This window comes from Triturus cristatus, chromosome 11, assembly GCF_964204655.1.
Source record: "Triturus cristatus chromosome 11, aTriCri1.1, whole genome shotgun sequence".
In the NCBI taxonomy this organism is placed as follows: Eukaryota; Metazoa; Chordata; class Amphibia; order Caudata; family Salamandridae; genus Triturus; species Triturus cristatus.
The window spans coordinates 451653942-451726030 of NC_140594.1; positions in this window are offsets into that span (position 1 = coordinate 451653942).

Sequence of the window (72089 nt, forward strand, 5' to 3'; positions counted from 1 at the left end):
ACAGCTCAGCAAGCTGAACTACAAGCATTCAAATTGGCACTTGAAAATACAGATCGCGAATTCCCCACACTTATAGTGTGCAATTCTTTTTACTGTGTTCAATCATATAATGAATATTTGCAGAATTGGCTTCAAAATGGTTTCAAAGATACAAAAGGTGGCACAATCAAGCATAAAACACTTTGGGAACAAGTAGTTCAGTTGCGAAACGGACTACAAGCACTCACGTGATACACATGCTGAGTCATCAACGTGATGGCGTTCATGTTGCAGGGAATTCATTGGCTGATGAAGCAGCGAAGGGGGCTGTGCAAACGGCTTCCGCAGCTGCAATCACTCATTCAAAAATGAAAATAGACAGTGAGAAATTGTTGGCTGCCAATGCTTCAAGCAAAGCAATACCAAAGGGGATGATGGACGGAGCGTTTTGAGCAAATCACTCATCAACTGATCTGGGTTTAATCCATCATCATTCTTTAGTTCACTCCACCACCCCAGGTCTGACCCTGTGCCTCCTGGGAACAGTCCAGCCCAAACTGCCAAGCCATGTCTTCCTTGGAACGGAAGCAAGCATCCTGGGACCGGTTTCGGGTTCATAACCCTCATCAGCCAGGCTATCTTGAATCCAGGGGCAAAGTGAGCAAGGGACCCACGTCTGGGCATACCCTGACAACTTAGGGCGAACAAAGCGATACCAAAGGGGATGATGGACGGAGCGTTTTGAGCAGATCAAACACTCACCCCAGTCAACTGATCTGGGTTTAATACATCATCTTTCTTTCTTTAGCTCACTCCACCACCCCAGTTTAGACATGGCCATATGCAAATCAATCTGACCCTGTGCCTCATGGGAACAGTCCAGGCCGAACTGCCAAGCTATGTCTTCCCGGGACCGGAAACAAGCATCCTGGGACCGGTTTCGGGGTCATAACCCTCATCAGCTAGGCTATCTTGAATCCAGTGGCAAAGTGAGCAAGGGACCCACGTCTGGGCATACCCTGCCAACTTTGGTAATGCTTCAAGCAAAGAAAGTGGTGCAACATTACCTAAAAAAGTTCCACTCAAATACTTGTATATAATTGATGCGAACAATGTTCCGTTTGCTCAAATCGCTGGAGTGGGGGATAGGGTAATTCCAAACATGGAACGTAGAGCAGCTTTGATTTATGAAGCACATCTGGGAGAGTGTCTGTCACATCAGGGGATCTCTAAAACAATGTTAACATAAAAAAAGATGTACTGGTGGCCTGGAATGAATACACTTATTCACATCTTCATCAATAACTGCATAGACTGCAATAGAGATCACAGTACAGAACGTCACCAGACACCAGACTAAGAAGTAGCCTGCCCAGTACAGACACCATTCTTAGACAGCATTAGACTATCTACGTGCAGGCGTCCTCTTGGACGAATGCAATCCCACAAACACTAAATCTAGATTCCTATGGATGTGGCCTTAGCGCTCGGCTGGTGCTCAAACTGGTATAAAAGATTTATGAGTATTTATCGGCACATACGCAATAGGCACACTACATTTTGACCAGGGCCCTGCGTTTAGCTCTCAGGCTTACAAATAAGCCATGGCCAGTTTGGGCGTTGCATTGAGGTTAGGGGTGGGCGGAATTTGCGGAATTAACTTCCGCAAATTATCGCGAGAATGCAGAAAATCTCCGCAAACACGCCGGAAATATCGCGAAGATGCGGAAGTTTTTTTGCCGCCTGTTCGCGGTATTTTTTCGCGTGTTCGCGGGTCGCCAACTTACCCATGCGGTCGCTCACGGGCGCGGCCATCTTGTTTTCACTTGTCCCGCCCTCTGGCGTTGTTTACTTCCTGTTCCGGGTCGCGCAATGCATGTTCGCGGTCGATATTTCCTGTTCGCGATCGCTTTTACTTGATCGCGTTGCTTTTTGCTTGCTCAGGGAGAAAATATCACGTGAACTTGCGCACGTGGTCGCAACGGGCGCGGCCATCTTGTTTTCCACTCTATTGCATGGTTCTGGGGCCTGATTTTCAATCCTCCCTAAATCTTTTCAATCCTTTGTTTATAGCCACTTTTTTTGGATCTTTATTACTTATTATTTCTCTAACTATTTTCCTGCCTCTATATTTTTTGTTTTTGTGTACTTTTTTTTTGTTTTTTAGCTACTTTTTCTCTTTGTATTGCCCGCTATTTTTTTCCTTTACTCCTTTATTTATTTTACCTTTTCTTTCCCGCCCCGTCCCCAGAACCATGTCCAAGGGCAGGGCTGTTCGCCGGCGCAGCCAGAGCCGCGACCGCCTTCCTTGCGGAAGGCGGCGCCCACAAGGGGTGCATGCACGGGCCTTATTTGGGGAGGCGGAGTTGGCTGCACTAATTTTCTTTGTGCAGCGCCACCTCCCCTCAACCCTGGCAGCAGGTGGCAGGCCTGGGTCCGGGTACGGCCTCCGGGAGCGTCGGCAGCGGTGGGGGAAGGTGCGCCGGGCAGTGTCGCGCATCTCTGGGGTCCGGCGCACCCAGGCACAGCTGACGCACCGGTGGTCCGACATCCTGGACCGTGAGCAGGACCTGCTGGACCTGCTAGGAGTGGAGGTCCCGGGGCTTGGTGAGTACCTATTTAAATATTACAACTTTGTGTCTGTTCTTCTGCTCTATGTTATATATTGCGAATATCTTTTTTTCCTTCCAACCAGCTAGACTGTTGCTGCTTGCAATACATTCCAGGTTAATAACGTTTAAAAGTCTTCTGTGATTATGACACAGGTGCTCTTCTGCGCTACTACTAATCTTACTTGTTTGCAGCTTTGCGTTTGCGCTTGCTTAGCGTGATTCTTTACGAGTTTATTTTAGAGAAATTAAGTTACGTAATGCTACAGTGACTCACGTCCACTCCTTACTTTGTCCTGTCACTAATAGATAGGGGCGGATTGATACATAGGTTTAGGTACTTTGTATGAGCTTCTAATTGGTTAGTGGTATGCGTGATGCCCCCCTCACTCAGTTACGTGACGTGCTGCTAGTACGCCAGTCTTTAGAACCTTTCTAGTTTGTTCAATGAGTGGAGGTAGGCTTTGCAGTTACTTAGCAGTAGCAGATCAGCATCAATCAAACCAAAATTTGGTGTATACAAAAAATGTAGTCATGTTCATGTCTCCTCCATGATTGGATCATACACATTGTTGAGGAATACAGTGGAAATGCATACTTAATGTACAATTGGCATGCCTGGAATAGGTGGGCAAGGTTGGGTGGTACGTTGTACTAATACTTAGGCTTACTTGTAACTTAGTTTTCTGGAATCAGAATGGAAGAATGGATTACTGTTGATAAATAGTAACTTAAGTAGTCGAACTGCGAATCCCCCGATATTACATGTTGACCAGATGAGATCGGTCAATGTAGTTATTGCAATTGTTTACATAAGTGTTTTTTGACCGTTGTTGAAAAATATTGTATTTGCTTAAGTTGACACCATCCATCAATGTTTGTCTCTTTCTTATATCTTTCCTGTTCATCAGCACCCAGGGGCAGACGGGCAGGGACTGGGCAGTCGGCGGGACAGGAACACCACCAGGAGGACACCGCTGAGGGCTCCTCTGCTGGCCCCAGTAAGTCTTCTTGTTTTTAATAATATTTCCTATTCCATAACTTTTACTGCCCCATTTCTCCCGAACTATAGTGTGTTTCCAAATGCTATTTTTTTACCACCAATTATCCTTCGATCTGTACGGTTTCAAAAAGCTTATTCCTGCCTCCGCTATGATGACTGAGTACTACTACATACTATCAGTCTGTCTGTCTGTACTGTAGTAGCTAGTCTTGCCCAGTTGGCCAGTGCCACTCTTTGTGAAAGGTTGTAATATAAAACTCATATTCACCAGTAGCTCGTACAATCCGTTGGGTCGTTGTCTTGTACTACTTTTTACTTTTGTTGATGTTTAGGCTTTGAAAATTCACAGCAACAGCCCTACCAGATTTCTTAATATTTTGATATGATACCCTATAGGACATACAACTGTTGTAGGGATCTTGCACATACATTTGCACCAGAAAATAGGATGTTGGTGATGGTAGGTTGGACCTTCCTTGCACACCTCAATCAGAAATTCCGCACCCACCACAATTCCACTGCTTGACTATAGTACTGTCTTGTCATACCTATTAGGTCTCGGAACCCTCCCCCCAAGATAACCAACAAGTAGACAACCCAGAACATTAACACACCCAACCTCTGTCGTGGAAGCAATTCACATGCACACCCTTACTTTAATTTGCTCACTCGTGTAAGTTAGTCCACTCCACACCAAATACCACAAAGTCTATGTAAGTTTAAAATTTTTATTTCAATTTGAGAAGGTCTGTACACTGTTTTCTTAGCAGCACCAACCGGCAAATCAATAACATTAAAACAATATACATTGTTACACTTATACAGTTGGGAATTAAATCATGATAACTGAAGTGGTGGAAGGCAGCACCACCATCCCATAGCAATTTAGTTTATATACATTTATAAATGAAGATGTGAGTGAAGGGACCCCTCACCTCAGAAGAACCTAGTACTGGTAGTTGGTGCATCGTTCAGAAGCTCTGGTTCGTAGAAGCAAATCTTGCGTCTGTAATGCGAAAAAAGAAATGGTGTGCGTTAGTATATTGCAACTTGCAAGCATTTCTCAGCCGTGCCAAAAAGTGTAGCATCTATGGATAAGCAATATGGACTAACAGTAACAGTAGTACACCAGTTCTTCCTAAAAAGTGGCTTGTTAATGTTTGTTGACCGCCTGTACGCAGCGCGTAGACTAGACAGTAGCAGTGTGAGGCAGGTCATGTGGGCTCAAAGGTGTCTTAAGAAGCTGCAAGGTAAAGGTAACGTCACATGTGCATGGCTAGGGCTAATCAAGCAAATGCTACAATGATCATATAACTTAGTGTCTACTCTACTACTACCTGATTTGTACTAGTGATTTATGTTAGTATTAACTCATTTTTCAACCTTGCTACTGATCAATAGGGGGGAGGTGTATATGTTGCCTAATAAATGTGTAATGTTTTCTAGGCGCACTACCGACCACCATTGCTGGGGCCAGCGAAGGCGACGCAGAGGGCGAGGATGCGGCAGTTGCAGATAGCAACGGAGGGGGAGTGGCAGCACCAGTGGCAGGCGGTGGTAAGTTAGATTCATAATCTTTAACTATTGTTGAACTTGACAGCACACTCACTGCAAAGGTGTACTGTATGTATATGTATACTGTACAGTTGTGAATTAGGGCCCCATTAGGATGGTGGGCGTATTGCCCCCGCCGGGCTGGCTGGAATTCACTGCCGTCACAGCAGGGGCAAACCTCCCGCCATCCCTGTAGAAAATATTCAGACATGTCTAGGCGTAAAAGGGTTCAATATGGCGGTGGTGTCTCTCTCACCACACCGGCAGCCATATAATCTGCATTTTGGAATGCCTTTGCGTGGCGGCATTACCGTCCGCCACGGAAAGGCATGCACACATTGCAGAGTATGCTTGGGGGAGGGTACCTACCGATGCTATGGTACCCCCCCGACTTTCAAAGCAAAACGTGACAGGCTCCGTGCGAGGCCCGTCATGTTGTGCTTGGAAAAGCAGCACAACATTTTAGCATTGCTTTCAGCAAAGCCAACCAGAATTTAAATTTAAAATAACAGGGTGCGCCCGCCACTGTGCCGGGCGCATCATCCTAATTAATTGTCCCCACGGGACCCCCACCCTTTTTAGCAGTCGGATGGCGGGCGGACAAAGTCCGCCCGCTATCCGATGTCGTAAGTAAGTATGAGTTCTTGGGGACGTTTGAAGAGTGAACTAGAAGACTAGAATTCCCTTTAATTGGTATAGGACTAGGAGCCGGAGTATTGAGTAACCAATGTCCTCATCTATCTGATTTCAACTCCGCTTTGAAAGTTTTATGGAGAAGAGCACTTGGTGCACTGTTCAACTAAAAAGTGTAAGACAGGTGGAAGGAAGAAGGACGGGCGACATTTAAAATGTTATGTACTACTGTGCTTTATTTTATAGTGCTACTCTACAATGCCACTATGTGTATAAATAATAACCTTGTCCTACTGTTTTATTAAGACTATATTTTACAATTGTCTTGTTTTTTTCTTTTTGATACACAGCAACTCCGAAAGTCAACCGTAAGGAGTTGGCCGCCAAGGCACGGCGCCAGAAGCTGGAGGCAATCCAGCAGGAATACCGGCGGCTGGTGGTCCTAGCCGAGGAGGAGGAGGAGGCTGCTGCAGCTACTGAAGGCTCCTCCATTGCCCCGGGCCCCAGCCACCGCCCTCCAGTGGTACGGCGCCACCGCCGGGCGGCTGCCCGCCGCCACCGTGCCATCTCCGGTGCCCCCCCCCACTGTGGCTGCAACTGCCCATTTAGAGGACCAGATTCGTGTCCTCCTCCAGTCCCGCCCCACCAGTTAGTCCCTGTCACTGCCCCTTTTTTAATTCCTGTTCGTTCTTCACTCGTTTGGGCGTTCTCTATTTCTATGGACAGTCGTTGGGGTTAGGGAGGTGGGTGGGTTAGCTTTTGTGGGTTTAGTTTATTTGTTAGGGTCAATTAAATATATTTCTCTATGTTACATGCAATGTTGTTAATGTTTTGTAGGTGGGGTAACTGTTTTACATCACACTGTTTCTTTGCTGGTGCATGGCCGCCCATAGCGTGTGTTTGATTTCAATAATTTGCTGACTGTATAAGACACAAACAGATAGATGCGACACACCTCACTCATTGACTGGTCCTACTATGCATTCCTTGGAGTGGTGTTTGAAACTGACATCATTGACAACATGTCCATTATTGATTCTGCCTCCCCCAAACTTCTCTCTTACCGGTGCTTGATGTTTATGTCCAACTGTGGCACAGCACTGGCTGCATGGTGAAGATGGTTTCCTTTTTCATACATGCTATGATTGGGGTGGTGGTGGTAGTATAGTAGTAGTAGTATACACTGGCAGGGTGGCAGCATTTCCAAAAAAAGAAAAGGAGATAGTCAATCGCCTTTGAGAGACTGTTAGAGGAGTAGTTGAATGAAGTACATCACAGAAGTTACCGAGCAACAATTATATGCTCAAATATTTGACAAAAAAACTGAATGCTGGTTATTATGAGGATAGCCTACTAGACAGAGTTACAAACTATAGTTTTGTCGACTTGGCTATGCCTACAGTCTAACAGTTAGTGCTGTATATGAGAAATGACAACAAACAAATCCAATCAATGCCGGCAATTCATGCTGAGGTATATGTTCCTTTGTTAAATAAAATAACCTGTGAAATATCCTACTCATGGGTGGGCAAGCAGAAGAAGATCATCGCTCTGCATTGAAATTGAAGTAGTGTTGCTTTCACCACATCCGCCCCAGCAAGTGTGTGATTAAGTATTGGTGTACATTTAATTTAGTTACACCTCGACAATAAGTCACACAGCCCGGGGGAAGAGGGTTAGGGTCCGTTGATTGGATGGGAAGGGGGATTTTGGGAAAGGTTTGACATAGAAAAACAGTATGCATACATAGACAAACAAACGACAATCATTGAAGACTACCATACCATATCCATTCCATATGTTAAGGTATAAAAAAGGAAATGCATGCATGATGAGACCCGGATTACATACACTTCTATTTCTTGTTCTGTTCCGGCCTTAATACTTTAACAGATAGCAAATAGAAATTTTAAATATTGGTAGTGAAGAATCGTAAACACAGAGCAAACGTAATGATGATTGATAATAACAACTCCAAGAACACACTGTTGTAAAGAATGTATACAAGATATTAATCAAATTATTTAAAAGAAGTGAAAAGTGGATACTGTTACTGTCTTATCCTGGTCAAAAATGTGGACTGGTTTTTTGCATCTCGGCATTCCTCTTGCTCCTCTCGTCCATCAATCTTGGGTGTGTCGCCTCACCACTCGCCACTGCCCGGCTGGAATAAAAAGGTGATTGATTGGTAAGGTAATTAATATGCATTGTAATGTTTTACAAAGTTTTGGACTAGGCCCGGCCTGTAATTTTAGATTGAAAACCAAAGGGGATATTCAGAAAGAAAGTGAAAACAAATGCACAAGTGATGGTGTAGTGCAACAAGAACACTTTCCGAGGTGGCATGTATGCATATGCATCATCTCTACTGTAGTCTGTTTCCAGCATAGACCTTCAACAGTAACAGGAGAGATCAGGCCCACAGTGCTTACCATTAGCACATCCTACGTTAACACTTTAGAGTCCTTTTTTTTTTTCTCTCAAAGAGTTGGACAAACGCAAAGCACATTATCCATTCCAGACATAGCATTTTACAGTTAAAGTTAGTAAAATCAATGCACTGCAGTCATCCCACCGCTACACTCTATTCAACTTCTACACAGACATTTGGGTGTGCTGTGGTTGTTGTTCACGTGTTTACCTTTAGGCTTTTCCGTTTTATGCCACTCATGAAACATCCTCCTGACTTCATCATCAGCTCTGATACTTCTACTGACTGAAGATCGGCCTGCAGTACAAGTGTAATTTTTATAACACAACAAGAGTAGAAATATAAATATTACTGACTTGAGTCATTCTTTATTGTGTACAGAAAGATAGATTACCACTAGTACACTTTGACATCACTTTGTGCACAACAAACAACGCAAACACAAAGACCAATAGCTCAGAGTCAGGTGTCCAATGCATGCCATTAATTATCATCATTTATTACCTGTTCCTTCTCATCTTAAGTTAACGGGCCGTCTCTTTCGCCATCATCATGACGGACGGTGCTGTTAAGTCACAGTCATTTGCATTGCGCATATTGAGTGAGTCCCCTCCCTGTATTGAATTAAAAGCAATGTATCACCAAGATGCAGGAGAAGTACACATTTCTTGTTTGCCAGAAGAGGAAAATTAGTAATTACTAGTGTGTTCTGTAGAAAGTTGATTAGTGGCAGTGCACAATTACATCAATTCATGCGCAACACACCACAAAATCTACATCATTCAGTCTGCTATTCTGCGGCCAATGCATGGCATCAATCATTACCTGTTGCATCTCATCTCGTTAACGCTGCAGGCCGTCTCTTTCGCCATCATCATGATGGACGGTGCTGTTAAGTCACAGTCATTTGCATTGCGCAGATTGAGTGAGTCCCCTTCCTGTATTGAATTAAAAGCAATGTATCACCAAGATGCAGGAGAGAAGTACACATTTCTTGTTTGCCAGAAGGGGAAAATTAGTAATTACTAGTGTGTTCTGTAGAAAGTTGATTAGTGGCAGTGCACAATTACATCAATTCATGCGCAACACACCACAAAATCTACATCATTCAGTCTGCTATTCTGCGGCCAATGCATGGCATCAATCATTACCTGTTGCATCTCATCTCGTTAACGCTGCAGGCCGTCTCTTTCGCCATCATCATGATGGACGGTGCTGTTAAGTCACAGTCATTTGCATTGCGCAGATTGAGTGAGTCCCCTTCCTGTATTGAATTAAAAGCAATGTATCACCAAGATGCAGGAGAAGTACACATTTCTTGTTTGCCAGAAGAGGAAAATTAGTGTGTTCTGTAGAATGTTGATTAGTGGCAGTGCACAATTACATCAATTCATTCATGCGCAACACACACAACAAAATCTACATCACTCAGTCTGCTTTTCTGCGGACAATGCATGGCATCAATCATTACCTGTTGCATCTTATTTTCAGTTAATGGCCAGTCTCTCTCGGCTCTGAAGGAGGATAGCTATAGAAGTCATCAGATTCATGGTCCACTTGTTTTGGAAGGACGAGGAAAGTTTGAATTTGTTGTTACCATCATCCAATCATCATTCATGAGGGAAATGGAATTGACCAGGAGATGCAGTATGATTGAGCGGAGGAGCTGGATTCTGAGGACTGTAGTGTCAAATGGCAGACACCTGAAACTTGTATCTTAAATTAGAAGATTAGAAGACGGTGATAATGCATTGGTTGCGATTCACAAGTTTATAACCGGAACAACGGACACAAACAAAGGGGGAAAAAAGGGAGGAAGACAGTAAGTGCGAGCCTAATTGTCAGGGAAGTATAGCTCGTCCTCAAACTCTGGGGGATCTTCCAGTAGTAGGTAATCATCTGACACAATACTTCCGTCACCTGAGCCGCTGTCCTCATCTTCCTCTGTTGATTCATGCATTGTGTAATTCGGTGGTATGAAGTGCTGATTCATTTTGATCATTGTTAACCTCTCCACGTTTTTGGGAGATAGACTGGTCCTTCTCAAGGTTACAATGGAACCTGCAGCACTGAAAACACGTTCGGAAGAGACACTTGCGACAGGGCAAGCCAGATAGCTTATCGCCAGCCTGCTGAGCTGTGGCCATTCAGACCTTTTCCTATGCCAATACTGCACTGGGTTTTGATCAACGTACACCTCTGTTGGGTCGTCCAGATAGGCCTGGACCATCCGCTCAATGTTCAGGGTTGCTGCTGGTAAGCATTTGTGCTGTTTTTTCTGTGCATCAGCACTGTGCTTAAGGCCCATCTTTACATACCAATCTGATAATGATTGTACTCGGCCGAATGATCCAGTTATTGTTTTTGTAGTCGATGGTGATGGTGAGTGTTGCGATTGTGAGCCAACCGCACTGCCCTCAGCCGACGAAGTTGCACTTGATTCTGCATGGCCTGCTTCAGTATCAGTACTTGTTGTGGGTTGATGTGGCGGGCTTTTAATTAGCAGCCCTTCGTTTTCAAACTTGATGGCTGCTTCAGCTATACAACTTTTGTAGCGGGCAACATCAGTGTCGGAAAAAGAACGGAATAGTCCTAATTTTGCACGTGGATCCAGAATTGTGGCACAAATGTAATGTTCTTGTGACAAAATTTTATTTTGTATCCTTACATTTTCTGATAAGCGCCTGGATAAGCTCTCCACCAAGTCATGGGCTTGCCTTCTGTCCTCTACACCTTTGTAGGATTCAGACACATTATTCAGCTCATGCTCTAGCATTTGCAACAATGGGATAGCTTGGCCCATTGTACAGTCCTCCTTGCTGACTTCACGTGTGAAGACCTCAAAAGGAGACAGCATCTCAGTCAGGCATTGAATTAGGGTCCATTGCTCCCTCTGAAGGGTCATGCCTTTAACACTAGCATCACTGCTTCTGTACCAGACATAATCATTGAGTGACCTGTGCTGTTCGTACAGACGATCAAGCATGTAATACGTTGAGTTCCAACGTGTTGCCACCTCCTGGATGAGTGCCTTGACTGGCACCCTACGCTCACGTTGGAGGATCCTCAGCTGCTTCCGAGCTTTAAAAGAATGGCTGAAATGAGTGCATATTCTTCGGCAGATGGACAGTAAATTGCTTACTATGGGTTCTTTTTTCAGAAAGTCTTGCACTATAATGTTTATGCAGTGTGCCAAACACGGAACCCTGAAATAGGAACCAAGTTCCATGGCCTTAAGTACATTACTGCCATTGTCTGTGGCAACAAAACCAATACCAAGCCCTCTGGGCTGCAGCCATTCCAAAACCTTGGTGCGAAACTCTTCTAAAATGTTTTCAGCCGTATGAGATTTCTCCATGGCGAACATGGCTACAGTTGCAAGTTTCCGAGTACCTTCAAAAATCGCAGCTGTGTCAACAACACCTCGTGCAGATAGTTGATCTTTAACCCCCACAAAAGAGATCCAGTGTGCAGTGATACACATGTAATCTGTGGCTTGGCAACTGGTCCACATGTCTGTTGTCAGGTGGATATTGTGCACAGCACTCTTCTGCAAAGCTTGTCCAACCAATTCCAGCACATCATGATGTAGTGCCGGAACAGCAATTCTTGCGAAATAGGACCGGCTTGGAACTTTCCATTTCGGGCAGATGGCAGACACAAATTCAAGGAAACCCACCCCTTCCACAAATGAAAAAGGAAGAAGGTCCAGCGCTAACATTTTAGCCAGCTTCGCATTGTACAATCGTGCCGTTGGGTGGTTGCGTTGGAACTGCCCCTCCAACCTAAACATGCTGTCAATGGTAGGCTGGCTTACTTTCCTTAGTGGTGCCATTAACCCACTAAGGCTCAACGACACAGATTGTCTCATTGAGGTACTCACCGGTCGCCTTGGTGTCTCACCCACACTCTGAGTATGGCTCTTACTGCGGTGCCACTCTGATGTTACTGAGGAGGATGTGGGCGTTACCACTGCAGTGACTGCACTACTGGAGACAGGGCTAGAAATGCCTCCCTGTTCTTCACCTGCCACCACAATAATATCGCTCCCTGATTCCTGACCAACTTCAAAGGGTTTAGTTTTCCTACTTTCTTTTAACTTAAGTAGGTGATCCTCCCACACAATTGTGTGGTGTATTCTGAGATGACTTGCTTGTCCTCCGGTACCATAGTTTGTACCAAGCTTACCACGCCGAACACCTTGCCGACAAATTGCGCATATAGCAACGTTCTCCTCCTTGGCGCTAACAGAAAAGAAGTCCCAAACTGGGGAGGAGAACTTTCTGGCACTGCTGGATGTGCCACTTTCAACACCAGATGAACTTGAGGGGGTGCTTGAAAATATGTGACCCTGTCCACCTACACTGTGACTTTTACTACCACTTCCTACTGAGGTGGTTGAGCTGGATGTAGGTCCCTGCCGGGCCTTGGAAAATATGGCAGCTGGAGGTAGTGGTGGTGTAACCTGTGTTGGTGAGATCCGTGCTACATCCCGCTCAGTAGCAGCCTTTCTGGATAGGGTTAGAATGTCGGTCTCCAATCCCTTTGGGGCGGGAGTAATGTGCGTGATGACTGGCTCGTCTTCATCAACATCATCACCCCCCTCTTCTACATCTACCTCCATAACTCTAAGTTTTTCTGGGACCTTCCTTTTCAGAAGCAATGTCTTGTGGCGTACTTCACTCTCAGACCGAGCTGGTGGGACCCAAGTGTCATCACGATCATCAGAAGCGGGGCTTGAAGAAGAAGATGATGGACTAAGCCTCCTTTTCCTTGCTGGTGGTCTGGAAGACAATAGATGTTCTGAAACAGTGGTTTGACTTCGCTCCGCTTTGTCTGCAGGAAGCTCGATTTCCTGAAATGCCCCTACGTCAGGAGCAACAACTACTATGGTGGGCTGTTGTGGCGGCTGCTGCTGCTCTGGTTGCGGTGGCTGCTGCTGTTCTGGTTGCGGCGGCTGCTGCTGTTCTTGTTGCGGCGGCTGCTGCTGCTGTTCTGGTTGCGGCGGCTGCTGCTGCTGTTCTGGTTGCGGCGGCTGCTGCTGCTGTTCTTGTTGCGGCGGCTGCTGCTGCTGTTCTAGTTGCGGTGGCTGCTGCTGCTGTTCTTGTTGCGGCGGCTGCTGCTGCTGTTCTTGTTGCGGCGGCTGCTGCTGCTGTTCTTGTTGCGGCGGCTGCTGCTGTTCTTGTTGCGGCGGCTGCACACTGATCTGCTGAGTTTGCGCCTGCGTTGAACTTGATTGTGTACTACTTTGCGGTAATGACATTTCTTCAACATCGCTGCCCGTTAGTAGACTGGCTACCTCTGCGACAGTAAAGCCCTTGGGCCTAGGTTGGTGGGGTAGCTGGACCGCTGTGCTGCTCCCAGCTTGGTTCCCGGACAACGCTTTGGTGCCAAAAAAAACCTTGGCCGGCACACCACCAGTCGTGGTTAATGGCACTTCCTTTTTCTGTTCCTTCTTCTCACCAGCAACTTTCTTGGTACTGGACCTGGTACCTTTCTTTGGGGCCATCTTATTCCGACGTCAGGCAGGAGGCAGATGCACAACAAGTTCTGGTCACACGTGGGTGTGATGCGCAGCAGGACTTCTGTCTGGCTGGCAGTACAACGGGTAGCCAGGTGATGCCGATGACACCTCCTACTCTGTCTTTTGTGCACCTAAAAGCAAAGAAGACAGGAGAAGAACATCAGTGAAATGTTGCAGTTGTTTTTGTGGTTCAGTTACTTAGTACTGTACTAGTGCAAACAAAAGATAGTCTAGCCATTTATGAATTTTTTTTAACTAGAGCTATGTTATACTACTAGTACTGTGTACAGCCACACTACACTCTCAGGAAGGTGATGTCTAAAAATTCAACAGATCACATAGAAAACACTTGATCAATAAAGCTGTGGCTACCTGCTCTGGTAGCAGTGGATGAAAGCAGGCCTGCTGGCAGACAAGGCCAGGCAAGCTTGCAGGCCTAGGCCTCAAAATGGCCACCAGCCACATGGCCAGGCCCAACAACATCAGCAAGGCCACCCCAAAAAACACACTTCCCCAACTCAATCCAATGCCATCCATGCCCAAAATGATGCCTAAATTCAACAGAGCACACAGAAAACAGTAGATTACTAAAGCTGTGGCTACCTGCTCTGGTAGCAGTGGATGAAAGCAGGCCTGTTGGCAGACAAGGCCAGGCAAGCTTGCAGGCCTAGGCCTCAAAATGGCCACCAGCCACATGGCGAGCCCCAACAACATCAGCAAGGCCACCCCAAAAAACACACTTCCCCAACTCAATCCAATGCCATCCATGCCCTAAATGATGTCTAAATTCAACAGAGCAAACAGAAAACAGTAGATTACTAAAGCTGTGGCTACCTGCTCTGGTAGCAGTGGATGAAAGCAGGCCTGTTGGCAGACAAGGCCAGGCAAGCTTGCAGGCCTAGGCCTCAAAATGGCCACCAGCCACATGGCCAGGCCCAACAACATCAGCAAGGCCACCCCAAAAAACACACTTCCCCAACTCAATCCAATGCCATCCATGCCCTAAATGATTTCTAATTTCAACAGAGCAAACAGAAAACAGTAGATTACTAAAGCTGTGGCTACCTGCTCTGGTAGCAGTGGATGAAAGCAGGCCTGTTGGCAGACAAGGCCAGGCAAGCTTGCAGGCCTAGGCCTCAAAATGGCCACCAGCCACATGGCCAGGCCCAACAACATCAGCAAGGCCACCCCAAAAAACACACTTCCCCAACTCAATCCAATGCCATCCATGCCCTAAATGATGTCTAAATTCAACAGAGCAAACAGAAAACAGTAGATTACTAAAGCTGTGGCTACCTGCTCTGGTAGCAGTGGATGAAAGCAGGCCTGCTGGCAGACAAGGCCAGGCAAGCTTGCAGGCCTAGGCCTCAAAATGGCCACCAGCCACATGTCCAGGCCCAACAACATCAGCAAGGCCACCCCAAAAAACACACTTCCCCAACTCAATCCAATGCCATCCATGCCCTAAATGATGTCTAAATTCAACAGAGCAAACAGAAAACAGTAGATTACTAAAGCTGTGGCTACCTGCTCTGGTAGCAGTGGATGAAAGCAGGCCTGTTGGCAGACAAGGCCAGGCAAGCTTGCAGGCCTAGGCCTCAAAATGGCCACCAGCCACATGTCCAGGCCCAACAACATCAGCAAGGCCACCCCAAAAAACACACTTCCCCAACTCAATCCAATGCCATCCATGCCCTAAATGATGTCTAAATTCAACAGAGCAAACAGAAAACAGTAGATTACTAAAGCTGTGGCTACCTGCTCTGGTAGCAGTGGATGAAAGCAGGCCTGTTGGCAGACAAGGCCAGGCAAGCTTGCAGGCCTAGGCCTCAAAATGGCCACCAGCCACATGTCCAGGCCCAACAACATCAGCAAGGCCACCCCAAAAAACACACTTCCCCAACTCAATCCAATGCCATCCATGCCCTAAATGATGTCTAAATTCAACAGAGCACACAGAAAACAGTAGATTACTAAAGCTGTGGCTACCTGCTCTGGTAGCAGTGGATGAAAGCAGGCCTGCTGGCAGACAAGGCCAGGCAAGCTTGCAGGCCTAGGCCTCAAAATGGCCACCATCCACATGGCGAGCCCCAACAACATCAGCAAGGCCACCCCAAAAAACACACTTCCCCAACTCAATCCAATGCCATCCATGCCCTAAATGATGTCTAAATTCAACAGAGCAAACAGAAAACAGTAGATTACTAAAGCTGTGGCTACCTGCTCTGGTAGCAGTGGATGAAAGCAGGCCTGTTGGCAGACAAGGCCAGGCAAGCTTGCAGGCCTAGGCCTCAAAATGGCCACCAGCCACATGTCCAGGCCCAACAACATCAGCAAGGCCACCCCAAAAAACACACTTCCCCAACTCAATCCAATGCCATCCATGCCCTAAATGTGATTGAAAATGAAATATATTCAAAAAACAAAAGGAACAGTTGCTTCATCATGCACACACACACCCATGAGGCCATGCCCATGGCTAGCTCGGGCCTACTACTACAACCCACAAAATTAAAAAAAAATTAAAAAAAAAAAAGGAATGATGATAATTAATTATCAAAAATAAATTGTAGTTACACAACAACTGCAATGCCCACAATCAAACACAACAACCACTTACTTGTAAAATATCCTATTCCAAAAATCCTGAAATCCAATTGCAATGATGCAGCAGACAAAAAGAGTGATCTTTCCAGCTCCAAATCCAAAGGCAGAATGAGCAGGAGATGGACAAAGCACTGGGAGGAGCCTGCTGGACAGGAACAGGAAGTTGGAGAATCTGTGTCACTTCCTCCCTCTCTCCACCTTGTAAAAAAAAAATGACTCCTTGCACAAAAAAGGAAAGCCAAATGTGAATGTAAGGAGTTCTTTTCATCCAAAATCAGTATTTGCAGATGGTTTCATGCTGCTAGAGCCGATATTCCTCTCCAAATTGTAAATTTTACGTTGTTGAGTTCTCCAGCTTCACATTACTTCCGCCGGCGTGTCGAAAACGATATGATCGCGTTCTCTTCTTTGTCCCTGTCGCGTTGGATATGACGTGTTCGCGGTCTCTTTCTCCTGTTCGCGTTCGATTTCATGTGCCCGCGTCCTCATTCTCTGGCTCACGATGTAGAATGACATGTTCGAGATCTCAATCTTCTCATACTCGCGCGGTGCATGATCGCGAGAAGAAAGACGTGATCGCGCGACAAATGACGTGATCGCGTGAAAAATGACTTGAATGCGGCCGCGAACTCTCGCGAGACAGCGCAAAATGGCTACCAAAATTCAACATCTCGTGGAGAACGCGACCGGGTCAAGAAAACTTGTCGGAGAACGCAGGGATTCAGGTAAGGCGATCGCGCGCGCGCGAGAATGTATTGTTTTACAGCGCGAGCAAGAAAAAAATTATCGCTAAGCTGCGGAATGCGGAAATTTTGACATTTTCGCGCTTTCCGCGGAACGCGAAAATGCCAACATATCGCAATTTCCGCGAACGGAACGGAATTTTGGCCCAGGCCTAATTGAGGTACTCTTTTCCATTCCATCCTGAGGGAAATTCGGTTGTGGAAAGAAAAAACCGGGACATAAAGCGGTTTATAACAGCTAGGGTATTAGGTTTGGGTGATGGGTGGGTCAAACATCTTTATGGGGTCCAACGCTCATTAAACAATTCGCCAAGAAGTTCTCTGGGAGGGGTCACTCCATATGAGGTCCAATTTGGGACAAGAATGTGGGTTCCTGATCTTGAATGTAAAGGCACATTGGTGGAAAATAAACCATTTGATATCAAAGATCTTTTGGCTGTTTTACAAGACTGAAATGAACTAAGATCGAAACAAAGCAACGTGTTCCTGAATCCAACCACCACTTGGGATAATCCAGCCATCCCAGCAAAGCCTGTCTGGATCCCAAAGCTTGGGGATCTAGTCAGAGAAAAGATCGCGGACAAGAAGGAATTTCGGCCTTCTTACAGACAACTAGTACCTGTCCTAACAATCCACGGATCAAGAACAGTACTTTTGCCGCCCCTTGCCGGTAAAAAGGAGAAGAGATTTGTGTCCATCGACCTCATCAAACCACACTATGTGGCCAATACTGAACAGTAGGCCTAGTGGACTCCGACCAAGTAGCACATTCACTCCTCTGGCTACTATCCAAGAGGTTCAAACTGAAAGACTCATCACCATTGAGAATCCAACAGTAAGAAATGAAGGACTAAGCAACAATGCTATGGAACTCATTCCTCTTGAAACCCAAATAACAGTTCGTCCTGATACACCGGTCTACACCAACGTAGCAAGTGATCAACTGGTTCCAGCGATTTCAACGAATCCTGATGCAATTTCAACCATTGATAGAACTGCTTCTGGCTACTTCATTAACTTTGATACGTTTTCTGAGGATCCCAGCGAGCCTGAAATGACGCCAGCTAAAAGAACTTTCAAAGAAGAAGCACAAGACTTTTTTCAACACGTGAGAAAGACTTATCTGGTTTCACCATGGATTGAACTATTGATTATTTCTGGAATATTTTTCTTTCTGCTTGGATAGCTTTAGTAATGACTCTGAGCATGCTGATAAATGGAAGATATATTCATTTGGACACAGTAAGTAAAAATGTGAACTTACTTTTGAAACCACAGAAATCATCCCATCGTGAAGCAAGAGACTTGTCAGCAGTGAACATCACAGCCGTTCCTATACAAGATGGTATAGTTTGGGACAAAACAGATTATGATATATTCGGTCCGTCTGAACTTTTGAAGATTCCACACTTATTCAAGATATCATTAATTGACTTTATTACTTCTAGTACCTATTCTGATGATTGGGACTTTGAGACTGTTAATAACATGATGTCTGATCTAGAAAGGTCTGCTGCATTCTCTAACCATGAATACTTAGAGGGTTCAACAGACTATGAACAGCTCTTTTGTTACAACCCCTATGGTCATCATTTCTTGCATAAATCTGCAATACCTAGAAATGTATTTATGTATAACCAATGGGAACATTGTCCTACACCACCAAGGGGTGGCTCAAAAACGTTTGAAATAAAGTTTCCATATTTTTCAGGGTACAATACATCCAATCCAGAAACGTTTTACTTTAAAAATGTGAACAAAACAGGAACGAAAAATATGTTAACAAATACTAAACAAATTTATTCTGCAGCAGTTATTGCCCAACTGTCAAGACAGGGTTTCGACTTTTGGAAAGACACAGTTGACACAAACTCTGTCTGGGGTACAAAAGATTGGCAAGTGCAGGGGATAGAAGCTTTGTTTAGAGCCTGCATAATCCCACAGCAGATAATGTTTTTGAATGACACTGTCCAACAAACGTCTTGCCTTGGGTTAGCCAAGATCAAAGGCATGAACACACAGTCCATACCTACACCTGTAAGTAACAGGGGGTGGTCGATGTACATACTATCTTACAAAACAACAGATCATATTCCGAATGGAAAAAATGGCCCACAGACACAAACATCTGTCAAGAAAGATTCCTGAACAAAACACAAGGTTTAACAATCAATAGGCCAGACCCAAAGTGGAGATGGTGTTGTATTCCGCTTTAGGTGTCCATATATAGGTTTTACTGAAACATGTCCTTATATAGGCAACATTTGCATTGCCCTTATATAGGCATAGGATCCCAGTCCTTATTTAGGCATTAGCCATGCTATCCAAATACAGGCATGGTCACCTACATCCACCCCAATGTCACAGCGAGTTCCTAGAAACCAGACAATTAAGCTCTTGGGAGTTCCCCTAGCACAGGATTATTGATTTCTCCACAAACTCATTTATTATGCATGGACCGCTATTTCTTAAGGGTTCATTCCTGATGTCTTCCTCTGCCCAACTTTACATCAATGATAACATTCCAAGGCACCTACCAGGTACAAATATACCTGTCCATGCCCAAGCAAGTGGGAGGAGACCTCGACTTTAGAGGAGCCCGTGTCCGGCCTGACGCACTGACAAGAGACGCTGTCATCCCTGCTCCCAGAGAATCCAGCTTCTGACTCCCTTCGTGGGGTGTTAGAGTTCGAGACCCAGAAAGAGATTCCCACCTCTCTCATTCTCAAGGTATGGAGCTGACTAGAACCTAGAGGGACTCTTGGCATACCAGACTTGGCATACCAGACTATAGCATACCATACTATAGGCTACCATACTATAGAATACATCACCTACTTCTTACCTTGTACTACACTTAGGTTAGGTACAATGGGGTAGAACTAGTTAGGGAAGCATTTTATGAGTACTCACATTTTTAGCTTATGTTATGTATATGAATATATGGGTCATAGCTAAAAGATAGCTAGCGAAGTATTATTTCTTTCTACTGCTTACGCTGTACACAATATATCTTGCATACTGTCTTACGATTGTAACAGCTCATATCTCTTACACGAGAAACAAGACTGTTCAATAAATCCTTTTATTGAAACGCCTGTCTATTTTTTCTGTGTAACTCTGAAGAAACTAAGCATGAACGATTAGCTGAGTGAAACTGTTATCTGTTGTTTCCACGATTCTGAGAGTGGTTCGATTCTAGAGGGAAACAAAGTTGTCATGTTTATGCAGTTGCCAGAAACTACTCCCTTCTTGTTTACAAGGAGTTTCTAGTTGCCTCTGAGTTAGCTGGCACAAAGTAATTAAATTTCATATACTCAATAGGGGCATACTGACCTCAGTCCTATGCCAAATCTATAGGGTATATTATGCCAATGCGCAGAGCCTATTAGGGAAATAGGAACCACACTACAAATGATCATTCGAACGGGAAGCTTCAAAGGCGGTGCCACCTTTGAAGGTCAACCCAGGCTTCTCCAGATAGTGGGGCATACCAACCCCCCTGTCCTGATCCACATTTGGTAGGAGGACTGATGTGTAATTTAGTTAGATGAGGAGGAGTATCCAAAGTCAGCCAGCACCACTCCTAGGGTGTGGAAGGTGATCTGGACACTACTTTTGAAAATCCACCATACTGAGATGGTGTGAAAATAACCTATCAGGGCTAGGGAAGAGCCCCTTCCCACAGTATGTGACCACGTAGAGGGTGTAGACACCCTAAATGTTGTTAGTCCATTAGCTACAACCTGTCACTCCCTTTAACGCCTCTAAATGTAGTACTTAGGTGGCATACCTGGACTTTAAACTCAGATTCGATGGACACAAGGAAGACATGAACCAAGAAGCCCTGCTGCAGTGAAAGTGGTGCCAAACCTTACCTGCTGCCTTAAGGACCCAACCATTGTGGTGTACAGCCTTGTCTTGCCACTGTGAGGACTCCAAGAACCCCAGAGCAACTCCAGTTTTTGATAAATTGCCAAAGAACCTCCCTTGGGACAGAGGCTCTTCTCACCTGCGACATCAGGCACAGATTTACAGACTCCAGTCTTACCAACTTGCTTCTCCCCGGTGATTCTGATGCCGCACCCAGACCAAAAGTGGTCCACCATCTTGAAGGGTCAGGTCTGTGCTCCCACCAAACTAGAGGACACCAGGACCTACCTGGACCATGTCACACCAATACACTGCGTACCGGACCCCCTGCAAACTGCACCAAGACAAGGGGTCCCCTCCGGACTTCAACCGCCCAGGAAGTAAGCACACATTGAGGGATACCAAGACCTTTGAGATCCACTTTTGTGAGTGGCGTAGCTCTCCTCAAATCACCTCTCCAAGTTCCCTGCCTCTGACTGTGAGGACATCTTCATACATGCTGCCCGGCTGACCTACGTGCAGACCTGGTAATGATGATCCAGTTGTGCTCCCGTTTTCCTAAGGCCCTTCAGACATGCTCCCTCAAGTAGGCCCCCTCAGATTTATATTTAAGTCCCTTTGTACAGTGTGTTTTCATGTGGCTCCCTCTCTTGTTTCTTACCACCTACCAATGGCATCAGCACAGTACTCCCGGCTGAATCTTGCCTCACCTGAGAATCTGCTAGTGGAACATTGGACCTGGCCCTGATATCTACAGATATCCAAGAGTTGAACCTTGAAAGTCAACTGTGCAATTTTATATGCATTTTTGTTTTTTCCCCATTGATTTCAATGGTGTATAATTGTGCACAAATGTGATTAATGTTGTGAACTCTAAAAATTCATAACATTAATAGTACTCACTGTAGAATGAAGCTCTTGGTCTGAATATTTATAGGAAAATCGATATTATTTTTGCAAATTGGTCTCAGATTTATTCTTGAGAGTGTGTCTCATGTATTGCCTCTGTGAGTACAACAAATGCTTAGCACTACCCTCTTATAAACCTAATTGCTCATCCACACTACCACAAATAAAGCGTTAGTGTTATCTACTTTTGCGTCTGTAAACCAATGAGGGACTCACTGGACTCTGCACAGTGTACTTCATTTTAGTACACTATAGAGAGCCAGGTTCTTACAGTAATGTTAAATATTGTGATACTTTGTGTCCTTACATCTGTCCTACGATAAAAGCATGCATAATGTCAGCAACCTAATTACTCAGTTCCTAGGGCAGTGCCTTAATTCAGAATATGCTCCCATCCTTTCAAGTTTCTGCACTCTGTTTCACCAAACTTCCAGAACTCTATTTTAGTTCATGGAAGCACTCAGCTGGCTCCTTTGGCATATACCTTTGAGCCTACGGCCTGTCCACAAGTGGGCTGCCAGGTCACAGTGCCAGGTCATACATGAATAGGGCAGTGCGATTAACCATCATTTTCACTAACCAAGACTTCAAGGGGAGGCATGGCAGTCCTGGGTAGGGAAAACACACAATGGCCTGAAGCACAGTAACTCCCTACACATCAGTGTCATTGATTTTTTATTGTATGAGGGCAAACTAAGGCCTTGCAAGGTTGCATTCAGAAAACAAACAAAGAAACTATACTGAACGAGCACATTGAACAAGGTGCCAGCTCAACAATACTGCAGCGCATTCAGTGGAGCCGCCACAGCTGACACACTGTTGAAGGCAGTGAGATGCATGGAGGATGTCTCCAAATATAGCAGGAACTTCTCCACTCGAGGAACTGAGGCCTTTGTCTCTGCTGATCCAGTGGGTCAGTGCACTGCCCATCATAGTTTAAATCAGTACCTTATCCAAAAGGCAAAACCTAAGTCACCATGTCAAGTATATTAAAAAAAATGAGCCGCCAAAGTACTTTGTTGCTGAGTGATTATGGGTTGCACATGAAATTCTTATCTGATACTTTCATCTGGCTCTTGTTTACAAATGCCCTGACATATATCCAAATTATAACAACTTCTGACTGTGGGCTGAAAAGCTGGTAGGCAGGGGGTTGCTAGTCAGCAGTCAGGTCTCACTGACCTATCAGTTAGAACATCCCCTGCACTTATGTTATTTTATTGACACGGTCCCATCAGCAAATCCAATTGACTTCCTAAAGGACTACCCACTTCTGCCCTCAGCTATATCTATTTTTAAAACTATTCAGCAATGGCAACCTGCAGAGTTTATGCAAAACGGTTTACTAAAAGCAGTGTTAGAAATTGGATCTCTAATTGGCAGAGGTATGCATCCTCTCCAAGGAGGGACCACAATCCTAGGAAGGGTAAGCTAGATATACACTAAAAGATAACCTGTGCTTACCCTCTGGTAGCTTGGCACAGAGCAGTCAGGCATATATGAAGTGGCAGTGTGTAAATTATTGTGCAACACATACACACAGTAACACAATGAAAACACCACAAAACTGCATACGGGTTTCGTAAAATAGAGAACAATTTTATGAGAAAATCAAAACCAAAACAAAAAAATCCAATAATTACAACCGGAATTATGAATGTTTAAAGAATCAATCAATCAGGGTTTTGTAAAGCACACAACTCACTCGTTAGGGTCTCAAGGCACTGGGGGGTGCATGTGAGCAGCTCCGTTGGGGTCCTCCGAAGAGCCAGGTCTTGAGGTCCTTCCTGAATTGATGCAGTGTCAGGCTTCACCGGAGGTGGAGGGGGAGATCGCTCCAGGTCTTGGCTGCGAGGTAGAATAAGGACCTTCTACGTGCTCTGGTCCCATAGAAGTGTGGGGTGGTGGCTAGGGAGAGGTCGGCTGAGCGGAGGTATCTCTTGGGGGCAGGGAAGGAGATGCGGCCATTGAGGTATTGAGGTCCAGTGTTGTTGAGGACCTTGTAGGTGTATGTGAGCAGTTTGAAAGTTATTTTTCTTTCAATGGGGAGCCAGTGGAGGTTGGGGAGGTGTTGGGTTATGTGGTTGTGTCGTGGGATATCGAGGATTAGTCTGGCTGCAGCTTTCTGGACAGTCTGGAGTTTGCAGAGGAGTTTTTGTTGATTTCAGCATAGAGTGTGTTGCCATAGTACAGTCTGCTGGTGATCACTGCGTGAGTGACAATTTTCCTGGAATCGGGGTGGATACACTTGAATGTCTTGCGTAGTATGCGGAGGGTGTTGAAGCATCTGGAGGAGATGGAGATGATCTGGCCAATCATGGTGAGTGATGAGTCTAGTATGATGCCGAGGTCATGTGCATGGTCTAAAGGGGTGGGTGGGTTTCTGAGGGCAGGGGGGCACCAGTTGTCATCCCATGAGGAGGTGATGGAGTCGAGGATGAGGACTTCTGATATCTCTGAGTTGAGTTTCAGGCAGCTGTTCCTCATACAGGTTGCGACAGCTTTCATTCTTTCTTGGAAATTGTGCCTGGTGATATCGGGTTCCTTGCTGAGGGAGAGGATGAGTGGGTGCCATTGGTGTAGGAGATGATGTTGAGCATGTGGTTCCCCCACACAAAGGGCTGATTACCCCCACCCCATAGGTAAAATAAATAAAAAATAAGGGCTCAGAGTTAAATAGCGCGAAAGGCTTACTTGAGGTCGAGCTGGACCGGGGCAAATCCAAACTTTAGGCGAATTGTGATGGAAAGGCAGGCCAACCACAGGACTCAGGCAGGTACTCAGGCAAGTACCTTGTGTGGAGCAAGCGGCAACATCGAAGACTCAACCTGAGGAGCCAAGGATGAGCAGCGTTGTAGGCGCTGAAGAAGGCTTCGTCGACAACCCCTTTATGTTGCCAATGCTGCCTCATCATAAAGACGCATTGTTCGTCATTGTCGAGACATTCAGTCCACCAAGGCGATGTCATTGATCGGCTCCTGGTTCTGCATCGAAGGGCAATGCGTTGGTTCCAATCAGTGCAAAGTTATTAAAGCATCAATGTTTTTGGTTCTGGGTAGCAGAAATCACATTTCAAAGGACCAGGACTGGATTGGCACAACTAGGCAGGGCAGGACTAACAAATGTGAGAGTTGAAGGAAGACTTTGATGGCCCTGAGACTTCAGAACAAGGGGCAAGCCAGAAACCCCTTGTAGTCACTCTGGGTTAAAGTGAGATGGGTCCAGTCCTTGTACTCATTAGGGAAGAGATCAGCAGGCAGGAGGGCAGTACAGAAAAAAAGTTTTTCTAAAGCAGCTGTCAAGCAGAGTGGCAATCCTTTTAGCACAGCAGTCTTTACTCCTGGCAGAGTTCTTCACAGGCCCAGTAGTGTACCATCTTGGTAGGGTCATAGCACCAGTACGTATATCCAAATGTGCCTTTGAAGTGGGAGTGACTTCAAAGCAGGCCCTGGAAGTGCACAGGTCCTCTTATATCCCTGCCCAGTCTGCCAGGCTATCCATGGAGTGGAGGTAATCATTCCTTTGTGTGAGAAATAGGACACTGTCAATTCATGTGCAAGTTTCAGCACCCACTATGAGAATGTAGATGAATGCAGATGAGTTCTCTGTCCCATCCACCTTTCTTTTGTTTGTGGCTGTTTAGAGGGAATGCAGAAAGTGTAGCTGTCATCCATCCCAGACGTGTTTTAGAAACAGGCTGCAAGGCACACAGAGCAGTAAGAACAGAGAAATAACCACTTTCTAAACGTGGCATTTATAAAACAGTAAAGTTATTTCAAACTGTACCAGGAAAGAGGATTTATCATTACCATTCCAAAGATATCAAACAAGATACATATAGCCCTTTATAATCAGGAATTACAGCTTAAACAGATTTTAAGGAATTCCCAATGCTAGCGTGTGACAGGATTAGGCCACCCAGTAGTAAAAAATAAATTTAGCTGTCTGTCACTACCAGGACGTGAAAAAAATAAAAGTACATGTCCTACCTTTAAGTTATTGAGAACCCTGTCATTAAGGTTACATAGGGCCTACCTTAGCTGTAATAAAAGGGGAGTTTAAGGCTTGGCAAGTGGTTTTAGGAGGCAAGTAAATTGCATACACAGGCCTTGCAGTGGCAGGCCTGAGACAGGTTTGATAGGCTACTTTTTTGGGTGGCAGACACCCACTAGTAGTATTTAGATTACATGCCCTGAGTATATGGTATACCACTTTACAAGAGACTTATAAATAAACTAAATATGCCAATCATGTATACACTAGTGTCACCATGTTTAGGGGAGAAGCACATGCACTTTAGAGTTGGTTAGCAGTGGTATAGTATTCAGAGCCCTAAGGCCAAAATAAATAGAGCAAAAAGCAGGAAAAATGTTTGGGGGAAGACCCCCCAAATGATGACAGGTCTAACAGGTAGCATGTAGTATTTCTCACTAAAATAATATCATTCCAGTCTCAGGGAAATAGTACTTCAACAACAATTGTCTATTTGTCTTTTCTAACACTTACACTCGAAGGCACTGATGTATGTTGGCAATAATGTTTCCTGGAGTTTTACTTATAGGACCAAAGAAAATTTTTCTATTTGTAAAAAGAGACTGGAAGATTTTTGCAAGAAGGACATGATGATGACAACTCAGCTCGAAAGGTAACATTGATTTAAGAAAAACTGTTGTCAAAAATATTGTCATTTCTCTTTGCAAAGACAAGCCAAATAGAAGGAGCCAGGCTGGAAGCTGAGCAGACAGACAGATGCAGTGCTGCCCCTGCATGTAAATTCTGAGTGTGCTGTCAGCTCTTGGCTCCCAGCCTGAGATTGCCTCAGGCACTGACTGTCTGTAGGACCTTAGTGTCAGACATCCGCTTGCACAAATCTAAATAATCCAAATATTGTTCTACAAAATGGCTCGGTTACCAACCAACGATCTTATTTACAAGTCCATTGTGCCGCCGGTGAATCACTTTTTTTCACGCAGCGGAGAGACCCTTATCTACGAGGCCGTGTAAAGCCACTTAGTGTGGCTTTTCATGGCCTCGAAGATATGGAGTAAGTCAAAGCAGTGCAGGTCGCTGCATTGCCTTCCTCTGTGTCAAAGATGCGTTCCATGGGCATTGCGGTGGATCTTCCCAAGCAACACCCACGTATTTTGACACATTCCCTAGGAATGAGTCCAAAGCCTATGCTTTTACAGGGAGGAGATATAACTTTATTTCTCCTCGTTTGTATCTCTTTCCATGTGTGCTGCAGAATGCAGCACACATAGGAGAAGGCAAATTCCTCCATTGATAGTTTTATGCAGGAAGGTGTCAATTATTCCTACAATGCAGACACCATAGCACCATGGTGCAAGGGTACCTGTGCTGGCACAAGGAAGCCAATTGTGCACCAGTGCAGTAGAAGAGGACAGGATTGTGTTGTATCTCATCGATACAGCACATTCCTGCCCTTTTCTTTTAATGCAGGGCAGTGCAACAAAGTGACTTGCTGCACTACCCTGTTTCAAAAACTAGTAAATAAGCCCCCAAGTTATTAGGTGGGGCTACCATTGTGTGTCTTCCTTTATTATTTTGTGTGGATTTAATTTCACATCATTTCACCTGCTGAGACTGCAATTGAAAAGGTTTGTCTGCCTCTATAAGTTGTACACTTCACTGTGTCCTTAAGGTGTTTTACGCCAGAAGAGAAGTACATGTACAAGGAGTGCTCATTCAGATTCTTACTAGGGGCGCCCTCTTTTTTGCTTCATTGATTGTCAGCATCCCATGGGTGTGCCTTACTAATCATATTTGCTTGCTAAGCCACTTTAGAATTAAGCTTGTTTGCTACCTGATGAGGTTATGGTTGATATTTTGCTCGGAAAGAGGAAGCCACACTGCCTGTTGCAAACATCACTTGATCATTCAGATTCCTTCCACTACAGTTGGCTCCTTTGGCATCTTAGAAGTTCTTAATGTGTCATGGTGTATTTTGTTTTCTGTTGGCATATTTTTTCATTTAAGGCTAAATCGACTACATGTTAATTTAAAAAGCAGGGCTTGATTTTCTAGAGTATGCTTGATTGTGATGGAGCGGGTAGTACAAAATGTTGTATACCCCCCCTATTCTGCATGAATATACTAATTAAATAATCTATTAAATATAATAATATTAAATGAGTTTGCATGTTTTCTAATCAACATTATTAACTTATAAAATATACGTGGGATTTGCATTTTGCATGGCTAAATAACTTTCATGACTAAAATCCGTACGCATACTAACAGTAGTGTATGTAGTAAATAGAATACTGCATGATATATGTTGCTTTTGTGATGTCACTGTAATGTTGCCCGAGATGACAACAAATGGGTGAATATGAACGCTTTAAATGTCTCTATACGCTAGATAAATACATACACATAGAGGGATTAGTAAAGGGTTAACATTAGATTAATTATTTCTATGTAGTAATTACTCTTTTGTGTTTGTTTTGCTTAAGTTATCCTTCGGGCCTAAAAACCAATTTGGCCGCCGACGCGACACGAGGAGATGGTCACTGCTCCATGAGGTTTGGAGTGAAGTGCGCCGCTGCGACAAACCATCCCTGTGGCCTCGTCATGACCTGTGCCTTAATGTTCCCGAACAAGGCCACGGTGGGACCGTAGCCAAGCTGAATAACAACAGGACTCTTAACAAAACCGGAGTGAAATAACTTTGTGATGTCATCTTTGAACTGTACTGAGACTCCGCCGGAAGATCTAAACCGACCAATCATGACTGCCCAAAACTTACAATTTGTATCCCCTTTACCTCCAGTGCATTATAAATTACGCTGTAGAATAGAGAGAAAAGGCTATTCCGTTATCCCATATCATCATCATCGACGAATCTTTGACAGAGACGACGGTGACGCTATGTGACGCTACTGCCTAGGGTGACTGATGCATTCCTGAATCTTTGCCGGACTATATGCTGCCCATCATCTGATGAACTGCGAATTTATCTAAACCTATGGGCATAGGTAAATGCTTGCACGTCTCTGGACCTTGTCCATCCTTTGGGTCTGTAGCGTGCTAAGCGAAGAACTCTGATTTTCTATTTACCAATTGACTGCCCATTTTGACTACGCTATGCGAATGATTTAGCGGACGTCCCATAGCCAGATTAGGTAAATATGGTGTTCTGTGATTTACATGAAAATTGATATAAACTTGCTAAATGCTGATTTGAACTTTTCTATAACTTTAGATAAACAAATATTGATTAACAAGAAATACGTTAGTGTGATTTATTGAGGGAGGTAAGATCGAAATCTTGAAATGTGTTTTAGCTGATTTTAAAATCATCATCAACCAATCCAACTAATTTGATCCATCTATCACATGGGAGGAGTGCCTTGATGTTTTAAGATTGAGATCTGCAGGAGAAAGGGCATTAATGTATAAATATGTAAATTATTTTTCTTTCCATAGGTCATAAGGTATTCCTTTCATGTCGAGTGCTTGAACCGCTCATCTCTCCTGTATGTGCAGACCAGTGTGAAGTGACGTGTGAATGTTGGTGTTATGGGCCCCACCAATGAATGCATGTGTGAATGTATTAGTGTGAGGTCTGGTCTATGACGAAGGGAGGATATCGGTACGGGTCTCGTCCATTTCCCCATTGCCTAGGTTTCTGCGCTCCATCAATTGCAACAACAGAAGTAATACTGCCACATGAGGTTTCACCATAGAGGAAGCCCAGATGTCAAATGTACTAATGGATACAGTGAAAAAGAGTGCAAATGGTTCTTTAAGAAGGAAATGTATGCACAATCCATCCAAGCACTCTTTGTGGGGAGGCCACTGGTAACCCAACAACACTGATGGAACCCTAACCAGGGCCAGACTGAGGAACTAAAACAGTCCTGGTAAAAAATACTCTAACAAGCCCTGGTTCCTTAATCTCCTTGAACAATCTTTCTCTGTAGGGTGATCCCCCATTCGTAATTATCATGGACAGTCCATGAATTAACCCTAATGTCTGTTGTCCATATTGAATATTTTAACGAACTGTATTTGTTTTGTAATTTTAGCCCTGGTGATAAAAGACCTATGTTAGATCTTAAATGCCTCAGCTGAAGAGGTAGGTCTTCTGTGCTGTGATTCTGAGGAAGGGGCAGAGAAAGAAACAAGCCTTCTTGCCTGAGAAGGAATGTATATTTGTGCAGTTGGTTAGTCAGTAAATATAAAGGCTACTTGGGAGCCAGCAGAGGAGGTGTTAGTTGATGGAAACACTTTAAACTTCCTGAAGAACAAGATTTGTTCTTTTTGTGATGTTTTGTAGGGGGTGTTCCAAGTTGAGTTGTGGAGTGTGCGCTTTTAATGGACTGTTGAAACATGTCTGCACCAGGTGCAATCTCCATATTACTAAAATGTACACTTTCACAAAACACTTTTTTGGTTTTGACCTAAGGTTATATCCACATTTTGAGGCAGCCTATCTTTTATAGTGTGCTGGACCTAACAGCCCTACGGTATTCTTCTCCCAACATTTTGCCTGCATCCCTCCATTTTCTGACCCGATTTTAGCAGATTTTAGGACTCTGCACACTTTACCGCTGCTGACCAGTGTTAAATTGCTTGTCTCTCCCCTAAACATGGTAACATTGGTTTAACACCAATTGGCATATTGAATTTAGTCCTTAGTAAAGTGCACTACATGTGCCCAGGGCCTGTAATTTAAATGTTACTAGAGAGCCTTCAGCACTCATTGTGCCACCCACTTAAGTAACCCTCTAACCATGGCTGAAGCCTTCCACTGCACAGCCGGTATGTGCACCTTAACCTGCCACTTTCACCTGTCAAGATAAACCTCTTGTCAGGCATAAATCTTCCTTTTTTATACAAATAAGCCATCCCTAAGATAGGTCCTGTATAACCAACAGGACACGGTGCAATGTATTTAAAAGGTAGGACATGTACTTGAAAGTTTTACATGTCTTGGTAGTGAAAAAATCCCAATTTCGATTACCTTATCTTTTAAGTGTAATTACTAAGAGATACACTTTTTAAGTTTGGTGTCACTGGACTCACAATTTAAAATTACAACTCATGGTGAAGTTGGATTTTAAGTTATAGTTTAGCAAATGCCACTTTTAGAACGTTGGCAGTTACTTACTTTAGCTACTTGGTACCTGCTGCCTGTCTCTGTTCAGTCTGGCCTGGGTGACAGCTGGGCTATGTGTGTTCCCCCTAGACAGCCACAAACAAAGGAAGCTGAGGTGTGTCTTGGTGGGCCATCCTTGATGATGGGAGGGAGGGGCTGGGCACAGCCTCATACTTACACCTGAAAAGGCTTTGTCCTGTCCACACACAATGGCCTGTATGGCCCCTTGGAGTGAGTCTGGAGCCAGGGCAGGAAGGGAGGACCTCTGTGCACTTCAAAGCTTTCTTTGAAGTTTCCCCCACTTCAAAGGCACAACTGTGTATAAGGACTGGACCTCTAATACCATGACTTCAGTACACTTCTGGACCTGTGAAGACTCTGCCATGAAAAATAATTACTGTGCTGCTGAAAGGGCTGTCACTATGCAGGACTGCTGTTTTGCAGAGCTGCCTGCTGTTCTCCTGCTTGAGTGAGAAGGACTGGACCTGCATACCTTGAACCGAGAGTGACTCCAAGGGCTTGCTGGCTTGCTGTTCCAAGTCTCAGGGACATCAAAGGCTTCAACTCATCCTTTTACAGCACCTGAACTTTGCTTGCTGCAAAACTTGCCCTGCCAAGTGGTGCCAACTCAGTCCTGGGCCCTTGGAAGTGGGTATACATGCTGCTTCAAATAGAACCCATGCATCCACATCCAAACTGGTGCATCTTTGCCTTTGTGTGAATCAGAAACAGCCCATCCTCATTGTTGCGTGAAGTGCACCCTGTGTATTGCCCTTGGAACCAGCGCATTTCTCTCAGAATAGACGCATCACCTACTGCGGGAGCAGTAGCAGCACATTGCATTCGTAGCCAGCACTTTCCCTTCTGAACTGATGCATCGCTGCAGTTGTGTGGGGAACATCAATGTATCTCATCCAGTGTGTGGCTGAACACCGACTAATCGCTTCGGCTGCACCTCATATCTTTGTCGACGATGATGCATCCCGGATCAAGGCACTTTGGTTTACAGACCCAAGTGGGTCTCTGTCACCAGCTGGTGCTCCATCGCTCTTGGCCTGAACTTTTGACTTTGCATCGGTCCAGCACGACCAGATATCCCATTTAAGCACTTATTGCTTCTGAGTGAAGCTTTACATTTATTCTTTTAAAATTCATATATCAACTTTTACTGGGTGGATGTTTGTCATTTTAGTCTTGTTTTATTTAAAAAATGATAATCTATATTTCTAACCATGGGTGGAGTCTTTGTGTGGTGCTTTCACTGTGTTACTCTTTGAAGTATTTCAGAAATACTTTACACATTGCCTCTTAAGTTAAGCCTGACTGCTCTGTGCCAAGCTACCAGAGGGTGAACACAGGTACATTTTGGGTGTGTTGTTACTTACCCTGACTAGGATTGTGGTTCCTGCTTAGACAGGGTGCATACCTCTGTCAACTAGAAACCCAATTTCTAACACTGCCTTTGTGGGGATGCCTTGTCATACACCTAAAAGGCTCCTCAAGAATTTGTTTTGCCCTACTACAATTGGGGTAACAGTGGCTTTGCCTCATATCTCACAATCAAAAACGGCTATTGGAATACACTTTGCTTTACAGACTTCTAACAGTGTTTGCTTTGGCTTGTGTCCCAAGGAGGACGACAAGTCCTTTAGAATAGCAATGGCCCTCTTGTGACATCCTGGGGCAGATTGGCAAGCCCCCTGCGACAACTTTACGCCGCCGTTGTGTCACTTCTGTGAGGCAGCGGCATCGTAAATAATGAGTTACGTTGTGACATATTTACAACGTGATGCATCTTGGGATATGCGTCACGTTGTAAAGCTCTGCTGTGCATCACACCTGCGCCAGGTATAACGTATGCAGGGTGGGCGTTCCGACGTAAGAAAGCTTAGTAAAAGTGACACAGTGAAATCTACAAGATTTTACTGAGTCACTTTTACGACGCCACTGCGTCAAAACCTTGCGGCTGCTTGAAGCAGGCATAAGGAGTGACGCAGCATGATAGGAATGGGCATTCCAGACCATTGCTGGAGTTGTGTTGTGCTTGCGACACAACCCCAGCAATGTGCTGCCCTTACGCCAAAAGATGTGGTGCTTATCTGTCTATCCTTGTGCCACGGTGTGCCGCATTGTAAATGTGACACAACCATGGTGGCGCAAGGTTTTTTTATGTGTCGCAAATTGACTGGCGCATCTCTGCTAATATGCAGAGATGCGCCAGTTCTTGTAAATCTGCTCCTGCTATTTTATTCCATCAAAGGCTTCCAAATGAGACCCGATTCTATTAAGATATTTATGTAAGTGAAATTTTCCACCTTGCTTATAACCCGTCCCTGAACTTGAGGTTATAGAGTTCTTGGGACCCAGAATCATACCATAGGATTTTTTTTAATTGATTGATCGGTCTTGGCTATCCATAAAACCAATAGAGATGTCTAAATGCCACTAGAGGCTTTTAGTTGAGAGTGCCAACAAAACCACATCTTCTACGTACAGAAGAGCGGGGAGCAATCTCCCACCCGCTCTTGGAATGTCTAGACCTGGATCAGAAAGCACACCCTCCAAATGATTATCTCTGTTAACCTTATCAAAAGCAGAGTTAAGATCCCCATAGACAATATGTATCAAGCCCCTTTTGGTCCTGGTATATTTGATTATTAAAAAATGTAGATTGAAGTTTTGATCCACCGTGCCCCTGCCGGATCTAATTCAAAACCCACAGTGGAAGAAAGACAAGATATTCTGCTCATACCGCCATTGAGTTAATCTCTTCAGAAGCACCCGACCATTGCTTTTTACCTCAACATCTTTTAGCAAGATAGGTCTATAGCATGCAGAATCTTTTCTGGATCCCTTCTTGAACTCTGGAACTATCATTGAGTGATGCCATACCTCTGGCAAGGAGCTAATAATAGCAGCATTAATGTGAAGAGTGAGGACAGGTGCCCGTAGGTCTACTAGAGAGTTAAAAAAATCCTCGGGCCCCCATTTTTGCCTGGTGCCTTGCTGGAAGGGAGGGGTAAAATTGCCTTTCTTACTTTCTCCCAAAGAATCCTCAACTTACCTCCCTCATGCATGAACAGGGTAAGGGGCTCAGAACCCTCACATCATAAAATGCTGATAAATGGTTCTCCCAGACCTGAGGAGGCGCTGTGACTGCTTAGTGATATACCTGCTCCTCTTCATAAAAAGGATGGTTAACTACCCTCTAGAACATGGTACTGTCCCTCATGACACCAGCTGTTAAAAGGTTCTCCCATAGCTCTTTCTTTAACTTGTTTCCTCTTTTTTAACGGCGCTCTAAATTTGTCTTTATAAGTTTTTACCTCTCTGCTATCTCTAGATGTTTTTTTAAAGCATCTAAGAACACCTTATGTGCCCTTGTGCAGTTTTTGTCAAACCATCTACAAGGTGCTGAGATACCAGGCAACCTTGGTTTAGTAAGTGCAGGTTTCATATGGGCGCATAGTGTGTCAAAAGCCCTAAGGATGCTTTCCTGGAAGGTCTTTTCTTACAAATAACTCTGAAGATCAGATTGACAAAAGGAGGCCAACTCGGCATTAAAAACCTCGGGAATAAATGTATCCCACTTTAGACTCCATCCCTATCTTTCAGGCTAACTGGGGCTTTAAAAAGGGAATATGAATCCATCTGCTTCTTGTCGCAATAGAAACTAGCAGAAAGAGGGTTTTGCTCACTAAAAATATTCCAGTGCACTGAAAGACTATTCAAAGAGGAGTATATGCAAGCAGAGACACACATATAATCAATGTAAGACCAAGTACCAAGACCTTTAAAAGTTGGAGCAATATTAATTGAGTTAAATACTCTTTAACTCAAGAGATTGACCATGTGTAGCAATTCCTACAGGGGTGAAGATTCAAATCTCCAAATACCATCAGTGCAGTATAATTAGGGAGGAGTGGAGTATAAAAAGGATTTCAAATAATCATCACCACATCATTGGACTCCCACACATAGATAGCATTGTATACATTAATGTATAAAATTATAACATTTTCAAAAAATGAAAGAAGTACCCCAAGAATGCGGGAAAAATTGATTGTAATCACTTAAGTTTTACAGGTAAAATCCAATTTAGTAAACATAACTAAGCCCCCCTTTGCCCTCCCACTAGAGGATGGAATGGCATTGATAATAAAAGTGGCAAAACAATCTAAGTGTAGATTCCCTAACGGGTCCCACATCTCCTGAACGCATATATTATCATAAGAATTAAGGGGCAGATTTACAACATAGTAACGCAGCAGGGTGCAGCAAGTCATTTTGCCGCGCCGTGCTGCGTTAGTTTGGAAAGCACAGAGATGCGACATATTTACAAGAATATGTCACATCTCTGTCCTTCCCCTGTGCTGGCGCACAAACTGCAGCCATGCGCCGGCGCAGGCACCCTTGCACCATGGTGCAAGGATGCCTGCGTAGTGTGGAGATTGTTTTTGTGCAGGAAGGGGCCCCTTCCTGCACGAAAACAATCATAAAAGGCTTTTTCCTCTTTCAATGCATGCTGTAGAATGCAGCACGCATTGAAAGAGGAAAAAACGAGGAGTAATGAAAACATTTCTCCTCGTTGCGCCTCGCTACGCCACCTCTAGGGTGGCGTAGCATTCACATGCATCTCCAGATTTACGATTTCTCGTAAATCTGGAGATGTGTCTTATTCCATGGGTGTTGCCTTGGAACACCCACAGCAACACCCATGGAACGTCCCTTCAACGCAAAGTGCTGCGTGTGAAGGGGCCGTATTTACGAGGAGAGTAAAAGTCACGCAGGGTGACTTTTCCTCTCCTTGTAAATATGGAGGAGCCCCCTGCGCCACCAGTACGTCACGAAAAGTGACGTAGTGGTGGCGCAGGGGGCTTGTAAATCTGCCCCTGAGTATCTTGGTCCAATCAGGGTCACCAAATTTTCCTTTCGCGCCAGTGATGTTTCGGCTTGGAACGAACCTTAAGCACCCTGGATGGGATTGTCACACTTGTAGAACCTTTGCTAACTGTGTCCAGCCCCAGTCAGTCTTTTCTATTAAGCCCACTCAACAATTCATATTGATTAGTCAAGACAAAATTGGGACCATGTATCAGAAAAATATCACAATCATGCACTACACTATCTCTTTGGCATGGGCCCCTCTGCCAGATCAGCCCTAAATGTGTGGGCTTGATAAAGAATCCCACTGGCAACACCATGTGCTTCATTTATGAGGAATTAGTGTAGGACAGCGCCACATGTCTTCTTGATGCTCTGCACCAATGAGAAAGGGCAGGAATGCACTATATTTACGAAACACAGTACATTCCTGCCCCTTCCCTCTGCGCTGGCACACAAATTGCTGCCTATCACCAACATAGGCACCCTTGCACCATGGTGCAAAGGTGCATCTGTTGCAGGCAGGAATGTTTTTGTGCAGGAAGGGGCACTTTCCTGCACAAAAACAATCCAGAGAGGCGTTTTCCACATTCTATGTGTGCTGCAGAATACAGCACACATGAAAGAGGAAACACGAGACGAAATTAATATCTTTCACCTTGTTATGCCTGCCCTGGGGTGGCGTAAGGTTTTGGCACTGCCGCAGGTTTACATGATTTTGTAAAACTGGGGCAGTGTCAAAATCCAAGGGTGTTGCTTGGGAACACCCACTGGAACTCCCATGGAACACCTCCTTGACGCAGAGTAAGGCAAGGCAGCGCTTTATGCTGTGTTGCCTTACTCCATACCTATGAGGCCATGCAGCGTGGCTTTTCATCACCTCATAGATATGATTGAGAGGCCTAAACCACTGGAGCATAAAAAAAGTGATACTCAGTGATGCAGGCCTCTCGTAAATCAGCTCCTAAGATTCTACAAGAGATAGTTCGAATGGGCCAAGAACCATTCAAGATAACACCTGCCCCTGTGAGCATTGCAAAAGTTGACAACTATACAATCAATCCCCTGTGTCTGTTTTAGGACTACTACCAATCCACCCTATTCTTCAAACTATTATGATTTTCTTAAATAACGACTATCTGCCACTGATGGGAACCCTCCCTGCGAGCCAATGAATAACCTTATTTTGAGTTGGTGGAAATTTTCTTTATCAGGTTGCATTAGAGGTGGATTTGGTTAGTATCAAGACATATGGAGTGCAAGCTGTGGGGAGTTGGATAGAGACAACAGGGGGTATAGGGTCCCAAGGGGGCCCAGATAAATCTTGCTGGTTACACCTTTAGCCCTCATGCTGTAAGTCTAAACACAGGTGCATACCAAAGGCCTTCAACATGCCCCCAAATTAGTATCTCCCTTTTGGAACTAGGGGAACCATCAGTGCTGTTGGTACTAAACCAGTAGGGTTACAAATGGTGTTACCTGCATTACATAAATTGCCTATGTTGCATGTACCTGGGGTTCATCCAAGGGAAGAGGGAGCAGGAGACCCATTAATACCAACTTTACTGAAAGGCAGATCCTGTCCAGGGTGGCTATTAGGAGAAACAGATATTTTACTCAAAATGTTATCAGACTGTTCCTGAAGAAACCCCATAGTTTTCCTCATGGATCCCATCCTTTATTCCAACTTGTCTAATCTTTGACCGAGATTCTCAAAAGTGCAAACTATTTAAGTTAAGTAAAAGGTCCTGTATGAAACTATTCTCAGATGCAACTGCCGATTTCCCCCTTTTTGGCCTCCTGGTAGATTTATTACCAACTTGTAGGTCATGTGAGGGCCCCTTTGTACTTTTAGATCTGGCACCACCCTCACCTCTGCCACCTCCAGTCTGTTTTTTGCGTAGAGGCCTGAACTTGCACGTTGGAGGGGGTGGCCATAACTTGTGTATCCTGAGTGTCTGGGTGACACATGGCATTGGAAGGATCCTGTGTATTAGCATCCAGGGTAGCTCTAGAAGCTTTTGTTGAGCAGTCCCCTTTGTCCATGATTAGAGGATTCCCTGACAATATTGAGTCAACTGTTCCTCTGTGCAGGAAATTTCATCAGTGAGTACACCCACTGCGTTATTTAGGAAGGATAGAATAGTTCTGCTGGTCCAGGGGTGCTTCTCAGCCATATTTTGCCCCTCCACCTTTCTCTTCCCTTAAACACAAATAGAGGGGAAATAAACAAGCCTTTAGAATCAAAAACAGAGCAAGTCTCAGGACTGAGGACTCTACCTACCCTACAACAGAAAGCCAAGGAACTGGGAGAGGAATGACCTGTCGGGTCCTACAGTGAAAGTGCCTCCAGTGAACAACCCGGCTGCATCCCAGCCACTCCACAGCAAAGTGGCACAAAAAAAGGAACATGCAGCAAATCCATACCCTGCCAACAGTCAAAATGCACCGGAGTATGAATACCATCCTGCAGACGTGCACAGTCATAGGCCTTATTTCCAGGCCAGACCCCTTCTATGATTTGGACAGACCTCCATCAAGACAGTCAGTATTGAGAGACCTGACTGCAGATACCTTCTTTTCTCCAGGATGCATTAGTGCTTCACTTTAGAACCAAGCTTTTCCTCAACCACTACCTTTTTACAAGACACACTGACACACTGAGCATTAAACCACAAGACTTTCTGCCTTGAGAAAGCCCTTGGTCTGTTGGCCATAGGGTGAAATATGTGTCATGTTGGCTGTTTGTTTGATTTATTTCTGGCGACTAATAAATACAGAATACTATATTGAAAAAGACATCAGATCTTGCGATTTCTTACCCCAGGATCTTATATACATACACTAGGCACCAACCTATCACATGTTTAAAAGAATCTACTTTAATCTGGTGGTCTTTGGGTGAAGCCACTTGATAGGCACGTGCTACATCAAGAATTCGGTCCTGTCCCATTGCGTGTGAACCCAGGCAGCACCCACCCCCTGAACGAGTTAAACTAATGAGATATAGCAGGCTGGCAAGTACCAAAAGCATAAAGAAAGAAGAACTAGAGCCACTTACTTCCTCCCACCATGAGATGTGGCACAGCCTCTTCTGGCCGATGTTTTGCATGCATCCCGCGTCTCAGGAGGTGGAAGACGCTTTAAGAGCATGGCGCGTGGAGATGTTGGAGGCCCCTCCTCACCAGGAGTGCTGCAGTTCTGAGACAATGATTCCCCCAACAAGCAGCAGAGTGTCCTCAGGTCTCTCCCCAACAGGCGGCTATGGTAAAATAAAGGTCAAGTCAAAGATAAAAATGCACTTCTGTGTAAAAAGTAGCTCTACCAAGAAAGGCAGACAGAACACAAACACAACAGCAAGGGTGGGGGGGGTAGTGCTGCCCTGGCTCTTCCTGGTGCTGATGGACGCAGAATGGTCCCACTCTTGGCCCGGACTTAGCCCGCGCACATCCGGTGTCACAGAAGTATGTCAAGCACTACATAGCGCTGTGTCAGGGTCAGCAGGAAAGAGCAGCAACAGCCCCTCTTTCTCATGGGGCCATAGATTAGGGGACTTCAAGACCCTGCATGCACAGTAAGTGGCCTGGATATCCCACACCGTGAGAGCATATTTAGCTCTTTATAGTGGCGCAGCAGCGGAAAAGAGGAACAACAACCCCTGCTCCTGCTGGGGCGATAGATTATGGGACTTAGGGCCCTGCAGCAGAGTAAGTGGCCCAGGTGAAAATGTCACTTACCTTAATGTTTACCAAACTGTTTGCCATGCCTATTGCAATGTTTAGAAACATAATCAAAATGTTGCTGTTGCTCTCTTTTCGAGAAAGATTATGTATATTTGGGTAGGAGTGATGCCCTTGACTCCGTGCTTAAGGGCATCAATTTACTATTAAACAGGTACAAAATGTGCCATCTGAATGTAGTATGCCTACAGACCTCATACACAGCACAGTGAATAAGTAGTGCAATATGAAAAATAGTAAATAAATGCATTGATAAACCAGTGGGTACGGCCGCTCATCTTTTTGTCCTGAATTTTGTACCTTTGTCCTGAATTTCTGTCCTGATTTTTTACCCTTTGTCCTGAATTGTTTTACAGTCCTGTCCTGAATTTGCACTATGCCAGGTGGTCACCTGATTTCTCTTTCCATCAATCCATTCCCTGTCTCTCCTGCTCTGTTGGCTTTCTCTCTACCTACACCCATCCCACTCTATCTCTCTCTCTTAAAGCATCCCCTAGCTTGCTACTGGTGAGTTACCAGGGCCAACCCTGGGTTTTCGAAACCGACCTCCAAAGACTCCAGGCCACCAGGGAAATGCCAGGTGAATAAGAGGCCTGTCCAGCCCTGACCCCAACCTGCATTTAATAAACATCTGCCTTGCTAATTCATAACATATGCTTCCCTGACTTTTGCTTTGCTGGCGAGAGCCATTCCCCCCTCTGACTTGTGGACGTACTGACAAAAACATTTTATTGACTCCTTCCACTCATGCCAAACCAGACATAGATTGTGCTTATATTAAAAAGAAACCCTTTATTCATTTCAGGTAGTTTATACTTTTTTCAAGAAGTGTGCTGATCTTTCATTTCCTATGCTCGTATGTTTTTACCTGAACAACATTACAGTTTCACTTAAAACATTTTAGTAGTTGTAATAAAACAATGTCACGTGTTCCTTCTTGAATTCACTTCTTGGGGCAGATTTACAAGAAAGCGCCTCACTGAGTCACTTTCAAAGCACAGGGATGCGACATATTTACAACAATATGTTCCATCTCTGTGCTTCCCCCTGCGCTGGCGCACAAACTGCTGCCATGCGCCGGCGCAGGCACCGTTGCACCATGGTGCAAGGATGCCTGCGTTGTGGGGAGATTGTTTTTGTTCAGGAAAAGAAACCTTCCTGAACAAAAACAATCTGAAATGCCGTTTTTCAGGTTCTATGTGTGCTGCTTTCGCACACATAGAAGTTGAAAAACATAATTATTTCAATGATTGTTCATGTGTAGTAAGGGAACACTTCCTGTACATAAACAATCATTAGAGGTGATTTCCTCCTTCTATGTGTACTGCAGAAAGCATCACGCATAGAAAGAGGAAAAGAAAACGAGGAGAAATTAATACATTTCTCCTTGTTGCACCTCCCTAAGCCTCACCTGGGGAAGGGTAGCATTCACACGCATTTCCAATTCCTCGCAAATCTGGAAATGTGTCTGGTTCCATGGGCGCTGTGTGGGAACACCCACAGAAACACCCATGGAACACCCCTTTCACGCAAAGTGCTGCATGCAGAGTGGCTTTTCCTGTCCTTGTAAATATGGAGCAGTAAAATGCGCCACCAGTACGACGCAAAAAGTGACCCACCGGTGGCAAAAGGGGCTTGTAAGTCTGCCCCCTTGTTTTTTTCCATTTCATGCAAGAAAACAACAGAGTAACAATAACAGCAATAACAATGCCATTTAGTGACAGTTTGCATCAAATAAGTAGGCAACGTCCAATCCAATCATAAACAAAGCAAAATCCATCAGTTTCCTTTATTAAAGTGGAGCATGTTTGTTTTATGGCTGCCTGTATTCATCAGACTCCCACATTCATCTTCTTACCCTGCAAACTTCGCTTTCCCTATTTCATTAATGCCCTTGTTAATGAACTGTGAAAGCTGACATTTCCAATAAGGAGCAATTAGATGTGAGAGCGAGTTTAATAAACTCAGTCATTTGCCAAAATCATACTTCAGTTTCAGTATCTGACAGACTGTGCGATACGTAAGTGGTAAATAATTTCCAGCAGTACAAACTGGTGGAGAATTTGAAGGGGTGGGAGGACCCAGGGGACTGGTGAAAAGAAGAGAGAGCAAATCAGGTGTGTCTCAGTTTTGAAATATTATTAAATACACTACTGAGAAAATATAGTTGATAACATCACACTTTATCCTTTATCCATGCAGGAATCCCATTAATGAGTTATGTAATAATTAGTGCACCCCATTGTTTTTCAACAGTGAACTTTCACATAGCAAAAACCTGGCTGAATTTTTTCAGACTAACTTCATCATTCCCAGTGTCAGCAGCGTGGAATGAAAGAAACAGCGTTACTGCGTTAACCCGCATTCCAGGTTTGCCCAGACGTGGGTCCCATGCACATTGTGTCATTGAAACAAGCTGCATCCAGCTGATGAACCTATAACAAGGATGAAACTGGTCCCAGGATGCTTGTTTCTGGTTGGCGAGTTCCTGACCTGGCAGTTCGGGCTAGACTGTTCCCATAGGGAGCAGTGTCAAGACTGATTTGCATATGGCTGTGTGAGCAACAAAGCTATGGATTTAGGCCTAGATCCCTGTACTATGGTTGAGTATTTGACATTGTTCAGCATTCTGTCCATTAATTGTTCTTTTTGCACCTCTCGAAAATGGCGCCATCTTGAAGCTCCAGCTTAACGGCCCACAACAGGATTTTCGCTCTACAGCGACAACTGTCCGCAATGCCAGGTCTACATTTTGGGCTACATTAACTACTGTCCGCAACACTTCCCTGCAACTCGTGGCTCCCTCCTTCATGAACTGGACTCTTTGCACTTGACTGAGTAGGGTTTTATCCCCCTCAGCTAGTAACCTACTTTCTCACAGTAAGGGACCTATTAATTTGCACTCATCTCTAAACAGGTGGATGTGGTAAAATGACCATAGCCACAGTTTGTGCTCATTTTAGCACTTTTGTCAATGTCTACATTTCCCCAGAAGAGTATGAGAAGAAAGGCTAAAGACCATCTGGATATTAGCTCACATTAGTGGCTGATTATTTCCCCTTACGAATGAAATAAGTAGGCTGTCATGTTCAATTGTGCACTTTGATAGACTAGAATGATTCTGAGCTTTTGCATAGTTCTGCTAATAATTTAGTGTTCCATACTAGAACTTTGCATTGCCACTATTTCTGCCGATGACATGACTCTGGAGAGCTTGGGTAGAATGCAGATGAAGTTCAAAGCTGTGATATGTTGATGATTTAGGAAAATTCGTCCTTTTTTTCTTCTGCATATCCGAGTGGAATTTTTCTCAATGTGCATAACTTGTTAAACAGCTATAAGGTTTAAAAAAAATAATAAAAAATGTGTTGGTCCCTAAGAAGAGAACTATTTTTTTCCCAATTGTGTAATTGAGATAGAGGAGAATGTGTCTTTCTGAATCTAAGATTCCTCTCTGTAACGGTGTATAGGCAAATTAGCACGAATCATAAATATGACTGTTTTCCACTGTAATAGTGCAACAGCATGGTACTGTAAGCAGAGTGCACTTTTGGATACAGTCTGTTGAAAAGGGCAAGAGGGGTACACGGTGGGGGCACAATGTATGTTCAGCGAGGCGTCTGTGCCCATCTGCACCCTGAATTAAACTACAAACCCCAGTGGTCAAATTCAGCCGGGAAAGAAGAAGCACTATAAAGATAACGTATTAACTAGGCTTGGGCGGTGAACTCTGCTCCGTTTGCGGAGTTTGTAGAGTTTTCTGCACTCCGCGGAGCATGCATAGTTCTGAAAGACTCCGCTCCGCATAGCCAACATCAAATCTGTGAGTGTGAGCGAGGAAAATTCACCACCAAGTGAGATTTCACAACCGGGCGGTCGGTGATGGTTGCGACAGCTCGCATTGAGATACATTCTGTTTCCATTGAAAAAAGCTACATCTTAGGTTTAAAATCTACTTGATTGCCAAGAAAAGAGAAGCAACATGCTCTTGTGCTGAGCATGGTGCAGTTCGCGCTGATTTTAAAGCGCAAGACAAACACGCAGCTCTGAATATCAACACAAACGGCATGACCAAACGCACTCCCCTTTTGCGGGACTCTGTGTAGTGCAGCATAGTTTTTTTGGTCGTCCACAGAGTTCTGCATAGCTGCGCTGCAAACTACACCCAGGCCTAGTTTTAACACCCCGTCCATAAATTAAGGTCATGTCAAATCATACGTTCAGTAACTAACAAAGTTGAAGGAATCGGATCGGCTTGGGCTCACACACATTTATGAGACAGTGAGAAGACAACTTCTGTTTTACTATACTGGTCTCAGGATGCTTTTTGCTTGTCAAGGGAAGACCTGGCTTGGCAGTTCAGGCTGGACTGTTCCCATGAGGAACAGGGTAAAGGCTGAATTACATATGGCTGGTTCTGAACTGGGGTGGCTAAGTGAGCTAAAGAACGATGATGGATTCAACCCAGATCTGTGACTCGGGGTGAGTGTCTGAAAAGTTTCAGCGCTCCGTCCATCATCTCCTTGTGTTTGCTTTGTTTGCCCTAAGTTGGCAGGGTATGCCCAGATGTGGGTCCTTTGCTCACTTTTCCACTGGATTCAAGTTAGCCTGGCTGATGAGGGGTGTTTTATCGAAACTGGTCCCAGAATGCTTTTTTACGGTACATAGAAGAACTGACTTGGCGGTTTGGACTGGACAGTTCCCATGAGGAACAGGGTCAAGACTGATTTGCATATGGTTGGTTCTGAACTGGGGTGGCAAAGTGAGCTACAGAATGATGATGATTTCAACCCAGATCCGTGACTGGGGGTGAGTGTCTGAAAAGTTTCAGTGCTCCTTCCATCATCTCCTTGTGTTTAATATACAGTAGCTTAAGAAATTGACTGGGATCTACTCAAGCTAGTAATTGCTATTTTCATTATAGCGCAAGTGCAACATTTTAAAGAGAGTAGTATTAAGCTTGTGAAGAAGAGTAATATAGGCAGATCATCCTGCATTGATATCTTCCTGTCACATATCAATCTCTCTTTTTCTTAAGATCCTCTTCAGCCTAGATTTCTCAATGATTTCACCAGTGTTGACCTTTAAGGCATGGTTGCATCATAATCATGGGAAACAAATAATTAAAGATGCTGATAAAGGTGCAGTGACAATGCGCTACATTTTTGGAACTGTTCAAAATTTGTCACCCCCGATAGGCCACATAAAATACTGATGCATGACCAACCCTTACTCATACGATCGTTCAACAGTGAACTTTCACCTAGCAAAAACATGGCTGAATTTTTACAGACTAACTTCATCATTCCCAGTGTCAGCAGCGTGGAATGAAAGAAACAGCGTTACTGCGTTAACCCACATTCCAGGTTTGCCCAGACGTGGGTCCCATGCACATTGTGTCATTGAAACAAGCTGCATCCAGCTGATGAACCTATAACAAGGATGAAACTGGTCCCAGGATGCTTGTTTCTGGTTGGCGAGTTCCTGACCTGGCAGTTCGGGCTAGACTGTTCCCATAGGGTGCAGTGTCAAGACTGATTTGCATATGGCTGTGTGAGCAACAAAGCTATGGAATTAGGCCCAGATCTCTGTACTATGGTTGAGTGTTTGACATTGTTCAGCATTCTGTCCATTAATTGTTCCAGCTTGAAGCTCCAGCCTAACGGCCCACAACAGGATTTTCGCTCTACAGCGACAACTGTCCGCAATGCCAGGTCTACACTTTGGGCTACATTGACTATTGTCCGCAACATTTCCCTGCAACTCCTGGCTCCCTCCTTCATGAACTGGACTCTGCACTTGACTGAGTAGAGTTTTACCCCCCTCAGCCAGTAACCTACTTTCTCACAGTAAGGGACCTATTAGTTTGCACTCATCTCTAAATAGGTGGATGTGGTAAAATGACCATAGCCACAGTTTGTGCCCATTTTAGCACTTTTGTCACTGTCTACATTTCCCCAGAAGAGTATGTGAAGAAAGGCTAAAGACCATCTGGATATTAGCTCACATTAGTTGCTCCTTTCCACTTGTCAAGAGGCTGATTATTTCCCCTTACGAATGAAGTAAGTAGGCTGTCATGTTCAATTGTGCACTTCTTTGAGAGACTAGAATGCTTCTGAGCTTTTGCATAGTTCTGCTAATAATTTAGTGTTCCATACTAGAACTTTGCATTGCCACTATTTCTGCCGATGACATGACTCTGGAGAGCTTGGGTAGAATGCAGATGAAGTTCAAAGCTGTGATATGTTGATGATTTAGGAAAATTCGTCCTTTTTTTCTTCTGCATATCCGAGTGGAATTTTTCTCAATGTGCATAACTTGTTAAACAGCTATAAGGTTTAAAAAAAATAATAAAAAATGTGTTGGTCCCTAAGAAGAGAACTATTTTTTTCCCAATTGTGTAATTGAGATAGAGGAGAATGTGTCTTTCTGAATCTAAGATTCCTCTCTGTAATGGTGTATAGGAAAATTAGCACGAATCATAAATATGACTGTTTTCCACTGTAATAGTGCAACAGCATGGTACTGTAAGCAGAGTGCACTTTTGGATACAGTCTGTTGAAAAGGGCAAGAGGGGTACACGGTGGGGGCACAATGTATGTTCAGCGAGGCGTCTGTGCCCATCTGCACCCTGAATTAAACTACAAACCCCAGTGGTCAAATTCAGCCGGGAAAGAAGAAGCACTATAAAGATAACGTATTAACTAGGCTTGGGCGGTGAACTCTGCTCCGTTTGCGGAGTTTGTAGAGTTTTCTGCACTCCGCGGAGCATGCATAGTTCTGAAAGACTCCGCTCCGCATAGCCAACATCAAATCTGTGAGTGTGAGCGAGGAAAATTCACCACCAAGTGAGATTTCACAACCGGGCGGTCGGTGATGGTTGCGACAGCTCGCATTGAGATACATTCTGTTTCCATTGAAAAAAGCTACATCTTAGGTTTAAAATCTACTTGATTGGGGGCGTGGCTTGGACGCAGAGGGAAGATGGCGGATCTCCGTTAGCTCCGCTTGGACGCCGTGGTATGTAGCTGTGTGGAAGGCTTCCCAGCGAGCTGCGGTTGCTGTCTCCATAAGAATTCGCCAGCGGATCATGTCGTGATTCGGAATTGCCCTTCGTCGGCGGTTTTTATCACTCCTATCACCCGGAGACGTGGCGGTTTGATTTCCTGAGGTAATACTCGGCATCCGCCATTTTGTGTCGCGGCGCCCGTATCTCATTCCTGCAGCACCGTGCACGCATCTCCTGGATTCAGTCATGCTTTGATGCTTTAATGCTTCATTTTTCTCCGAGAGGGAGTCTGTTCTAAGTTCTGCAGTTGCCACTATCCCCTGGCCATGCTTGTTCTGTACCGTTTTTCTCTCAGGAGAAGGTTTCATAATCTTTTTTTTTTTCTTCAGAAGCCGTGATTAACCCCTATGTTCCAGTACTTTCAGAGTTATAGGCTGGATGCGGTACGGCTTTATTTACTTGTTCTAAGGTGATGCTGTAATGGCTATATGAGACTCTTCGTCAAATTTTACAACGTATGAGAGAATTCCGCATACTCTTTCCCGCCAAGAAGGTGTCAAGTCAAATTGCCAAGATGTCTAGTGACTCCCATCCTCCAAGTAAACCGTCTTTTTCTGGCGCAAAGCCTAAAAGGCAGAAGAATGACCCGCCTTCACCTATTCTTTCGTCACAAAGCCCAGTACTAGATAATATACTAGAGGAAGTGCGTGGTCTTCAACCCTTTATGGTCGCCACAAATGAAAAGTTGCAGCAAATAGAGGACCGATGGATTGTCATGGAAGGTAGGGTGACTGAGTTAGAACAGCGCGTCAGTGACGCTCAAGATGTTGCCACAAAAATACCGTTATTGGAACAAGAGATTCACAAGCTAAAGCTTCATACTGAGGACTTGGAGAATCGTAATCGAAGGAATAACCTCCGTCTTTTTGGTTTGCCAGAGAATATTGAGGGTCCTGATATGTTGCTTTTCCTCCGAAAATTCCTTCATGATCTCTTGGGCCTTCAGTCATCTTCACCCTTGAATATACAGAGAGCTCACCGCTTAGGTCGCCTTCAACCGAATTCCACCAAACCACGTGGTATTATCATGCTTTTTCTGGAGTTCACAGAACTTATGACTGTACTCAAAGCAGCTAAACTTAAACGCCACCTATCGTGGTCAGGCCACAATATCTTTATCTCACAAGATGTCTCTAATGCGACCAACGCTCGACGCAAAGAATTCCTTGCACTGCGTCCACAAATGAGACACTTGAACGTCCAGTATGGTATACTCCATCCCTCCATCTGTAAGATCACACACGACAGCCAGACAAGGTCCTTTGATGATCCGGGAAAATTGAAACTGTTTCTTAACAGCATCTCCTCTCGGAATATGGACACTAATCATTGAGTGCTTTTTCTTATTGCTGCTTTAGTGTGGTGTTCCCAACAGCTTTTTTCTGGTTACCTTAGATATTTCTTATATATAGTTTTCCGTATGCTCTATTGCTTATTGTATGTTTGTTAATCACGTTTCTTCTTCTGCGTTATTGGCTCTTACCTGTTCAATTCTTACTTCTTTCCCTCATATCGTCTTTTCTTTGCTCCTTTCTTACAATTACCAGGTTTATTCTTGCTTCCAATCTTATCCATGTGGTGTATACCGCTGTCTTCTCTCTGGTCTCATCACGCTCCAGCTTCACTTTTTTATTGATGTCTTTCAGGTCTGGACTCTTTTCCTTGACCTGTTTTCCTTCTCTGCTTTCCTATACTCTCTACGTTTGCTTACCTTCTTCCCTTCCCCTGCTCTTTCTCACACTTTCTTACTTCAGTCTTTCTTTGGTTGGTGCGTCACTCTTTTCCTCTTTCGAGATCTCCCATGTTTCCTCTTTGTTTTTTTTCTCTCTTCATTTCTCCTTGGTTGTGGCGCTTTTAGACCTCTCTTTATTTATTCCATTGCCAAGGGCTTGTTGATTTTTCTTAGTAATGTGGTTTTATGTTTTGTTGTTTCCTTTTGTAACTTCTATGCGCATTTTGTTTTCCAGTGTCGTCTTGTCTTTGAAGTATTTCTACACCATGTGTATCTCATTCCCCTGACCCTCGCGTATGTGTAATTTTGTTACGTGGAACGTCCGTGGTCTTGGAAATCCTGTTAAAAGACAAAAGGTAATTTCTCATTTATCTAAACTCAACTCTCAAATTTCCTTTCTTCAAGAAACTCATTGTAATGATGTTGAGTCGCTGAAACTAAAAAGGCAGTGGGTAGGCCAAGTTGTTTTTTCTCCTGCTGTTAACAAAAAAGGGGGGGTTGCCATATTGTTCCACAAAACTTTGTCTGTGCAAATAATTTCTTCTCAAAATGATGATGCAGGTTGATGGGTAATGGCCAAGATTGTTTTATACAATAAAACGTTCGTTTTGTTAAATGTTTATGGCCCTGTGAAACCGGATCCAAAATTCTGGAATGATATCAAAATTCTCCTCTCCACTGCTGACTGTCCTAATATTATTGTAGCAGGCGACTTTAATCAGTGGTTGGATCCTTTTTCGGATCGCTTATCAAAGTACAAATTTCAACCGGATAAGACCCATAAATCCTTTCAATCGGCCATTGCCTCTCGCCCAATGTATGATGTCTGGAGAACTTGTAATCCTGATTTATTGGAATATACGTTCTTTTCTAATGTACACCAAACCCGATCCAGAATTGATTATATCTTGGTTAGCAAACCCCTTCTTCCATCTATCCAAAAATCTGAAATTGGCTCTATTTTTATCTCAGATCATGCCCCTGTCTATGCTGTTTTTGACCTTTCACTTACCTCCACCAAATTTAATCGCTGGAAGTTTAACACTCACCTGTTATCGGATACAGTTTATCTTACTGAAGCCACCTCCTTTATTAATGAATTTTTTACCTTTAACAACCCATCAGACACTTCCATTTCTAACAACTGGGATGCTTTTAAGGCGGCTCTCCGTGCTTTCACTATTTCTTTTGTGTCCCGGAAAAAGAAGGCCAATGTTAAAAAGTATGAGGACCAATTACAACAGCTGAAAAAATTAGAGCATGACTATTTCTCCTCCAAAAATGCAGACGCACTAAAGAATTTAATTGCAGCTAAAACCAACCTTAACAAAATTGCGACTGTTGATGCCTGCAATGTTTTACTTAGAATAAAGTCTAAATTTCACGGAGGGCAAAATAAAGCAGGTAAAATGCTAGCAAATTACTTAAAAATTCGCTCTGAACGTAAGACCATTGGTCCGATCATGGATGAATCCACTAATAATCTGGTGTCCTCTGATGAAGAAATTGCAGCGGTCTTTCATGACTACTATCAATCTCTTTATTCAGATGATACATTTCCCTCCTCTCATAATCTTGATAATTTTTTTTCTGGACTCCCTGCTCCTCCGTCTCTGAATGCTGAGTTTTCCGCTTTAGAGGCGGATATTACTTTACAAGAGATACTTACTGCCCTACAAGCTTTAAAGAAGTCAAAAGCCCCTGGTCCGGACGGATTACCGGTGGAGTTTTATTGTACTTTCAAATCTTTGTTTGCCCCTAAATTATTGCAGCTTTTTAATTCCTTTATTACTGACGCGAAAGCATCTGGCTCCTTTATGGATGCCTTGATCGTCATTATTCCTAAGCCTGATAAGGACCACTCTTTTTGTAAAAATTTTCGCCCAATCTCCCTAATCAATTATGATTGCAAGATCTTCGCTAAGATTATTGCGTCACGGCTTGATACTATCATACCCCTTCTGATCAAGACTGACCAGGTGGGTTTTGTCAAAGGTAGATTGGCTTCCGATAATGCTCGAATGTTCATGAACATCCTGTCTCATGGTAAAAATTATAAAGATCCTCTGGCTGCTTTGTCTCTGGATGCTGAAAAAGCATTCGATCGTATAAATTGGCAGTTTATGTTTCATACACTACAATGGTTTGGTTTTGGCCCTAATTTTATTTCTTTTATTAAACTGTTATACTCATGTCCGAGGGCTAGTATTTTTGTTAATAACCAATTTTCTCAATTTTTCCCCCTATCTAGAGGCACCAGACAAGGTTGTCCTCTCTCCCCATTACTCTTTATCCTATGTTTGGAACCCTTCCTTGAGCGTATTAGAACCAATCCCAAAATTAAAGGTTTTGCCTCTGCTTCTGTTGAAACTAAAATATCTGCCTACGCGGATGATATATTGGTATACATGTCCAATCCAAGTGAATCCCTTCCCCCTTTTTTAGAGGAAGTCCACCTTTATTCTTCCATTTCTGGGTACAAACTTAACCTATCCAAAACGGAGGTTCTTCCTTTAAATTCGATATGTTATCAATTTATGTTTGCGGATACTGCCTTTGCATGGTGTCCTTCCAAAATTAAATACCTTGGCATTTGGTTTGCCTCCAATATAGCGGATAATATTAAATTCACTTTTAACGCACTAATGAATAAATTGAAATCTCTTCTCCTCGTGTGGTCCCCCCTATTTTTATCATGGTGGGGTAGACTAGATACTATTAAGATGATGGTCACTCCTCATATCCTTTATACGGTTTCTATGCTCCCTGTCATAATCCCTAACACATTTTTTTCCCAATTAAACTCTCTATGTACCAAATTTTTATGGAACAATAAACACTCCCGCATTGCTTTGAACAAACTTATTCGCCCCAAGGAAGAGGGGGGAGTGCGCTTTCCTAATTTTAAATTGTACCACTCTGCTTTCTTGATTAAACAATCTTTCTCATTGGCCTTCGATTTTGGGGATACGCCTATACCTCGATGGATTATCTTTGAGCGGTCGCTTTTAAAAGAGTTTCAGTTTCAGCATGTTACATTTATGTCCAACTGCACCTTTTTGTCTAAAAGCCCTGTATTAAAATACTCCCGTGAATTGCTGTGCAATACATTTCTTAAAGACCTATCCCCTATCCAATGTTTTTTAACTTCTACCCTATGGTATAACAGATTTCTTAAATATAAAGGTAGATCTTTTTACTACAAATACTGGAAGGAAAAGGAGATTTTTTTTGTGCATCAGTTTTTGAATGGGTTTTCTATCATCTCCTTCCAAGAACTACAGACACGATATCAGCTCCCTGACTCCTTTTACAAGGAATACATTATTATCTCTAATGCTATACAAACCCAATTAGCTACTTACTCTCTCCCATCAGTTTCACCCCCTTTAATGCCCTCTTCACCATTATATTCTCTATTCCCGGCGCATAAACTTAAAGCTGCCACTGTTTATAAGTTATTGTTATCTAATGCCAATGTTCGTTCTAAATCCAACATTGAGAGTGCATGGGAAATGGACCTATCCATTTCTCTTTCTATTGATAGTTGGGACAAATTATGGTCGAAATTATTTAAAGTTTCGGCTGCAGCCAGGATAACCCAATCTCTGTTTTTTCTATATCATAGAGCCATTATTACTCCTGTTGCTATTTGTAAGTTTTCCCCTACATCCTCTCCTCTTTGCTGGTCCTGCTCTACCGAAACTGGTACATTAGTTCATCAGCTATATGAATGTGCATCTGTTCTATCTTTTTGGAATTTAATTTGGAATGTATGCATGTTAGTTTTCAATTTTAATGCTACCTTAACTTTTGTAAATATCTTTTTAGGTTCTTTAGCCCCGGATATGGAAACTACTTTACCTAGTTCTAGGTTATTTGATCTTTTTATTGCATTAGCATTTAAAGTGATCCTGTCTGCATGGAAAGACAATTCTAAACTGTCGTCAATTACTTGGTGGAATTTTATTTGTGACGAACATAGGATTGCTTCCGTTTCCTCCTCTTCTCTTTCCCAAAAAATCAAAGTTGATCTTCTTTGGCTCCCTTTTACTACTTATCTTTCCTCGCACCCTCCCATGTGATAATTCATTTTCTTTTCATTTTCTTTTCTCTCTGGCTTTCTCTTTTCTCTTTCTCTCTCTTCTCTTCGGTCTTTCCTCTTTTCCTCCCCCCTTTCCCTCCTATCCTATTTACCAGTGCCCTTTCCTTAATTACCCTATTATTGATCCTTTTTTTTTTGACTGCCCAGTTATTGTAAACCAATTTCGTTTATATATTATTTCTTTATGGCATTATATTGGAATATTTGTTTATTGTATCATTTGTTTTTTCTTTCTCTGAAAATTCAATAAAAACTTCTTAAACAAAAAATCTACTTGATTGCCAAGAAAAGAGAAGCAACATGCTCTTGTGCTGAGCATGGTGCAGTTCGCGCTGATTTTAAAGCGCAAGACAAACACGCAGCTCTGAATATCAACACAAACGGCATGACCAAACGCACTCCCCTTTTGCGGGACTCTGTGTAGTGCAGCATAGTTTTTTTGGTCGTTCACAGAGTTCCGCATAGCTGCGCTGCAAACTACACCCAGGCCTAGTTTTAACACCCCGTCCATAAATTAAGGTCATGTCAAATCATACGTTCAGTAACTAACAAAGTTGAAGGAATCGGATCGGCTTGGGCTCACACACATTTATGAGACAGTGAGAAGACAACTTCTGTTTTACTATACTGGTCTCAGGATGCTTTTTGCTTGTCAAGGGAAGACCTGGCTTGGCAGTTCAGGCTGGACTGTTCCCATGAGGAACAGGGTAAAGGCTGAATTACATATGGCTGGTTCTGAACTGGGGTGGCTAAGTGAGCTAAAGAACGATGATGGATTCAACCCAGATCTGTGACTCGGGGTGAGTGTCTGAAAAGTTTCAGCGCTCCGTCCATCATCTCCTTGTGTTTGCTTTGTTTGCCCTAAGTTGGCAGGGTATGCCCAGATGTGGGTCCTTTGCTCACTTTTCCACTGGATTCAAGTTAGCCTGGCTAATGAGGGGTGTTTTATCGAAACTGGTCCCAGGATGCTTTTTTACGGTACATAGAAGAACTGACTTGGCGGTTTGGACTGGACAGTTCCCATGAGGAACAGGGTCAAGACTGATTTGCATATGGTTGGGTCTGAACTGGGGTGGCAAAGTGAGCTACAGAATGATGATGAATTCAACCCAGATCCGTGACTGGGGGTGAGTGTCTGAAAAGTTTCAGCGCTCCTTCCATCATCTCCTTGTGTTTAATATACAGTAGCTTAAGAAATTGACTGGGATCTACTCAAGCTAGTAATTGCTATTTTCATTATAGCGCAAGTGCAACATTTTAAAGAGAGTAGTATTAAGCTTGTGAAGAAGAGTAATATAGGCAGATCATCCTGCATTGATATCTTCCTGTCACATATCAATCTCTCTTTTTCTTAAGACCCTCTTCAGCCTAGATTTCTCAATGATTTCACCAGTGTTGACCTTTAAGGCATGGTTGCATCATAATCATGGGAAACAAATAATTAAAGATGCTGATAAAGGTGCAGTGACAATGCGCTACATTTTTGGAACTGTTCAAAATTTGTCACCCCCGATAGGCCACATAAAATACTGATGCGTGACCAACCCTTACTCATACGATCGTACAGCTAGCTGCTAAGTGGTCTCAAGTTGGAAAACGTGGCCATTGTGGCTGCAACTCTGATTTATGAAGTAATATTCTGAAGATTAATCTTAAATGCCCCAACTTCCACAATCCGTCATTTTGCCAAAGACTCCCCAAAATAAACAGTTCTGCACAAACCAGAAAAACGAAAAAACCCTACCTGAACTACTGATGCACAATGCACTGTTCATAGGGTCAAAATGCATAATGCCATTATTGAGTTAGAAAATGACTATTTGTTACAGTACATTGACTACTGGTTCAGCAGCACTATTTACTCCCAGTTTCCTTGAGCTGTCTTGATAGATGAGACAGCATAAGGAGAGGCATGTTTGATATCTATCAGCATGACTTGCTTTTTGAACACCCTAGTTATCTCATTAAATAACTTCAGTGTTGACTGTCAGCTGTTAGTATTGTATAGCTCTAAAAGTATTATTGAAAAAATTAGACTGCATGTTGGCCACTGGGATAAGCCACGTTCTTCAGAGGAGTCTACTAAGTTAGATGATGTTTCAAATGCATACTTTTTACCTGTTAGCTTCCTGGAGCGAGGCCCCCATACCAGTGAACAACAAAGTATTGATGACAGGTTTTTACGAAGCAGCTAAAAGACCATCAGGACTCAAGGGAATCTTGGATGCACATCGTATTCAGTCCTGGCCTCAGGATATAACTGCGATCGCACCCCTCTCTGTTGAGTGGGCTTCTTGAAAACTTAGATAATGATCACCTGCTAATGCTGGTTCTCTGAATTCTGAAAATAGCCTTTGATACAGCATACCATCCCACTCTTCATCAGACCACCAGATTCTGCTGAGGCCCTTCATGGCCTTCTCCAAATGCAGGGCTCTGGAGGCCCTCTAATACTGTTTTTCAAGCTAAATGTGCATATCAATGCATTTTTTTAAAAGAATTTTCTGACATGTAACCAGCATCTGGAGCAACATTCTAGCATACGTCACATCTCTCCACCCGGCTGCAATTTAGGAAGGATTTGAAGAAACATGTCTTTAAAGAACCATGTAAAGCAATGAAGTTACAGTCCACTGTTTTCTGCAGAACCTAGCTACAACTTCAATTGCTTGTGCAGTGCTCCTTGACTTTTGGCTAGGGTCATGTTATACAAATATCACACATGTACATGCATAACTATTAACAACTATATTATTAGCTTCCAATTACTAGTGACAAACAGGTTATCCTGAATTTTGAAAGTTCACTCATTCATTTCAAGCATTTCGTTATTGGTTTGTATGGTATCAAGATATCAATTCACAAAAGGTGGCTGCATTCAATGCTGCCAAATGAGGTCATCATTCAGGTGACTGAAGCGAATTTCAAGAATGACTGCATTACTGGCTATCTACCAATGATTTGCAACCTGAATACTACAGTAGTATACATGGTAAATAACTAAAACTATACCCGAATGTACTGCTCTGAATGAGTCCTCAGATGAATTAAGCCTGGAAAACCATTCTCCCATAATAACCTTCACAGGTCACTTCCATAAGATTGTTGTCCATTCATGCTCGATCCCTGCATTGTAAAATTACAGGTTAATCATAATCGGTTCTATTTATAAACTGCATTTTGTAATATGTAAAATAGTACTGCATTAATACCAATTACATACTGCAAAATACAATAACCAAAATTAGGGGGGGGCAAGCTAATAAAAAAAGCCCAGAAAGAGTAAAACCATTGCTGTTCCAAAACTACATTTCTAAACTTACTACTGCCCTAAAGGTGACAATACAGTAGTAGATTTACTCTAACCCAAGTTTGGAGCAATTCTAGCACCACACATGGCCACCCACAGGTACTTCACCACACTCCTATATACAATAATAGAAGTAGGCATTTAATATAACACTGCAAAGGAAATAATGTTAAAATGATTAAAATATTGTATCTTTTTAATTATGTTTGTGTGTGTGTATAGTCTTAAAAATATGCAAAAGGAATAATTAAATATGATATTATATGGTATTGAAAAATACTTAACATCTTACTAGATCAGAACATGCTTTATTCGATTTTATACATGCAAAATCACAAAAGCATCCACAAAAATTAAAAGCACATCATCTTACAAAAAAAAGCTTATTTGTGAATATACAGCACAGGCAATTATTATAAAAAAGACAAATCGTGATTAGATAAATGCCTCGCGGAATTGAGTTAATCACAAAATATCAAAAACACATGTCCGTGTGACGTTTAAATCCAAATGGTCTTTCTGATTCTCAGCGTACTTTTTAAAAAACAGGCAATTGCATTGGTAAAACATTACGGGGTCGATTCCGATCCTGTATTTTTTTTCCCGTACGACTCGTATCCGTATTTTTTTCCGTACGAATCGTACAAGTCACGTCCGACCCGTGAAGTACGATCCGTACGGGAAAAAGTACATACGGATCGGCCCGATCCGTACAAATCGTAGCGGGAAAATTAGTACGAGACGGACCCGGACACTTCGTACAAATCGTAAAAATTAAGTCCGACCGTACTAGTACGATCCGGACCGGCGTTACAATTTACGATTCGTACGGAAAACGTCCCGTACATGGGGAATGACTTTGCCCGCTATGAAGCGAAGTTTGTACGCACCGTACCCCCAGCGCAAATGTATGGTGCATACCCCAAGCGCGTAGGTATGCACCGTACCCCCAGTGTGTAGGTATGCACCGTACCCCAGTGCGAATGTACGGTGCGTACCCCCAGCACGTAGGTACGCACCGTACCCCCCAGGTACACACTGTACCCCCAGCGCACAGGTATGCACCGTACGCCCCGCATAGGTACGCACCGTACCCCCAGTGCGAATATACTGTGCATACCCCCAGCGCGTATGTACGGTGCGTACCCCCAGCACGTATGTACGCACCGTACCCCCATAGCGAATGTATGGTGCGTACCCCCAACATCGCGTATGTACGGTGAATGTTGCGGGTACGCGATGTTGCGGATACGCACCGTACATTCGCAATGGGGGTACGGTGCATACATACGCGCTGGGGGTACGCACCGTACATACGTGCTGGTGGTCTATGCACCCGCACCGTACAGAAGCAATGGGGTGTACGCACCGTACATAGCAATGTCCGTGTACGTGCCATACATACACAACGCATGGGGGGGTGTGGCTGTACGACTCGTACCCCTGTACCGTACTGAACCACGGACACTGTAAAACAGCACAAGGAGGGCCTATTCGACTCGCACAACACCACAAAACACGTCTACACTGCACAAAAAATGAAAAGGACTCACCTGGACACATCCACACAGGCAAACAGAGGGGCAACCTCACAACCACCCCTTATAACACACCCACCAAAAATTCAAAATGAGCCCAACCCAAAAATGGACCAATAAAAAGGGACCACACACACAAACCATGAGCCTGTGCAACAGACTCACCACTGCTACAGAGCATACACAAACCACTGCACCCATCCACCTAAACATATACACCTACACACACACCCCTTCACACATACCCCCTCTCCACATTCACACACACACCGTCACATTCAGACCCACACACCCACAACTATCCACGCCCTCACCCCACACCATGCCCACCGACAAGAATCCAAAGTTCACAAGGGAGGAGCTGGACATCCTTGTCAATGAACTCATCAGAGTCGAGCCACAGCTGTTTGGAACATTGGTCAGACAGACCAGCATAGCTGAAAAATCACGCCTGTGGCAGAGGATCGTCGAGAGGGTGAATGCTGGAATGCTGTCGCACCCATCAGAAGGACCAGGAATGAATGCCAAGCCAGGTGGTACGATCTGCGGAGGGCCGTCAAGAGAAAAATAAATGAAGAGCACGCCCAGACCAACATCACTGGAGGTGGTGCGCCCCGCAGACCATTACATTACCATCCCTAGGAGGAGAAGGTGATGGCCATGCTTCCGCCGGTGGGAGTACATGGACTCCAAGGACCTCCAGAGCCTGGTGAGTACACAAACCACTTACGTAACATGGGGGTAATGGCATCCACACCCCAACTACACCTAATGCACGCAACTACCCCCAAGCCCTCACCCGCCAGAACCACAGTCACAAACAACGCGAATGCCAATAACATGTGTATGCCCCATTGAGAAAGCAAGGCCATGCCATGTCCCATGCTGCACGAAGCACCAACTCAATAATGGATGTCCCGTATGCTGGGAGGGTGGGTGCATCAAAACGCATGTTTGAATTCCAAAATAGACACAATTGCCCTCATCCCATATGGCCCAGCTACATACCCATGCACAATGCGTAATGCACAGGGATTGGGAAAGTACTGACAAGATAGCTCTCACTTGGCCCTGGTGTAGGCAGCACAAGGCCCTCCTGTGACCAGTACAAACACAAACACCAACACAACAAGGTCAGATATCTAGGATAGGAACTCACACTCACTGTCATGGCAGAATGCTCCATGGGGGGACAGCTACATCACCTGGGAGCCCCAGGGCCAAATCACACTACACCCACCAGTAGGCCCTGTCACACACACCCCTTACACACGCACACACCACCAGGACAGGCAATGGATTTACCCACTGCCACAATGGACATGTAACACAACAACACCAATACATAGCCGAAGAAGCATCCAAGCCACAAATGGACATGTCAAAGACTCAGGCGAACATATCAATCTGTCCTCTGCAACATACCCATACACAAGTGAACATTGAGGAGAATGCTAGGCACATACAACTGCCTGGAGGAACTGTGCCAACTTGAATGTGTATGAAACATGCATGTTGCATTAAACAGCTTTAACATTGTCTCTCACAGGCAGGGCAACATGATGAACATCCCCCCAACAATGGGGGGGAAGAATCACAGTCACAGGCTCAGGAGGAACCAGATCCCACCAGCAGCGACACCTCTCAACCCTCCGTGGATGACCCCGACCGACCTGGACCCTCTGGTGTCCAAGCCCCTGCAGCACCTGGTTCAGGAACATCTGTGCCAACCACCACCCCCATTCCTGCCACATCACAGGAGACACCTAGGAGCCCTGCCCGCAGTGAACAGAGCCAGTATGACCAGGAGGGACAAGGTGCGGCGGGCACCCAGGAGGAGACAGACAACACCGCCACTGCCATCCCTCAGGGGGCCCGTCGACCCGATGTGCCCACAACGGCAGGCCCGGCTCGTGTGGGCAGGGGTGGCGGGAGTGGAGGCAGGGGGAGGCGAGAACCTGACAAGCCAGCTGAAGAGACCGGTATATCACACATCCGCAACATCATGGAGGCATACCGGCGTGACACCAGGGAGATCAGCCAGGTAGTGGGGACCCTCACAGAGATCAAAAACCAGCAGGCCGAGCAACACGCCAGTCAACAACAACACCAAGGACGGATGGAGGCAAGACTGGCTGAGCTCCTTACGGTGCAAATGGACATAAGCCATTCACTCCGTCGGATCGCCGACAACATGGGCCACCCTCCCTGTGACACCAGGTGCAGACCAGCACCAGCCACAGGGAGGGAGGAGGAGGAGGATTCGTCTGATCGAGCGTCCCAAACATCGTCAAGGCCTGCTTCTGAGGGTCCCCGGAGGAAGGTTGGTCGACCACGGAAAAGACCGTGAGAGGCAGCGGGCCCTCCACATCTCCCAGGTCACCTGGCCAGGCACCTGGCCTTCATGTGCGACAGCATCACCCCATTGACTGACATCATCTGCCACATGGACTTGCTGGTCACAGTCTTACCAATGATGCCAAACACTGAGGGCTGGACTCTGATGACTTCCCATCTCCCCCTGAACTTTGGATTCTATGGTCCCTGCATTTCCCCATTTTCTGTGCACAAACCACGCCCCAGAGCTTGAAATTAAAAATTTAATAATTGAAATTTCATGTTGAAGTCATTTAGCATGAGTCCACAACCTACGTGTGGGGATATGTTAAAGTATGAATGAGTGTGGAAATAACTCCAGCCATTCATACACTTGGATCTGAGTCCGGTTGAGGACACACATGGCTCACAATGTATCACAAAATGCAGACATGGAATCTAACACTCATCCGTGATGGCCTCAAGCTGCTGAGGGGGGGCTTGCTATATTGCTCTGACAGACAAATTTGGTAGAGTTACATGAAGGTGTAGAGGTCATGGGTCATGTTGAAGTGCCTGGGGAGGGAGTACCAGGTCTGTTTTGCGAGGTGGGAGAACTATCTCCTGCATGCAGAGGTTATGTGGATGTGATGAATGGTGGCCAGGGCAAGGTGGGCTGCATGGAGTAGGGCCAACGGGGTGTTGGATGACACATGTCCAAGGTCGGTTTGGGTCTGGGGTTGTGGACTGCCTCCTGAGTGTGGTTGAGGAGTCTGAAGGTGATCCTGCAGCACACAGTGAGCCATTGTACCTCTCTCAGGTGGACGTTGATGTGGCGGGGGCGGGGGATGTTGCAGATGAGGTGTGTGGATGCACCCTTGATGTGGATAAGTTCTCCTGCATGTTTGCTGTTGTCCTCTGTAGAGGCCGGTGCTGTATTTGAGCCGGCTGGCGTCCTGGACCAGGGGGACGGTCTGTCTTGCCTTGGAGTGGATCTATCTGGGGGCCATCAGCAGCATGTGGAGGGTGTTGCAGCATGAGGTACAGATGTTGGTGAGTTGCATGTTAATTGTGAGCGATGGGTCCATGATGAACACCAGCTTGCCTGCATGGCCACTGTGTGCTGGTGCGGTGCACAGACCAGTGAGACGCAAGGAGTTGACCCAGCTGTAAGGGGACAATCCTCAGATGATGACCTCTGTCCCGTCCAAGTCCTGCCTCAGATGGCTGATGTTCAGCCATTGATCAACAGATCTCATGCCTTCTTGAAGTTTGGATCTGTCAATGGCTGCCACTTTGGTGAGTTTGAGGAGCAGCTGGGTGTCAATGGCATACCAGATGATGATGAGGTTGTGTGTGCATGTGATGGTGGAGAGGGGGGTCATGGAGACATTGAACGCTGGGAGAAGAGCCCTGTGGCATGGGCCAGATGACCCCAGTGTACTACATGTTGCAGGGTGGAGGCAGACTCCCTGGGCCTTGCTGGTGAGCTACTTCCTGAGTGAATCCTGGGCCCTCCTCTGGATACCACTGTGGGAGATGTGTGAGCTGACAGTGTGGTAGCACATGGTGTAGAATGGCGTTGAGAGGACAAGGGTGGTGGCCTCACCATTGGTGAGCAGGGCAAAGTAGTCGTTTGGTTTTGGCAATAATGACGGTTGCAGTGGTGTGATTACTGTGTCTTCCTGGTGACATTTGCTGGGTAGGGAAGTAGGCTGATGTACCAGGAGATCCTGCGGTACTGCCGTCCGTTCTTTAAGAAGGGCCTGGGGCTCTGCATGCCTCCTGCAGCCATGGAATGTGGCTAACTCAAAGGAGACATTCATGACGCGCAGGACGTGGGCTTCAAGGATGGCGAATGATGTGGTTGAGATGTTGTGTGGGAAGGGGCCTGATGGAGAGCAAGAGTGGATGGTGCACATGATCCCGGTTGTGTACTTGCTGCTGACGGGAGTCCATGGCCTGATGGGGGTTTGTCCATCAGAAAAAAGTGCTGTCTGCCTCTGTGTGCCAAGGCTGTTGTCCATGGCCATGAGCTTGCAGTGGTACAAAGTAGCAAGGGATGGGATCTGCCTTGCAAGGGTGGGGTGTCTTGGATGGAGATCTGCTGTCAGTTCACTCACAATGCTGAAGAGCTCCTTGATGTCGTGTGTTTGGGTGTCTCGGCACTATCTGAAGGATCTCCACTTGTCCTTGCTGATGATATGATGATGGCTGTGTGTGGTGTTTTCCAGGGCTGTAAGGTAAATGATGGCTCTTTGTGTTGCAAGGTTTGCACAAGAGTCTGGCTAGGTCTGTAGGAGTCCAGTAGGTCTGCCTTGTCCCAGGTGCCTTAACTGTTGTTGTGCTTCACAGGAATGTCCGTCAATGTGGCAAGATTGATGGATCAGTTACTGATCCAGTGTATGAGTTTGCAGGGTGTGGCGGTGGTGTTGTTTTGAATGTCCCACACAGCTTGTCTGTAGCAACTTACATCAGGCATCTTTGAGGGATCGGTAGCGGGGTGAGTGGCAGTGGCGTCACTAGGGTTGGTGTCACCCGGTGCGGGTAACTCATGGTGTCACCCCCTCACGACTTACCGCATGGACCGAGTCCGCTCCAAGTCCGCTAGCCTACAAGCCCTAGATTAGATTATATCTACTTGCAAACAGTCACCAGTATACAACGGATCAATTCTGTGTGTATACAGAGCATGTGGAGAGTTATTTGAAAGTAAGAGCGATGTCTGGATGTAAGTGCAAACCCTCAAATTCCAACAGGCCAGGTTTTAACACAAGTACTTCCAGGCCCGATTATCCACTTTTCGACCATCCCACTCCTGTGCACCTTATCTCACAGCTGACCTTCGGGCCCCAGCCCCATATCAGCTCTACTTTCATTATTCCCGTAAAAAACATTAGCAAAATCACCTTCAAACTTAAAACATTAAATATAGCAGTAAATATAATTAGCACGCACTTTAAAATATGTTCCACAGTTGCCCTAATGACCTGATTGCTAATTAAATAAAAACAGAAAGGCAATGACAGGGCCGGTTTTATCGCTAGTATGTAATTCCGTCTACAGGGAATGTCACATGAGCCAATGAGGATTACAAGATGTAGGAATCACATGGCATCCATACTGGTGGGCAGTAAATTTAAAGAGGGTTTGGGCTGGGGAAGCACAAACTCAGGATTTAAAGCATACCGTAGTGGTTGGGGCTTGGCTTTACTAATAAAAATGTATATCGACCCAAACTCTTTTTAGCAACATTAAAATAATGAAAGACTGGGGAATTTCTAACTTTATAGTAACACAAAAAAAAGTGAAGTTCTAACTATACCATTCATGTTTGTCTGCAGGTCTTTGATGACAGTTCATAGCCACTGTCCTATATTAGGATTATAACTTTTGAACTGCAAGTAACACAAGAACCTCTGTGACAAAGGCAGTAACCCACTGAGCTATCCAAATAAAATACAGTTTATCTGCATTTCAAAACTACCAACAGGCAAAGGACTGCTCTCCAGCAGGATCATTAATCACCAGTTCTCTGGACATGTTTTATTGTTGCCTTGCATCCATGGCCATGATAACGATGTGCCTTGCTGGGCCTGTGCAGATTTTTAAAATAAAAACAAACAGTAACACATTCTCTGACCTACTCCTTGTGTCACAGCCTGATCTGATAAGCAGCTGCAGGAGTCAGGAAAGGTGAATCAGAATAAACAATCTCATTTTCTCAAATGCTGAACAAAAATGGAAATATCCACGCAGCAGCACAGGACGGTAGGCAAAAGTTACTCGGTGTCAATTTCAAATAAAGCATTTGTTCCCTTCTTTCCCATGCCCCTATTGTACTTGCACACACAGCCAGCCCACCCGAGCCCAGGCCCAATAACGCATACGCATCTCCCAGAATATGAAGAAAAACAACGCCGGCACTGAATAGGCAATGAATACGCAATACTTTAGGCCACTGACTCACTGTGGGTGTGTGGGTGTGTGTGTGTGTGTGTTTACATAGAGAGAGAGAGGGTTCGTTTTTCAAAACAGAAACATGTCTTCCAAATGGGACGTAAAGTTTGTTTCTCGTCACACCCCACAGTGTTCCCCCAGAACGCCCTTTGGTTTGATCTACACGGTGCTCAAGCATACATCCCAGCTGAAGTAAAAGAGCCTTCATTCCACCTTGTAAACAACTTAGGGAGAGATCTTGCACACTCCCCCAAAATCCTTCTCAGGCACCCCACCGCGCTGATCAGCGTGTGCCTCCGAGTCACCCATCAAAACCCCCTCCGAGGCGCTTCCAGCCTCGGGTCTCCCGTGCACACTCCGCACGGCCTCGAGGCGCCCGTGGGTGTGAAAAGCTCGTCTCCACTCGGGCCAGCCTCTGGCCTCTGCGCCCGTCCATCCCTTGGAAACCGTGCACGGGGGAAGGTCCGCCCGGCTTCCGCCTCCCCTGCTGTGGACGGGTTTTGCAATTCACGACGATGCTGCTGCCCCCTGGGACTGACACTTGTCGATAAGCGGATAGAAGCACGCAAGGGCGCACACTGCGCTATCCACCCGAAGGATACTTTTTGTAACATCGCCTGATTGAAGGCCGAAGCTGAATGGACTAGAACCACGGCGGATGGCTTCTTGGAAAGAGCTCTTTTCTCTCTTTTCTGCAACTTCAACCGTGGTTGAGTCAGACAGCTGTAACAACTCTTGAGGGGTCAGGGTGGAGGGAAAGTGTGGGGGAAGGGTGCGTGGGAGGCGGAGAGGCGGGATGGGGAGCTTCGCTGTCCTTATTTTTCAGATTGTACAGCCAGCCTCATCTTCAAACAGTCTGAATCCGGGACGAGTGTACTGTAGCAAGCCCTGGCACAGACAGGCCATTTCCGAAAGGGAGTCAACAAAACCGAAAGCAAGAGGCTGGGGTTTTCAGAATCTGCAAACTACATAAAATAGTAGGAATATATTACTTTAGAAAAAAAGGGTGAAAAAAGCTTCTGACAGACTTCATATTTTTTTTAACTTTTTCGCGCACCCAGAAAAAAAACTCTACTCTTCTCCAATTTAGTTAATAGGAGAGATGGAGGTCCTTTCCTTGCTCCTACAACTCCCAACTCACGAGCAAGGCACATACACCTTGGACTACTTCCTGTAATCTAGCGCTGAGAAGTGGCTTCTGTGCACAAGCAAGCATTACACAAACATATTTAATTATGATATAATACTGATAGAGAATAGGTGCAACTAGAGACCGCACATTTTGCATAGTTTGCGAGTTAGGAGGAGGCTGGGAAATGAAGAGAGTTGTTGGGCCTTCACCAGAGAGAGCTCAGCCTTAGAAGGAGAGAGCCAAGCTACAACTAGAGAGCACGCACAATCTCTGTGTCAAAACGAGGCCAGCCAATGGGTGGACTTAACGGGCCTGCGGCAGACACAGTTGTACCTGCTGAGTTGGTGGCAGACGGGGGGGGGACTACCTCGGTCGGCCTTAAACCGTTACCAGACTCCGCTCCTTGCTGGAATAAAATTAAATTATAGTGGCGACCTGACTGACCTGAGACAAGACCTCCAGTCCTCACCTCCTCGTCCCTCGTCGTGAAGTAAACTCGTGATGCCAAGTCACGCGCACCAATGCGCATGCGAGATTCGTATTCTGGACTGGGACCCGTATTAAACAACATCGCCGACTGCACCCCTCTAGTGACGACGTCACTGCCAGGGTGCGCAGACACGGCAGAGGAGGAGACAGTGCGCGCTGCGCACAGGCACCTCCTGCTGAATAGTAAGGTTAGGTTGCGAGGCGTCGTCGTTGCATTTCTTCTGGATTTAATTTTGCTTGCACGGTTTGCTTGCACCACACCACACCGGCCGGACCGGCCCTTTGGTGTCACCCCCCGTGAGGGTGTCACCCGGTGCGGTCCGCACCCCCCGCACCCCCCTAGTGACGCCACTGGTGAGTGGCACTGTGTTGCTTGTTGGAGACGTGGATTCAAATGTTGATGGACCAATGATGGATGGTGGTGTGTGTCCCCTCCAGCAAGAAGTTACTGGCCCCCAGCCACATGTAGCCTGTGGAGGTGAGGGCCTGCGTGCCGATGTACGTGTTGATGGCTTAGCGGAATTGTGGATGTAGGCCTGCAGATCTGTAGATGAGTGTTACTCCGAGGGTTGCTAGGGAGTTGCTGCGAACCCGTACTTGTGACTCTGAGGGTGTACTTGTCAATAATTACCTATTCAGCATCCGGGAGTGGTGTTGGCGTCCCTGCAGGTGATCTTGGATCCGTCTGAGATGGCAATGAAGACGTCATGTGCTGAGGATGCTTTTGTCCAGGTTACTGTCATGAAGGTGATGTGTGGGGCTGTAGTGTTGAGGAAGTAACAGAGTCCAATGGCGTGCTGGTGGATGGAGCGAGTGTGGAGTAGGAGGCACATAACCTGGTTGGAATGACAGGGTCTGGGAGGCTGTGCAGCGCTGTGTAGGCAGTTGGAGTAGCACACTCAGCATGCGAAGGTGTCGTGTGTGTGCTTAGGGGTTGCCTGATGGCAGGAGGATGATTGTCACAAGGACATTGCTTGGAGAGTGGCTGCAGCATGAGCCTGTTGTGTGATGTGGGTCATGCAAAGACTAGAGGGTTGTGCACTGTGCATGTTGGAGGTGCAGATGGTCCGGCCTTTTGCACGGCGCTGGGGCTACAGTGGCACAGAAAAGCTGCTGGCTGCATTACAAATGGGTGGAGGGGGAAGGGTTGAGCATTTCTGAGGCATGGGGGTTGCAGAATCAGGGCACTCGGAGTGGCAGGGCCGCAGGTGAGGCAGCAGCAGGCGGAAGGGGTTAGAAATCATGCAAAAATCAACACACAAAGACAAGGAGGTCTGCAAGGCACAGTGCAACAGGTGTATGTCAAGGAAGGAGTGTCAGCTCACTCATGGGTCACTCCCAGAAAGTGTATGATCAATCACCGTAAATGACATCCACTGTGCCAGGCAACAAAATGCGGAGATGCGCAAAGGAGACACACCATCAGCAGGCATTCACGTCCCGTTGTGGGCAGCAATCTGCACAAATACATACACAACCAGGCACGTCATGCACAATAGAGATCATTAGCCATGAAGCACTTCATGCATGTTGCCAAAGTACACATACACTCATATGCTCAATCTTTGTCAATTCTTCCCTAGATGACGCATGCAAACTGGTAAGAGATCTGCAGTGACCGAAATGAGGCACTTTGGATTGTGCTGACCACCTTTATTCCACATACACACACAAAGGGATATGCCTCCATATTAACAGACTCACAGGTCAGTTGACAGAACATGTGGGACATACGCTGGACCCCACCTTCACAACACGGATGATGTCAATCCCAATGAACTGGCACACAAGGTAAGGGGATGAGCAGAACACATCCTGCTGCACACTGAGAGGCTGCAATTCCCCATATAGCATGTTGTTGTGAAGTTCCACACTATGTCCACCCGTAGCCTCTGCAATGTTTCAGAGCCAAGGTACACACACATTGAAGCCTTCATCAGACGCCATATTCCACTACAGATGACTGTCAAGAAGGCTGACTATCATGTCATGGGAGTGATGCTACATGTCATATGCTCCATGGTGAGAAGACATGTATGCATGGTACCACAACATGCACAGAAGCAGTCACCACACATTCACAACCTGTATCACCACAAAAAAGCCTTGCTGCAATACTTACCCAAACTGACATTTCCACATGTCCGTGTATGGAACGCTGATTCAGCACACGTTGCAATCCACACGAGGAATAGCAGGAGGACAACGATGACACAACCAGACAACATGTGCCAAATACCTGGGAATGACAGACACACGAGAAGTCACCAAAAAAAGATTCTCAACGCACACATGGAAATGTACAAAACAGCACCAATGTTGGACACATGTAAATTGCCAATCAAGTCTCTCTGCAAAACTGTGTTGCATGACATCATCACTCGAGTGACACATCAGAACACACATCCAAGTCACTGTGCATTCAGTCAGCTGGACACACACATTGCAAAACATGCCACTCAACGCTATAAGCTTGCACACTCATAGCCAGTGACTCACCATTATGAGAAGAAGTTGTGTATGAGCTGACTCCGGATATCATCCCCCTCCTCCTCATCATCACTAGCCTCGTGACCAAGCCCTTGATCCTCCATGGGTGGATGCTCCTGCTCATCTGGATCCAGGATGAGTGGCACTGCCTTCTCAACTGCCATGTTGTGCAGCATGCAGCACACAATGAAGATTTTGTAGACCTTCTCCGGGGCATAAGGGAGGGACCCGCCTGTCTTGTCCAGGCACCGGAATCGGCTCTTCAGGAGTCCAAACGTCCTCTCAATCACTCGCCTGGTCTGGCCGTGTGCATCGTTGTGCCGGTGATCTGCAGCTGTTCTTGGGTAGCGGAGAGGTGTCAGCAGCCATTGCATGTTGGGATAGCCGGAGTCCCCTACATGGAAACACCATGTAAATAAGTTAGTCACGAGATGCCGTAAGAGACAAAGATACCGCAACACATAGGACAAAAAGACTATACCCACCAACAAGACATGCTCGTTCCTTGTGCAGCTGCATCACTTGTGGCACCATGCTACGCCTCATGATGTAGGCATCGTGTGCTGATCCTGGAAAACGTGCACAGACATGTGAAATCAGCATGTTAGCAAGACACACCACAAGGGCATTTATCGAGTGGTAATGTTTGCGGTTGCGATAGGCTTGTTCCTGTGCCTGTGGTGGTACAAAAGCCACATGTGTACCATCAATGGACCCAATTTCATGGGCCATCCCACCCAGGGCAAAGAAATCCCCCTTGACATCCCTCAACCCCTCTGGAGTTGGAAATTTGATGAATTCATCAAGGTGCTCCAATATGGCAGCTAAAACATCACGCAGGACACGGCTGAATATAGTCTGGGACATCCCACCCACATCAGCTATGGTCAATTGAAACGTACCTGTTGCAAAAAAATGTAAGGCTGCCATCACCTTCATCTTGGGGGTCAGCGCAGTAGGATACCTGTGTTGCGGTTGGAGGTGTGGTGCCAGCCTGTTTGTCAGGTCCTCAATCAACTGTTGAGTGAATCTGTAACGGCGGATGCAGGCACGTTCCATCATGGCATCCAAGTCTGGCATTAGTCTTGGGACAGGTGGTGCCCTGCAAAACATAGTTTAGAGAAATGAAGATTGAGAGTCGGCAAACATCAATGTCAATGAACATAGCACATGCTACACTGCTAACACACATCAGGTAACTATGGAGTCGGGTGTGTGCAATACATCCAGGACACAGATGGCAGCTTTCTGGCACTCCTACACAATGCATGATACACCTGTTGATTGTCAAGTCAACATGACATTCCCTGAAAAGATTTGGGGGCCAGTCTGAGTGAAAAGCCACAGATATCACCGGAGTGACACACAACCACATAGCTGCATTTGAAGGATGTCATCTCATCCAGACAGCTGACTGCAAGGCACACGCCCAGGTCACATGGAATGTCAAATGTACATGTCAAACACAGTGCGATGAAGGGGTACACGTGACAACACAAAGACTCAGCCATTGAGACGACAAACACATGTATGAATGAAAATATATGATGTCCCATGCACACAGACCCTACAGCCTTGGGAATCCACATGTGGCATGGTGTGCATAGATGTGTTACATGCGCATCTCCACACAGACCCCTGTTGGATGCACCAACAGCAGATGCAGTTGACGGGACACTGACATGAAGCTCATGTGAACACATGACACACAGCCGACATAGTCCCAAAGGGGCACGCTGATCGTGACAGGTCAGTTCATAAAGTGTCCCTGTCCCTGGCATCAGGAGACAGGTGCGGGTGTTGATGACTGTGCCACCCACTGCTGCAATGCATGACACAGTTGGACTACAGACACACATGTGGCACGTGTCTAGGTGATGTGTGCCACATCGTGCCCCATTACACATGACATGTGTCCACAGGTCAGAACACATCAATTGTGCAACGAGATGGAAGGACCTGTGCAAGATCACTGGCTAACACACCTAGGGCCTGCACCTGAAAGTATGCAATGATAAGTACTTGATGGACATCCATGTGCGACTCGTAGCTCTCCATTCCTGGAATGTGTATGGCTGTATCACCATTGTAAGCGTGTGAAATGCGTACACGTACGTGTAGGCACTGTTAGTACACGTATGTGTACAACTGGTGCATACACGTATGTGTACAAGTACGTGTATGCCATGGTAGTACACGTATGTGTACAACTGGTGCGTACTCGTACGTGTACAACTGGTACAAGTACATGTAGGCACTGGTAGTACACGTGCATGTAGGCACTGGTAGTACATGTACATGTAGGCACTGGTAGTACACGTACGTGTAGGCACTGATAGTACACGTACGTGTACAACTGGTGCGTACACATATGTACGTACAACTGGTGCATACACGTACATGTACACGTATGTGTAGGCACTGGTAGTACACGTACGTACTACCATGGCCTACATGTACCTGTACACGTACGTGTACGCACCAGTTGTACACGTACGTGTACTACCAGAGCCTAAACGTACATGTACTACCAGTGCCTACTTGTACGTGTACTACCAGTGCCTACACGTACTTGTACACGTACGTGTACGCACCAGTTGTACACGTATTTGTACGCACCAGTTGTACACGTACGTGTACTAACAGTGCCTACACGTACCTGTACACGTCCGTGTACGCACCAGTTGTACACGTACGAGTACGCACCAGTTGTACACATACACATTCGTACGTACAACTGGTGCGTACACGTACGTGTACATGTACGTGTAGGCACTGGTAGTACACGTATGTGTACTACCATGGCCTACACGTACCTGTACACGTATGTGTACACACCAGTTGTACATGTACGTGTACTACCAGTGCCTACATGTATATGTACTACCAGTGCCTACATGTACGTGTACTACCAGTGCCTACACGTACTTGTACACGTACGTGTACGCACCAGTTGTACACGTATTTGTACTCACCCGTTGTACACGTACGTGTACTAACAGTGCCCACACGTACCTGTACACGTCCGTGTACGCACCAGTTGTAGACGTACGAGTATGCACCAGTTGTACACATACGTGTACTACCATGGCCTACACGTACCTGTACACGTCCGTGTGCGCACCAGTTGTACATGTACGTGTACTACCAGTGCCTACACATACGTGTACTACCAGTGCCTACACGTACGTGTACTATCAGTGCCTACACGTCCTTGTAAACGTACGTATACGCACCAGTTGTACACATACGTGTACTACCATGGCGTACACGTACTTGTACATGTACGTGTACGCACCAGTTGTACACGTACATGTACTAACAGTGCCTACACGTACCTGCACACGTCCGTGTACGCACCAGTTGTACACGTACGAGTACGCACCAGTTGTACACATACGTGTACTACCATGGCATACACGTACTTGTACACGTATGTGTATGCACCAGTTGTACACGTACGTGTACTAACAGTGCCTACACGTACCTGTACATGTCCGTGTACGCACCAGTTATACACGTACGTGTACTACCAGTGCCAACACGTACAAGTACAACTGGTGCGTACACGTACGTGTACAAGTACGTGTAGGCACTGTTAGTACACGTACGTGTAGGCACTGGTAGTACACATATGTGTACAACTGGTGCATACACGGACATGTACAGGTACGTGTAGGCCATAGTAGTACACGTACGTGTACAACTGGTGCGTACTCATATGTGTACAAGTACGTGTAGGCACTGGTAGTACATGTACGTGGAGGCACACATGTACGTGGTAGTACACATACGTGTAGGCACTGGTAGTACACATACGTGTACAACTGGTGCGTACATGGACGTGTACAGTTACGTGTAGGCCATGGTAGTACACATACGTGTACAACTGGTGGTACACATACGTGTACAACTGGTGCGTACATGGACGTGTACAGTTACGTGTAGGCCATGGTAGTACACATACGTGTACAACTGGTGCGTACTCGTACGTGTACAACTGGTGCGTACACGGACGTGTACAGGTACGTGTAGGCACTGGTAGTACACTTACGTGTACAACTGGTGCGTACACGGACGCGTACAACTGGTGCGTACATGGACGTGTACTACCAGTGCCTACACGTACTTGTACACGTACGTGTACGCACCAGTTGTACACGTGCGTGTACTAACAGTGCCTACACGTACGTGTACTAACAGTGCCTACACTTACGTGTTAAATGCACTGTGCAACTGGTGCCGTAGGGGTACGTGTGAAACGCACCGTACCTGTGTGTGGCTTTCAAATTTACATAGGGGACACATAAGGGATAGGTATTAGGCCCTAAATGC